The sequence below is a fragment of the Benincasa hispida genome, unplaced genomic scaffold, assembly GCF_009727055.1.
Source record: "Benincasa hispida cultivar B227 unplaced genomic scaffold, ASM972705v1 Contig446, whole genome shotgun sequence".
Taxonomy (NCBI): Eukaryota; Viridiplantae; Streptophyta; class Magnoliopsida; order Cucurbitales; family Cucurbitaceae; genus Benincasa; species Benincasa hispida.
Window position 1 is genome coordinate 333,810 of NW_024064858.1, and position 72,089 is coordinate 405,898.

A 72,089-nucleotide genomic window follows, 5' to 3' on the forward strand; every position below is an offset into this window, starting at 1 on the left:
AATCTGCATTTTGTTTATGTGATGAATGGTTGTGGATGAATTGTTAATGGATGTTTCGGGATAGAACTCTCTATTTAAGGCTTTCTCAAATTTACAAAGTTGGTTTGTAAAGGACCCTTGCATTTTTTGGCATCATTATTGCAATCGAGTCTATAATTTGTTAAGTTTGAGTCGCTCGTGATGTTTCGGAGGCTTCAAGGAAGGGTTGTAGAGCGTTGTTTTGATGGAGATGACGAAACAGAGGTTCCAGATCGTGTAGCTACAGCTAAACGATCGGGTAGCTTTTGTTATGTGATCGTGTAGAATTTTCTACACTAGCATTTGCTAAATGATCGTATACCTAATGCGACGCAATTGTGTAGTTTTTGTTACATGATCGTGTGGCGTTTGCTACAAGATCGCATAGGCACTCGCTTACTGAATGATCGCGCGATATTTTGATACTTGACGTATGCTTGTGTGCTACATGATCACATAGACTATCATGCTCATCACATAGTCATTAGCTACGTAATCACATAGTCTTTCACGCTCATCGCATAGCTGCTTGATGCATGGTGCATTTGCTACACAATTAGCTGCAAGGTGGTCTTTGAAGGGCGGTTCGGTTTGAGCGATTTAAGACCCGGTTCAATTGTTTCAATACACATAGTGTTTTGTTTTCAAGTTCGAAAGGTAAGTGAGACGTCTTTCTATAACCCAATCATGTATGGAAGACATTCCCAATGGAACTTTGTATGTGGTATTATGAGCCTACAGTGCATCATCTAGTTGCAACAATCAATCCTTTCTTGAAGGATTAATAAAATTTTCCAAAATTGCTTTAATATCTCGATTAGACAGTTTCACCATCATGCTAAAGAGCATGAATTTGAATTTGAAGTTGTTAATGAATTGTGGTATAAGATAAAAATAGAAGTGATTGTTGAAGTTGGCTACCGGAGGCAGTCATTGTAGATCGATAGGTCCACCATTAAAATATTATGCATCACAATCGAGGGACTGATTCCTTTCAAGTTACTAATTGACCACCTCAAAGTCGATCGATAGGTTCACAAGACTCTCAACAACTGTTCGACTTGATTTAATTCAGATGAAATAATTATGGGGTATGCAGACGATTCTCCTAGAAAAACATACCTCAAATGTGCAGGTAGGTCTTTCAGTTCTAATAAGGGTGGGCGTATTAACATTAGATTCACTAACAGACAGTAGAGGTACAGGTACATGCTTAGCATAACACACAGGTAGATAATTCAAGCATTCAGTGTAAAACAAAATATCCTCATTTATCCCATCTATCATATCCATCTCACAGTTTAACAAACTCTGACTCAAATGATCGGTGTTTAAGGTTAGTTTGTGAAACTCAACAATATGTCTATCCACAACACTAATGCTATAGCAGCTATTATCAGACTCAGCATGCTTCAGAGAATGGAAAATATTGAATTTTACCTCCTCATCGTTTACTCAAAGTGTAAGCTTACCATCGTAGATGTTGATCAATGCCCTACCTATGGCAAGAACGATCGGCCTAAGATGATGGGAACCTCTGAATCTTCCTCCAGTCCAGAACTACAAAATCTGCTAGGAAGATGAACTTACCAATCTTTACTAGCACATCCTCCACTACACCTCGAGGATACATAAGAGAGCGATCCGCTAGTTGCAAAGGTATGGTTGTCGGTTGAAAATCTCCTATGTCCAAGTTCCTGTACAAAGATAAAGGCATCAGATTAATTGAGGCCCCTAAATCACATAGAGTTCAACTTACCGTTAAGCTCCTAATGATGTAGGGGATTGTAAAACTCTCAAGATCCTTCATCTTTTGCAGCAACTTCTTCTGCAAAATTGCACTACATTCCTTTGTCAAACTCACAGTCTCAAAATTTTCAATTTTCTTCTTTTTTGATAACACATCCTTCATAAACTTGGCATAGTTAGGCATTTGTTTCAAAGCATCTGCAAAAGGGATATTTATATGCAGCTTCTTAAAAATGTCTAAAAATTTTGCAAATTGATCGTTTAGCTTCTTCTTTTGAAAACGTTAAGGATAAGGGATGTTGTTACAAATAGGAGGCAAAGGTTTAGAAAAACTCCCTAAATGCGATGAGCGGGCACATCAATTTTCTCCTTCTCGGCATTCACTTCAAATTCCTTATCACTGCTTTAGGATCATCGACCTTTTGTGCATCCTCATCCACCTATTCAGACTCAGCTACTACTTTCCTGCTTCTCAAATTCATTGCCTTGCACTCCTCCTTATGGTTTTTCTCAGCACAGCGGTGAACTTACTTGACTGTATAGCATTCATTGTGGTCGCCATTTTGTTAAACTGGGCCTCAAGGTTATGAATGGCCTTACCATGGCTGGTCATGTTACTTTCGAAGTAGTTCGGCCTAATTCTGGATTCTGTGATGAACTCTCTCATCAATTCCTCCATGTAGGGCTTCTGCTCAGGAGGTGGTGGAGGAGTTAAAAAACTTGGATGGCCCTGCAAAACATTTTTAGTGTTAGCATAAGAGAAGCTTTCATGATTAGGCAAACCTGACTGATTATGGGGCGGCCAATGTGTCTGATATGGGTTCTAATGTACTCCTCGAAACTGGTTGTATTTATGCATAAAATTTTCCTGCCCAGTGATCGGCACCTCCCATGATGCTGTTGCATGGCATGCTGCTATCAAAGCAACTGATGGTTGGGTACCTGTAAACAGATGACTAATTACGTTAGTCAAAGCAGCAACTTGTTCCTTTAATGCCTCTATCTCATCGAGCTCGTATAGGCCTTCTAATAGTGCCTGAGTAGCAGTTGGAGTCTTTGCAAAAATTGAGCCACCTGCAGCGGCATCCAAGATGGATTTCATAGTACAGGTCAATCCATTGTAGAACAAATGAATTTGCAACCAGTCAGGATACCCAAGCTGGGGGCACTTCCGCAGCAGCTCCTTATACCATTCCTATGCCTCAAATAGTTGCTCATCCTCTTTCTACTTGAATGTCCCAATTTCTGTCCTTGATCTACTGGTTTTCGCAAGAGGGAAGAATTTGTTCATAAAGGCTTGGGCCAACTCTTCCCACGTAGTTATGCTCCCCGTTGCAAGTGACTCCAACTAATCCCATGCCTTGTCCTACACAGAAAAAGGAAACAATCTCAAGCGAATAGCATCAGAAGAGACTCCATTTATTTTTACCATTTTGCTAATTTCTAGGAAAGAGTGGATGTGATAATGTGGGTCTTTATGTGGAGTTCCTCTAAATGTAATGTCCCGTGTCATTTGAATTAAACCAGGTTAATTCAAAATTATTGACGTTAATTGGGGTCTCTAAAATGCTCGTTTGGATCGTGGGGACAGCTAGTTGGAAATATTCTTTAATGGTTCGGTCAGCTCCCCCTTGATCTCCCATGGTGGCAAACTTAAGTTACAAAAGCTACAAAACAGAACAAAAACAAAAAGCCCAAATTAAGATCAACTCAGTCTTTAGCAATATTAAGTTTGGGAAAAAATTTTGTGCTCGTCTCCGAGGCGCCAAACTTGACGATATACACAAGCACACAAAATCGAAGTAATAAATCCCAAATAGGGTATCGTTCTCAAGGACCGGCATGAGCAAAATTTTCCTAACTTAGCTATCACAATTCTTCGTCAATTTTATCGAGGCAATCAAAAGATGATTTTTATCTATAACTATGGATAACAAAAATTTAGTCACACACAAGAACAATTCAGAGCAAAACAATTTTAGGGTGTTGTTTCATTTAGGGAATACAATGAATATGACATGCAATTGATTGAAATTGATAGATTGAGGCTAGAAGTTCTAAAATCAGGAAATCCTCTCTCAAGCTCAAACCATCTTAATAACTACCCATCAACCTGAATCTCTTCTATCGCTTGAATAGTTATAGCATTAAGACCCTTCAATCGCACACCTTATTATTCTAAATTCATTCTCGTGTAATTTCGAATAACAATCTAAATTGTTGGTGCCAATAAATTAAATTCTCTCTCGAGACATCTAATTAACTTAGGTTTATTTAATTAGTGACCAGTTAATCAAACGTATTAAGCACAAATAAATTAGAAATCCATGCAAAATCAATCAATTGTAAATTCAATATCCAAAGTAAAATCCCTAAAATCCACAAACACCCCTAGAATAAAAGAGTTTAGCCACACATAATTCCGATAATAATATTCAACAAACAAACGATGATTATGGTAGAAAATAAATTAACAAAGAAGAATGATCTTCCCTCAATAGGTTCGAATCCCAATCACAATCTTCTTGATTCTCGCCACGAATACCGAATTATTCTTCAACAAAACTACACGATCAATCCAGAAATGCTCTCAGATAAAATCTCAATACGAAACCTCGAGTCTTCAACCAAAAACGATCAAAATTGCTCTATTTTGACTCTTGTACGGACTAGAATTTAGGTAAAATCTATCAAAATCGGATCACTCTTTTTTCCTCCTCCGACCTAGCAGTGCAACACTGCTATTTATAATATGGTCGCAGTGTTGCAACGCTGCAAACCAGTGTTGCAACACTAGCGTCATGCCAGCTGGGTGTAGAAGTCGTAGCATTGCAACGCTGCCCTGTTCCAAATTGCTCTTGGGTCTGCAACGTCGGAGAATAGCGTTGCAACGTTCTTCTAATGTTGGCTCCCCCGAATTGCCTTCTAAATTTTCATTTCTTTCTTAATCTTGGGTCCTTGGTTTCTTCCTAATTCCATCGCCAACCTGTAATTGCTCAAAATTGGAGGTTTGCCTCGGTTTTTTTATCATTTTTGCACAAATTGCTCTTGATTCTTATGAAGGAAATCAAATATGAAGATTTCTATGAGCAGCGGAATGATTGTTCCAAATTCCATTCGATATTGAACATACACAATTACAGTCAAGAAATGGAAACTAACGGGTCATGCACAACATGAAATTAAAACATGCTTACAGATGAGATCAAGGGATAAAGTATACATACCTTTGAAGACTCATTCTTCAAATTCCCTCAATCATGAACGCTCGTTCAGTCTCCAAGATAGCAATACACGAACGCTCGAACACCGCAACACAGCACGATCAACAGTAACTACCACACAAACAACGCAAACACACAACGAACGACCTCTAAAACCTCGAACTCAATCAATTGAGTAAGGACACCACCACAATGGTTACCTTGGTATTCTCGATGTGAGAATCCAGGAGTTGTGGACTGTGTATGGACTTGGTTAGAGAAAGAGACTAGAAGAACAACAATTGTGTAAATGATTGAGCAGGTGGGAGATAAGAAGTGTTTATCGTATAAACGAATGCTCAATCGTGTAGGAGAAGGAAGCCTATTGTATAGACAATGCCCTACGATCGTTTAGCTACCGTATAGTGACACTCCACGATCGTTTAGTCTCTCTACTAGCTATCGTTTAGTGAAACCATTTCACTTGATAGCATTTCATGAGTTCCTTTCCGAAAGTAGCAACTCTTCTAAGTTAGGAAAACTTTTTTCCTTTTATCTCACGATTACCATTAAACCACCAATAACCTCCCATTCAATTGGTTATTAGAGAAAAAAAAATAATTATCCAATAATTAATATTATTATAAATATATATGATAACCAACTTGTCATATTATATTTATAACCTATAGTTTTAATATTTCATCTCATGAAACATATAAACCATAGTTCTTTTTCTATTTTATGGTACTTAATGTAAATCATATTTACATTAACCCTCCACTTGATGTATCTCATACATCACACCGATTATATCATATATAATCGAATTTCCTCTTGTCAATTTAAACATTTCAAATCAACACCAAGAATTAATTCTCAACTTTAATCCATTGAGCTAACAAGGGGACCTTATGGATCTGTAGCTTGAAGCTCCAACGGTACGTGAATAACTGACTAAACTCTTTAGTCAAGGGAACCATCCATTAACTACCGGACACTCCACTAAAAACCGACAGTTGCCCTCTTCTTACTACAGATATATTTTGTGTCCATATCAATCAATCAACAGTGTGATAACCCTTCACATATCACTCGTAAGTACAATTGGGCCAATTTACTGTTATGCCCCTGTAGTTATATCTAACTTCTTAAGTACCATTGATCCCTCTAATGAACATAAGTCATAGTCCTACTATGACCGAGTCTTCTCTTCCAAAGAGAAGTTGTGGCCACTATTTTCAAGACCCGAAACTAGCCCTTAAGGGAGCAATCCATCTATTTACCCCTTCTTCGAGGAAGGAGTGAATTCCATCTTGTGTAATTGAGTTCCCAACTCCCAAATCAGACAAATCCCCAAAAAGGCAGGCTTGTTGAGTCGGCAATTTGGCCACTCTCACCCATATTAGTCAAAGAACCGCCCTCAAAGGAGGAGTTCCCAAAACACTCAGGATTAAGGTTATGTCACCTATGGTCGTTTAAGTGAGATGTAAGTCTCAAGTATCAACGATGTTATATAAAGAGATAAATCATCTCGTGGTCCGGTCTTATACAAACTCTTTGTATAGGACACCCCCGCTCGCATGTCTCCACATGAGTGGTCAGAATCAACCATCTGTAGTAGTTCACAACACTTGTAAACCTCTACAAAGTGGGTCGTATCCGTAGTATCACAAGGATCAGGTATTCCTCCTTAATCCTTATACTACAGACCTTTTTAGGTTATCACTTAAGGCATGATCCACTTGTATATCTCATATACATGCTTAAGCTTACATATAATAACCATGGAGCTTTGTTTATTGGATATGAGTAAATGTAGAATAAAATAACTCGTATTTTATTCATAACAATATGCACAGTTTACAAACTATGAAACTCCTGGAGAATTAGGAAACCAATCCCAACAGCTTAGTTTCCTAAAATTACTCAGTAAACCACATCAAACTAAATAAAACTAGCAATATTAGTTCTAAATTTGAAGGAAATAAAAGCACTTTTTAGATGCTTTTCAACACCCCTACTCGCATGTCTCCACATGAACGATTCAGGATCACATCGTTTGTACGAAATACAAAGTAGGTCGTATCCGATAGTGTCACACCCCCTCCCAGTTTACCCTCTAAAACTAGAAGAGGGTATGATGGCAACAGTTACCAACCTAGGTGCCAGCACGTACTGCCTAACTTAAATGAACCTGCTTAAACCTAAATATGCAACCACTTGGTACAAACATATCCATGCAACTAAACAGTGTAAGTCTCAACCATAATTCCAAACAAACAAACATATGTCCAACTAAAATAAGATGACCAGAATAACATGTGTCCCAAAGATAGAATAAGTTGCACAAGTCCCCGACTTCTTTTTAAAAGTGTGTACATCAAAATAAGTTTAACCTAAGCTTCTCTCTAAGGTCTCCAAACTTTGGGTGGCAAGCTACAGTGGATTCAACCGTGAGGGAACTGACCGCTACCTGGAAAAGGGAAAAACATTTGAAAACTGTGAGCTAGTTGCCCAGTGAGTGACACATAGAAATACATTTCTTCTTAAACCCTTCAAATGCTCTAATGTAAAATAAATAACATGCTGGAAAATAACCTCAAGCAACTTGCATAGTATCATACATTAATCATAGTGTTATAATCAATCATATTAACAAACCTTAGTTGATAACGAGCATTCTTAGCTCAAGCTCCCAACGTCCATTTAAGGCCGTGAGACCATACTTCGGTCCCTTAATGGAGACTATGGTCAGGAAACCCATACTTCGGTCTCTCATAAAGAACTACCTATGTACATGTAGAGTATACTAAGTACCGTCAACACCTTAGGTACTTCCTCAGATACCTTCTATACCTTCGGTACCTGGTACATTAGAAACATAACATCCATGGGAAATTCTAACATCATTATCAATCACATGCATGTTTCACATTTAATAACATGTAGTTATATTTCTTTTCATACTTTCTTAACATACGCTAGGATTAACAAAACTCATTTAAAGTACAATTATGACTTTAGTTGCTTGGAAAACCATGAACATTAGCATGAAATTCATTTGAACCGCATGTCCCTTTTATGGACATATTTGAAAATATTTAGTCACTCACAGATCCTTGGTCTTGGTTCTTCCTAAGCTTTGTAGGCCTCTCCAATGGACGTAGTTCCTATACATAAAAGAATAAGAGTTTAGTTGCTACTTAGCCTCCCTTTTGAAACTACTCTTTTAACTAAGCTCATACTTGGCAATGGATTGCTCAAACATCTAACAATTTTTCAGATTCAACTTCTAACATAAATAACTTGAAAACTAGAACCCATTTCATGAAAGTTCCTTCTCCAAAAATGTTTGGAATTTCGTTACCAATGTTACCTCAAAGTTTCAGCATGAAACTTCTTGTGGTTTAAACTGGACCCTAAAATCTTTCCTGACAGCCCTAACTGCAACTTTCTACTTGAGTAAAGATTCTAGGGTTACTTCCCAAAATATATATAACTCGAATCATAGGCCTTTTTCTTGCAAGGTTCCTTCTACAAACTTACTTGGAAAGGTGTCCATAAGAACACCTTAAAGTTTCAGCTAAAAAATCCAAGTAGTTCGGTGGAGATCTATGTTTTTTCGTCGAGTGCCCAAAAATGCTCGAAAATGAACCTTCGACTCTTCCTTCCTTCTCCGACCTTTTTCTGGTGAGATCTCCCTTTCAAAGGCTTAATTTCAGCAACTAGACTCGAAGAGCTTTCTAATATACCAAGTTTTCTTGGTTTGCTCAAGAAGAACATCCAAGACGAGCCCTTGAAGTTCTCTTCCTTTTTATACTACTGTCCAGCCCTTCACCTGAAATCTCCTTAAACCACCTCACCCATTAGTAGAGATTAAGGGTCGAGATTAATCAATTTGTCCAGCTAACTAAAAGAGGAGTCTAAAACTGAGCATTTTAAATTTGGGTGTTTCGAGCAACTCGTTTCTCGCTAAGGAAACTCGATGGGGAGATGTCCTTACTCGACATACAATTTTAGGACTCACTGTCAAATACTCGATGGGAGGACTCGCTACTCGATGGGGAACTCGACGTTGGGAGCTTACTCGACACGCGCCCTTACTTGATGCTCGAACTTGACACACAAGCCTTTCTCGCTCACCCTTGACATTCACCTTCTTCCTCGCTCACATATACTCGACACTCGACAGCATCTACTCGATGCTCAACCCTTCTTGATCACTTATACTCGACACTCGCCTCCTTCCTCGCTCCCTTATACTCGATGCTCGACAATGTCTACTCAATGTTCGCCTGACGCTTACTCGACGTTCAAGCATCCTTCAGTACAATCAACACTTAGCCAAAATTTCCTTTGTCGAGCCAGGATGGTATGAATGAGAGCTAAGCTTCCTTACTTAACCATTTTATCCGGTTTCAAATTCATCTTTTACTTCGGAATGTACAAATCCAAACTAACTTAGATACGTAACCCAACATTTTGCTTAACTTAGTAGTAAACATCGTTAGAAAGGGAAAAGTAAGGTGCGGGTCTTACAGATAGTGTCCCCAAGATAAGGTACCCAACCTTATCTGTATACTATAGACCATCTTGACTATCTACTCGAACTTTATCCACTTTTATGTCACTACATAAAGTCCAAGTATTCATTTAATAGCCATGGATCTTAGTTTATTGGATTTAGGTTCTTTCTAAAATGAAATGAGCAATTCATACATTCAATAACAACTTTATTGAATAGAACCCCAATAACATCTTTATTGATAATAGAATAAGTTTATTGTTTACAAACCATGAGTTTTAGGACATAAAACCCAAAAAATTCATTATCGGAGCTTCACTTGAGCAAGAGTTTGAGAGGGCCTTCTCCACTCCACACTACCATCTTTTCACCAGAAGCCTTGACATACATTCGTTGGAAACAAGAAATTGCTGACAACTGACATTCCCTTTACTTCTTTACTTTTGCTTATTGTTGTATTGCATTTTGATTAAGAGATTATTCATTTTGTAATCAACTACTCTATTTCTATCCATATATATATCACCATATCTACTTTCATCATTTTCTCTATCTTTACCTTTGGTTTCTCCTTTACCATGAGTTGCTAATCTTCACGGGGTAAGGGGGAAGGTTAATGCTATGAACTAAGTTGATCCTTTAAAGGGTAATCCTGTTTGCTTAATGGTTCGGTTAAATAAAACTTAACCCTAGACTTAATCCTGAGTGATTACCTTTAAAAGGTTAATCCTTTAAAGGGTAATCACTCAGGATTAAGGTCAAGTCACTTATGGTCATCTTAGTAAAATGTAACTTTCTTCAAGTAACGACATTATAAAGAAAGACTAATAATTTTGTGGTCCAATTTTACACAAACTCTTTGTATAGGATACCCCTACTCACATCTATCCACATAAATGATGAGGATCAAATCATTTGTAACACTTTACAACAATTGTAACAATTACAATGTGGGTTGTATCTTTAATGTCACCAAGATAAGGTACCCAACCTTATCTATCTACTACAACTTTTTAGGTTATTACTTAAATACGATCCGCTTGTATGTCACCATATACATATTTAAGCTATGCTAAATAACCTAGGATCTTAGCTTATTGGTTTTGGGTTAATGCACATTAAATGTCAAATAAAAATAACACTTTGTTTTATTGAATAAATAATTTGTTTGTACAAATATATTACAAACTATGAAACTACGAGATTTAGGGCATCAATCCTAATAGGTTATCGGTGGGTGGAGTCATTGGAAATATTAGAGGGAGTGAAAGTTGGTTATTTTAATCATTAAGGGGATTTTTGGGGCGGAATTTGTTATTAATAAATGGATGTTTAGATCCTCTTCATCCTTATTGTTTCAAAAGAACAAGCACAAATGTTATTTTCCATCTCGAAAGAGAGAACTTAGCTAGAATGAGAGATAAGTTGAGGAGTTTTCTTATACTTCTTTTCCATCTTATTGTACCTTTAGGTCTATTTGCAGTAGTTTACTATTAAGTCCTTTAGCTACTCGTTTTTCATTCTCTTATAGATTGAACAAGCTTTGTATTTGTTTCTATCCATTAGTAATATAAGTTCTTCTAATCTTTACACGTTTTATTAGTTCGCCTCGTGATTTTGATTCTAAAAGTGCTTAAAATGATGAAGGAGAATGGCGATAAATTATTATAATGGATGGAGTTGGTTGATGGATTGATTTCTCTCTTGGCAAGAAAATCTGGCGATGCGTTGGTAGTGGATGCATGTGCACCTTGTGAATGCATACAAATTCTCTTAAGTTAGACCAAGTATAAATCCAACCTAAGTTTTCTGGTAGGTCCAAGGTCGAATACAAGGATTCTAGAATGTTCTAACGTATACCTTGTTTTTGGATCTAATGCAGATGTTTCCTAATTAACTTGAGAAATGTTGGTTATTCACACTAAACTAACTACATGCATGCCAGAAGAAATAGAAGTTCGGAGGGAGAAAGGGATTTATGGATGAATGGTTTTAAGTGTAAGTGGTATGCATTGATTTCCTAGCAAGTTTAACAAGCCTATGTGAGCACAATGAAGATGAGATGAAGATGATACAGATGCTTGTTTACAATTTAAATGTATGTGCTATGCGTTGGAAGTTCTATTCTTTAGTCATGCTAAATTTAGCATCCCTCAATAGAAAGGCACATGTAATCCTATCTCTAGGGTGCATGCATTGGTTATAAAGAGCAGGCAAAAGACACGAGCAACTTTATCTCTAGACTTACTTCATGCACTGCCTTAATGCATTCAATAGTTAAGTTACTCTCTCTTGTGACTTAATTACTTAATCACTTTAATCAACTGACCATGGAGATTTGAGCTATAGATTTCATGCTCTCATTAAGTCAGAAAATTTACAAACACACACAATTTCAAAGGTAAACAGATGGAAAAGTGATAAATGGCCAAAGATGAGATTGAGTTAAAGATAACAAGTGTTTATACAAACAATCACAGCTCAATGAAATGAAATGGTGAATGAAAATGAAGTGTAAAAAGAAGAAATCAAGGCGCATAGTTTAATCTCTTGTCCTCTTTGGCTTGTTTTTAATGCTTGCTACAACCAACGTGGTAGAGGAGTTGAGGAACATATCTCTCTCAAGCTTCTCTGCAACAACACCTTTTGATCAACGGTGAAATGGTGTCTTCCCTCCTACTTCTTGCTTGCAAATGACAAAGTTTATCTACTGGTGCTGAAGAAAGTTTCTAACTGTCTGGGCTCTAAGGTGTCTTCTATGATTCTGAAGGTGGTGGCTTCTCCTTTTATAGGCAAATCTCAACAACTTGGTGATTGGACTTGCATTAAATTCCATACCTTGGAACAAATGCCTGCCACTTCTGAAATGTTTAGACGCCACCAGTCAGATGCCCATGCCTGCATGTGGTGATTTGACATGAAATGCACGAGCTAATGTATCCTTCATGCCTTGAATATTCTTAGACACATACCCCTTGCCTTGGCCTTGGCTGCAACACTTAGTAAATTTCTTTGATTCCTACGTTGAAATGCATTAGTGAAGCAACTTTTTAATAAAAAAGGACACTTTTGTATGTGTTTATCACATGTATGGATTTTCATGTATTTTCTCTCATAATGAGTGCGTTTATATCAATAAAGATCCTATTATTCCAACTTTGAAAGAATAATAACTTGTATTTCTACAAGTTATCAAATCTTTACTTTTCATCATGAGCTAAATATCCCTTTGGGATTCAAAGGTATGGATACTTTAAAGATGAAATGAAAGCTCTTTATCTGTCATCTTTACCTTGTTGAACACTTAGTTTCTATTTGCTTTTATTGATTTTATGCCTATTGTTAACTCAGATAGATCACCTAGGCTAAATTATAATATTGAGTATAATATTGAAAAAGTTAGATAATAAATAGTTTTCATAACAACAATATAGGAAGAAAAGTCTAGACATAAGATTTCGTTTAACTCTTAGAAATAGGGTAATGCCTATAGAATTATTGGATTGGATGCTTAAATACCTAAGTTTGAATTAGTTATAAAAAGATATGTTTACTTGCATAGTCTCCTAAAGGTGATTCTCTAAGGGAGTCGAAGAACTCGATTAATATGGCTAAGTATCGATTAAGGTAGATTGCACAGTCTCATCCCGTACAACTTAACCCATCTCGACTTGAAAAGAGTAAAGATGCAGGCGCATCTGGGTCGCATGTCTGATTGTGTTTAGATCTAGTTGAGCAAAGTAATTACGTGCGCATAGTGGATGCAATGCCCATTCTACAGGTTGAAACTTTCTTTTGAATCCGATCTTTCTCTTATATCTTTATATACCACAATTTTCTTTACTGTTTTATATTGTTTTATCATTGTTTTCCTACATTTCTTTACTTTCAAAGCACACTACAATCGAATCAATTTTCTTTGTCACTATTGGTTGCAAATTTAGAAGATGCCTTTCTTTATTGAAAACTGATTACTTGTGCTTCATTCTTTTGAGATTCAATAGTTGAACTTGCCCATTTTATATTACTTGTCAACGATGTATACTTGCACCTAAGGACTGTTTACTCCATTGCCCAACAAAAATTATTAGAACACTATGAATTGGTCACCAAGGTGATTGTCAGAGTTGGTTGTTGAAAGAGTTGGATCCCTAAACACCCACAAATTCTAAATAGTACTATATTAACCAAATATGATTAAAATAAAACTTACTCCCATTTGCTTACCACTTGCACCAAATATAGCTCATTCAACTCATTCTGAACGAGTTTCAAAAAGAAGAAAAAAAAACTCATTCTAAACGGGTGTTTCAAATATGTGAAACAAACCTCCCTTAAATGAAAATTGGAGCTCTATAAACGTGGTTAAAAAAAGAAAAAGAAAAAGCTTGTTTGTGAACTCTTTTGAACAGTGAACGCCGAACATCAGTCGTTCCTTTCGTCTTGTCTTTTCCATTTCTCACTGTCTTCCTCGCCGGAAAATTCTAGAAGGTTCTCCCCTCACAGCATGAAGCGCGTCTTCGAAGAAATTTCCGACGAAGAGTGGTCGAACCACTCCTTCAAGCCCTCTCGCGTCTTCAGCAAACCACAGACTGAACCTTCGATCCCTCCTCCGATTGAATCTTTCGCATACCGACCGCAGCAGCTCTATATTTCCGACGAGAGCAGTGACGATTGTTGCGTAGTCATGGAAAGTTCCAAGAATTTCGAGGAAAATTTGGAGGACGAGGATGTCGAGGTCGAGGGAGTGAAGTCCACCACGACGGTGAGTCGTGGCCGTCGGTTTGTGATCGATGATGAAGATGAAGACAGTGAGAGGGAATTGACCGAGGTTTGTGATGTAAAGTCGACGAGTGAGGAGGAGCAGGAGGAGGACAGGGAGGATGACGATGATGTCGTCGGTAAGGCTCTTCAGAAGTGTGCTAAATTATCTGATGAGTTGAAGAGAGAGCTGTACGGCTCTTCCGTCTCTGCCTGCGAACGATATTCAGAAGTGGAGTCTTCTTCTGTTAGGATAGTTACCCAGGTACTTCTCAATTTATAAGTGTTATGAAGGTTCGTTTTTATGAATTTGCATTTCTGTGTATCCCGTCTTCTTAGCATGGTAGGAAACGAGATAGATTGAACAACTCCATGTGTACAAGTGGTTATGAAGTCTAGGGTTAAGTTTTATTCAACAATTAGGAATGTGGACTTGGACTTCATCCTCCTGTTCATACAATATCTGCAGTGGACTAAAAATTATTACTTGCAGTTTTAGGACTCAATCGTTTTTGTACATTTCTTGGATTATGTGTTATGCTGTCCACATTTCTTCTTCAAAATATTATGAGTGAAATTTAATCTTTATACTGATTTTCTGCTGTTTTCTGTCATTAAACAATTAAGTGATTTGGTAATATTTTCTTCCTCTGGCCTGGCTTTCCTTTTCTGACATCTAATAAGATGAACTACAAGTCACAAAATTGATTGTCCTACACGTTTAGCTTTGTCGAAACTAATCATAAAGCACAACTCTGATATCTGATAAGTGGATGTAATCAATATCAAACCTTTTTAAATATCTGTTAAATGTGTATATTGTTTGTCCTTTTTGTCAAAAGAACTTCACGAGGAGAAGAAATGAAAGAAATAGAACAAGAACAAAGTCCATACAATTGGGCCGAAGACTTTGCAGGATAGAGCTTCAATTGTTGCCAGTTTTTTTGGTTTGGTAATAAATAATTTTATTGATGTGTCATGTGTGAAATTTACAAAATAGAGAAAAGCCCCTTGGAGATGGGAAGAGGTTTCCAATTTGTTTAAAGGGAAGCTATAGAAATTGAAGGAGGTTGACAATGTACACCAGGATACAACAAGGTAAATAACCTGATTGTAACACGTCTTGAAAGTATGTTTCTTATAGACAGCATTCTTTTATTTCTTTCCACCCAGAAGGACCCAAAAGAAAGACCTAAAAATGTGCAACCACAACAAAGCTGTATCCTTCTTAAAAGGGTGGCCGAAGAGAATGGTGGAGAGAAGGGTCTTCATGTCAAGGGGGAGGGCCAAACCCAATGTTTTAAAAAGCCCTCTTGGGCGTGCGCCTAGGCCCAAGGTGTAGGTCTTAGGCGCACGCCTTTTGTGACGCCTAGACCCCTTGGAAAAGCGAGGCTCACAAAATAAGGCACGCCTTAGGCGCACGCCTTTTGTGAAGCCCCAAGGATCAAAGCCCTGCACCTTGGGGCTTTTCAATTATTTTTAAAAAATAGTAATAATTAAGGATTTTCCTTCTTTATTAACTAAAAGGATCAAGTTTACCAAACCTAATTGTCAAATTTCTTGTGTTTTGAGTCCATTTTTCCATATTTTCACTTCAATTATATTCTCTTTTTTTAATGTAATATTTTTATATATAGTGCTGCTCACAAAAAAAAGCCCGCGCTTTTTTATGCGCCTTGCGCTTAGGCTTCAGAGGGCCATTGCGCCTTAATGAGCCTTGGGTATTTAAAAACACTGGCCAAACCTATAAAAGATCTTCGACATTTTACTCCAGATTTTCTGGTTTGAAGATTAATAGCGGTAAGTGCCAACTCTGGGGTAAATTGTAATACGAAAAAGGTGAGTAGTGATATGGTTGGATGTGAGGTGGGGTCGTTTCCTTCATCTTATCTTGGCCTTCCCTTAGGTCATAACTCCAAATGTCTAGCATTTTGGGATCTTGTGGTGAGTAAGATTAGAAAGACGTTGGCGTCTTTGATGAGGATTTTTTTTTCTTGGAAGGAGGCAGACTTATCGTGATAGTCTGGATTCCAACCTACTTTCTATCCCTCTTTAGGATCTCGGTGCCAGTTGTAAAACTTTGGAGAAGCTCATGAGGGATTTCCTTCAGGATGGGGGTGGAGGAGAGGAAAGGGGTGCACTTAGTAAAGTTGGAGATTGTTTGTGATGAAACCTATGACTTTGGGGGGTCGAGGGATTGGTAATGTGCGAGAGATCAACAAGGCCCTTTTGGCCATATGGTTATGCATCAGAAGTCTAGTTTCTTGTGGCATAAGGTTATCGTGAGTCAATTTGCGCTATCCTCTTTTGAGTGATCCTTTATTGCTTTCCCCCCCGACAGAATTAACTACTTTCATTGAGAAAGAATTAAAGAATACAAAGGTAGACAAAGAAAAAGCCCACAACAACAAATCCTCTACAAAAAAGGTTCAACTAAGTAATATGTTACCTAGGGAATAATTACAAAAAAAACTCCGAAGCCTAAAGTGAGACACGAAACCTCACTAAGGACCAAACTTCACTAGGGTCCTCCAAACCTTTGAATAATCTATTGTTTCTCTCACCTCAAATATCCCATAAGACAACACACACTCCAACAAACCACAAAAACTAGTCTCTCTTTGAAAGGTGGATGGAGGAGGAGCCCCTCGATCGTCGCACGAATATCCCTCTGGCTGACAATCTGAATATCAAACTCCTGCAAAAAGCATTTCCACATAGACCTTGCTAGCTGACAACCCCAAAACAGGTAATCCAGGTCTTCCTTTGGAGACCTTTGCCTTCCTCAGAGAGGATCCATTAACATGACCATCTTCCTAGCAAGCCTATCCAAGGTGTTCATTCGACCTTACAAAACTTACCATGTAAAGAACTTGATTTTCTTTAGTATATTAATCCTCCAAACCACTTCAAAGAGTGACTCACTACTAGGAGAGGGATCCAAAAGCAACTTGAAGAAAGACTTACATGAAAAGCCCTCAGTAGGATTGGGCTTCCAGACATGAACATCCCTCCTCCCCCCTAAAAACGCACTTCTAGCAAAGAAAGAAGAGAGAGAACCTCCATTGTCTCCCTATTGGATAAATGACGACGTTAACCAAAGAAAAAGGACACAAAGCTTCCTGACCAGACCAAAAGATCAGAGTCTAGATGATTTTTAAGGGAAGACAAATGATAAAGATGAAATGTAGAGCAGAGGGTGTTAATGTTGGGACAAATCACCCTTTATTGCCCTTTCTTTTCAATTATAAGAGAAGTCCTTTGTGCTTTTGTTTCTTGTACCCATGAGAATGGAGTCTTTGAAGGTTTCATGGTGGGAAAAGATAAAGTTCATGTTTCAAATTTTGCAATTTGCAGATGGTACACTTTTATTTTGCAAGTATGATGAAGCTATGTTGGATATTCTCATCCAAATATTGGGTTCTTTGAATGATGCTCCGGACTAAAGGTAAGTTGGGATAAATCAGCCTCATGTGGTGTTAATGTTGATGATAAAATTATGCTTTCTACCTCCTTCAAGCTGAAATGTAAAGCTGAAAAGCTATCGTTTATGTATTTTGGTTTGCCTCTTGGTGGATATCCAAAACGACTATCTTTTCGGCAGCCAATTATAGTTAAAGTTCATAAAAGCTAGACAAATGGGAGCGGTATAATCTTTGTGTAATGCTAGACAGATGGATATTCAAAACAACCATCTTTGTGTAATGCAGTCTTGGCAAAGTTACCTACCCATTATATGTCAATGTTCCTAATGACCTGTTCGGTGATTTCAGAATTGGAAGAATTATTTGCTCATTCTTCTAGGAAGGCCAAAAGGGAGTAAACTGAATCATTTTTTAAATTGGAATTCCACTTCAAAGTCTTTGCATGGTGGAGGTCTCGGCTTGGGAAACTTGGAAAACAGGAGCTTGGCTTTATTATTCAAATGGAGTTGGAGATTTATCAAGGAACCTGATGCTCTTTTGTGGAAAGTACCATAGAGCATTCATGGTGTTAGCACCTTTCAATGACATACATCAGGAAGGTATGGTTTGAGTTTTGGAAGCCCATGGATTAGCATTCAAAGATTTGGGGTAAGTTTGAATCACTTGCTGCACACAAGTTAGAAAATGGGAGGAATATTCACTTTTGGCTTGATGTTCTGGTGTCTTGATTCTTCATTCAAATTGCGTTTCCCTAAGCTATTTCATATAGCTTCACTCCCAAGTGGTAATATATTTGATCATTGGGATATAAAAACTTGTTCATGGGACTTTCTTTTTCGAAGACAGCTAAGCTATGAAGAAATTTCAAATTTTACAACCGTTATTGAGTAGTTTGGCTGACAAGCATTTATCTCAATCACCTAATTCTAGGCGATGGTCATTGGATTCTTTAGGGAAATTTACTGTTAGCTCCAGCTCCTTATCCAAACACTTGATTGCCTAATCCCCTCAAGACAAGGAGGTTTATCAGGCTCCATGGAAATCTGAGAGCCTTAAGCATATCAATATTCTGGTGTGGATAATTACTTTTGGAACCTTGAATTGTTCTACTACTCTGCAACATAAGCTCCTGGCGCACTACCTTTCTCCTTCTATTTGTCCATTATGTAAGGTAAACAGTGAAGATTTATGACATTTGTTTTTTGGTTGCTAGTTCTCTAGTTTGTGTTGGTGGCGTTTATTATCATATCTTTTTGTTTTTTTAATGAGAACAACGACTTCCATTGAGAAAAAAATGAAAGAATACACGGGCATACAAAAACGAAGCCCACAAAAAAGGGGAATCCCTCTCCAAGAAGGGACTCTAACCATAATATCTTAATCTCCATTGGGACTTTGGAAGCACTTTTTGGGGGAATTTCACTCAGATCTTGGTTGGCCCTATATTATCCTCTAAATCTCAAATATTATGGACTGGTCCAACGTAGTCAAGGCTCTGGTATCTGAGATTTGGCTTGAATATATGTTAGGTACTTAAGCACCTTGAAGAACCACACCCCAAAAGCTAACTATTGGTGTGGGAGAGCCAAACCACTTAAATACCACATTGGTCATCCCATTCTAACCAATGTGGGACAAAGGCATCCCATACTACCTTGGTTCCTAACAATACCCCATCCTCGGAAGCCGACGTTCTGGCGGCTACTCCAGCGGTACTTCACTCGGCCACACCCGGTCAGAACCCTCCGCCGGTTCCACTCTGGAACGTCGACAACTGGCTCTGATACCATTGTTAGGTACTTAAGCACCTTGGAGAACCACACCCCAAAAGCTAGCTATTGGGGTGGGAGAGCCAAGCCAGTTAAGTACCACATTGGTCATCCCATTCTAACCAATGTGGGACAAAGGCATCCCATACTACCTTGGTTCCTAACAATGTAATTAGAGGGGTTTTCATGAGAAATCGCTAGATTGGTCAGACCAGTTGGGCTCAGCATGTCTTCTTGCCTCATCATGTTGTTCCCAGTCTATAGCTTTTGCTAATTATTCCATTTAGCACATTTGTTTGAATTTGAATGCTTTCATTTCTTTGGTTTAACTTATGACTTTGTATTACTTGCATTATATCTTTGGTGACTTTGTTGATTTTGGTATATTGTATTTTTGAGCATTAGACTCTTTTCATTATATGAATGGAAAGTATTGTTTCCATTTAAAAAAGGTATAGTTACAATTTGTACTGTGTTTTCTGTTCTTACTATCAATAATCTTGGTCATTATTAATTTTTATTGTTTTCCTTTTCTATTGATTTATTATCCTAAAATTAAAAAGAGGAATTTTATTGCACAATTTGTTTATCCTTTGAGATAAAAATGCAATTTAATGAATTTTAATATCCTAATATAGGATGATATTAATGCGGCTTGTAAGGCTGAAGATTCTGATTTTGAGCCTGTTCTCAAGCCATATCAGCTGGTTGGCGTGAACTTTCTTCTTCTTTTGTATCAGAAGGGAGTTGGTGGAGGTGAATACTACTCTTATCATCATTTTGCGTCACACATAAATTTCTAGTAATTGCCATGGGTAACAACATCATGTTTACTTGTTTATCTGATTCTAATTTGACCATGCTCATTAGAAGCCGTCATCGTCCAACTGTGGGATCTTTGTGAAAGTGAATTACTGTTCTCTGATTTATTTACAGCTTAAATGACTATCAAATTTTGCTGTTCTATTTCTTGTAGATTTTGGTTTGTTACCACTGGATTCAACTGTTCAATTAATACAAAAAGTATTGTTAAGTTAACAAACGGGTAATTAATCAAACACTTTTATTTGGGACTTTTGGATGGATTGCTGATTAGAGAAACTGTCTTATGTAATCATTGGGTTTTTCTTATGATATCAAAATAAGTTGAAACTGTAGCAAAGAACTATAATTGCGGTAATATGAAGGGCTTAGTTTATGAAAGTTTTCAGGCTTGGACGACGAGGAGAGGTTTCAAAAGTATTCTCTTCTTTCTTTAATGCATGGGAATAAATGCAATGTATGTACGTCTCCAGGGGTACTTTTTTGTATGTTTTTGGTTTGTTCTTGCACTTCTTGTCCATTGTTCTGTTTGTTTCACTTCTTTTATAATTTTACATTATTTCACATAAAGTGAGTTCTTTGGTAAACCAGAAAGCTCCACCTTTTGTTCTGATAACCAATTCTCAGCGCTGGACTCTTTTATTTTTTATTATTTGACAAGAAATAAATTTTATTGATGTATGGAAGTTACAAAAGAAGGGCAAAAGCCCAAGCCAAATTTGTTGCAAAAGATTTCTCCAATTGGACAAAAAAGGAGAGAAACTATAGGGGTTATAAAGGGGGTTCATCTGCAGCAAGACAGCTAAGAAGACAATTTGTTTAAAAATGCTGTCAAAGGAGCTCCCTTCCTCAATGAAAAGTCGATGGTTTTGTTTGATCTATGTAGTCTACAAGAAATACCAAATTAGGTGCATCCATGAGAACTTTCTTCCTGGCTGTGAATGAATGGCCAGTAAGGGTGCAGTTAAGAAGGTTGTTGAATCATTAGGGTGGCCTGAATGGAAGTTTGGATGCTCACATTCTTTCATTTTTAATGGAAGTTTGAGGGTTCTTTTTTGGGTTGGGTGGGGGGGAAGATAACAAAACTTTGCATGATGAGATGAAAAGAATCTAATGTTTCAAAGTACATAAATCCCGAAGGAGGGTAAGAAAAAGAACACCGGGAGAACATTGATAGAGAAAATTAAGGAGCCCAAAATTACAAAGAAGTGATTTAATGAAAGTTCAATTAATCATTATAAAAAAAAAATCTTTCATTTTTCTCAATGAAAGTCGTTATTCTTATTAAAAAAAAATCATAAAAAAATATATTAGGGAGCTGAAGACCAGCAAAATGTGGAGAGAATCTCTTTCTAAAACCTTTATAGGTGCAAGCAAGAAAAAGGTTTTCCTGTGGTTGATTTGCAAATCAGACAGCTGTGGGGTCAAGGAAATGTGGGGTAGGCTGTAATTTGTCAAATGTGTTGGTGGCTTTGTGGCTTTACTTCCATAGAAGAACTTTAATGTTCTTAGGGTAACGATCCTTCCATATTGCTTCATCTACCATGTGATTGAAGATTTGAGACTGCTGCCAATGTCAAGCAGGAATGATTTTGTAGAGACATTTCCTTTCGAATCAATTTTTCAGTACCATTTGACTCTAGAATGTATTAATTGCATAGTTGCCAATATGCTAGAGTGTCTAGTCCATTCCTCTATTTCCTCCTTGTTTAAGTTTCTCATGTTTAGATTCCAACCACCATATTGGACACCTGTGTATTTTGTGGAGACATTTTTTCCGAAGATAATAAAGAGAAAAGGAGGGGGAGTTTTACTGCCGAAGGTTTCCTCCAACAGTCAGCAATGAAGCCAAAATGATGTATTTTCCCCCATTGCCAACTCTAGGATAACTCTATCTTGGATGACTCTCTGTTGCTTCAATGATGTAGGGTTTTAGCCTTTTCAGGCTTGGCTTTTATTTTGATTTTGTTAGACCTTTTTTCAGCTAGCTTTCCTTGTTTGTAAGCTTTAGCTCTTTTTTATTTTTTTCCTTTAATATAATTTAAAAGTTTACCTCATGTTAATTCTTATTTACCATGAGTTTATAAGGCTGGTTGTTTCTTATAAAAAAAAAAGAGTTTACAAGGCTGGTTTGTAGCCTCTAAACAGGGGTCCCTAGGTTGTATTGAGGCGTTATTTTCTTTCAATAAAAGATTGTGATCAAATCAAGAACTCTCAAGGATTGGTTTACACCATTCAATACAGATTTCCATGGCTTGCATGTAGAGGCAAAGTTTCTGTTATTCGGCGTAAAATTGATTGGGGATTTCCATATTTGCATCATTTACTTGTCTCCATAAAGCACATTTTCATGGTGTAGTATCTCCAGAAGATACGGGCCAAATGGAAACATCAAACTGGAAGAAACTGATAAAATCAAGCAAGGCTGTTGAGATTGCATTGCAACAAGTCAAATCCTCTAGGGAGTAATCTTTATGTAAAGAAAAAGCTAACTTTTTTTTTTTGGTACCTATAAATGTTTGGGCTAGCTTATGCGCACATTGACCAATCTTACGAGATAACCTGTTTTCTGCTTGACCTTACAACATTTGAGTGTCAAGGAATCTCGTAGGATATCAAATTCTAGGTAGGCGGTCACCATAGAGCCCTTTATCAAGTTCATTTTTCCCTATTTACCACTAGACCAATCCGTGATGGTTGGAAAAAGCTAACATAGGAAAAGGTAAGTATGCTCTCTCCTCTCTCCTCTCTCCTCTCTCTCCTTCGACAGTAGCTCTGGCTGTTTTGTTACCTTTCCTGATCAATATTTTTACATTCTGCATTCTTGTTTTATTACTGCTTTAATGGACGTCAAGAGTTGCAGTATTAATAATCATTACTTTTGCCTTAAAGGCAATTTTCCACTCATCTCTGGGTTGAATTTGGATACGATGGTAACCACTCTGAAGATTCACCTTAGAAAATATCCTAGTACCACCCAATCGATCAATTAAATAAGATAAACAAGGAATAGGAGTATATTTTAATGTAATTTCGTTGATAGATTTGCTGTCCACTCACTTTCTCCACGTGCCATCCTTTTTGGAAGATAATAAACCGGTACAACACATGGGCTAACACTCAATTGTATGTGCCCTTTTTCTAGGACTTCTGGATGTGTTGTTGAAGGACTTCATACTTCTTTGGGCTCATTTTGTAATGAGGTAAATTGGTAAAGTGGAGGTTGGTATGAAGTCAAATTGTTGCTGTATATCTCTTAGAGAAGGGTGTGCTCAGATTTCTTGTTAAACATGGAAAACTCTGCAACATTTCCCCAGCAAAGGGGTCAAGTTGTTCCTCAAGGTCTGTCATTAGTCAGCAAAATAGCCCAAATTTCGTTGCCAATGTTTTGGCTAAATTCCTTGGGTACCATTACAGTGAATAGGTTAGAAGAATCTTCAGTTTTGGGTTTCTTTGTGGTGGTGGTGAGTGGCATGAGTACTGTTTTCTTGCCCATCCAAAGTAACTCAGTTATTCTCTCGCCTCTCATGTTGGGCTTGAACATTATATTTCCACGGTCGGCCCAAAAAAACATGGCTCGCATCTATGTCAAGGATATCACAAATAATTTGATTGAAGAAACTTGTGCATGCCTCTTGGTCTCTTTTGTGAGACAAGTGGGTGGTTCGAACTTTTCTACAATAGCTCCACCAAGGCCTTGAATTTCCGGTCCTTGTATCTATAATGATTCATCTACAGAACATCCTTTTTCTGGCTTTGTGTGGTCTTCAGTGAGATGATTTCTTTGGTTCATCCGCTTCAAATATTTTTTTGTGCTTCTTGTCGTTGCCTTTGTGGATTTCAATTGGTTTGTAAGTTCTTTTTCGGAGAAGGATTTCTGGCCAGGTTTTTCTAGTTGTGGTACAAGTCGGCTGTTGTGGTTTCTTTTCAAGGGTTCTCTGGGAGTTGGGCTTTGGTTTATTTGGTCTTTCTTGTTTCTTGGCTGTTCTCGTTTTATTGTATTTGTTTTAAGATCTTGTTATTTCTTTTTCTTTCACATCCTTTGGGAATTTGTATCTTTTGAACATTTTCTTTTCATTATATCACTGAGAAGTTTCTTGTTAAAAAAAGGTAAAAGAAAAAAAAACTCCACTAGCTTGCTCTTTTGTACAATTTTTTTTGTAGAAATTTTCACAGATAGAAAAAATGTTAAATTATTTATAGAAATAGTAAAAAAAACACTGATAGACATTGATAGACTTTTAGCATCTATCAGTGATAGAAACTGATGGAAGTCTATCATTGATAGAGGTTGGTAGAAGTCTATCCGTGTCTATCAGTGATAGAAACTGATAGAAGTCTAAAATGATTAAATTTTGCTATTTTATGTAAATAGTTTCCCGTGTTTTTCTATTTTTGAAAATCCCCCATTTTTTCCTTGTCAATTAAACAGTTGTTTCTAAGATTTTATTCTTTTCCAGCTAGAATCATGGAGTTAAGAAAAGGAACTTCAATTAGTTAACTCTAATAGTCTTTTAATCTGCAAATATAGGTTACTTTACTACAATGGTCTTGGCACATGATAGTCAACTGATCTTTTTATTATATATAAGGTGGAGCGAACCTGTCATAGGGAGGTCGATGTGCTGTTTCAGTTTTTGGTTGCTTTCAGCATTGCTATATGTAAAACTTTTGTGTTACTATATTCTCAACGTATACTTTCAGCTCATTCTTGCAAATTTGCAATTATCTACAGTGATATCAAACATTATTGATCCAAATTCCAATGAAGTTTCTAATGGGAATCCGTTTGATAGAAATTAGTTATGAAGTTAACATGAACTCTTCGGGATATCAGTATCTTGAATAGGTTAAAGTAAAAACAAATTATAGTAGCACCAATTGAGATTTGCATATACCTTTTCTAGATTCCTGTAAATGAAAAAGACACACATACACATGACGTCATGCTATCTGCATGTATTTGCTGGATTTTACATGTGGATGTAAGATTTGACTTGAAATGGTAGTTGAGGTTATTAAATATTTTGAATTCAAGTAGTGAATTTTCAGCTCAATTCAACTTTTCAAGTAATAACCAATTGACTTAGTGTCAATTGATCTGTTGTTGCAATAGATTTGCTTTGAAGATTGGTGTGAAATACATTTTGAGACAGTTTCATGCCTTGCCCTGCATCAATAGTGGGATATTTCATTCATCTCTCGTATAGGAGTCTGGATTCTGTAGTGAGCTGAACAGAAAGGTAGGGTTTGCAGATCATGCAACATAGTTTTGCAAGGAGCCATGGACTGGCAGAAAAGATAGGATTTATTTGCTTCTAGTTCTCTTTCCTGACAAGCTACTAGCTTGCTGAAGTTTGAAGAATGAAAGTCTCTTGTGTCAGTTATATATTGAAGCCATCAGGTGCAATTATCTTAAGGTATATTGTCTATATAATCTCCATATGTTTTTACCTGACAAATTACACAGTAGTAAAAACAAGTTTTAGTTTACCCACCATAGGTACATCGTCAAAAGAAGGTTTAAGCACTTTTAGTTATGGCAAATGTTTAACTATCTTTTTCAATGTCATAGGTGATTTGAAAGATGGTCATTTTTATCTGTGCCTATGTACTTATTTTGAGAGAAATATTTGCTTCTAATAGTTGGGAAAATTTTTCATGAGTTTTGCTGAAAATGATAATTGCTTTCTTATTTCTTTGAAAAGGAAAAAGTTTCTTAAATAAAAGAAACACCCATTTCCAGGAAGGAAAAACACAATCAGCAAAAACAAAATAAATACAAAGAATAAAACAATAAAAAAGGAAATCGACTTCGATGTTGAAGTTCTTTTGATATTGGTTGGTAGAAAAAATAGTATTCTAACTTTTTTTGATCTATAATTTTTTTTTGAAAAGGAAACAAGTCTCTTTATTCATTAAGAAAATGAAGTGAGACTAATGGACTCACTTTCCTTGGGATATTTTTTGTGATTCTGAAAAGTAGTTGACTTTCTGGACGTGTGAATTCTCAACCATTTTGTTGCTTTCTGGTTTGTGGGTTTTCATTGATTATCCGAGACGATATCGTGTTTGGAATTGGAATGAAGACTAGATTTTTTACTATTGGACTGGAACTGTTTACCTATCAATATTGCTTCTTTTTACTACTTTGAGTTACGGGCAGAGTTTCTTTTTATAACTACTGTTCTTTTGCTAGCCTTTAGCTCAACAATAATATTTGTAGTATTATTCAAATTCTGCTTGTAAGTTTGTTTTATTTTTCATCCAAAATTAAGGACATAAGTGTTCAATCAAACAAGTTTGCTTTTTTGGTGACTACTCTATTATTGGTTTCCAATTTCTAATTCTTAGGGCAATTCTTTTAGGATTGATGTCCGGTATCCTACCAAATGCTAGTCCAGACATAGAGGACAACATGTATTTGATAGTTTGATGCAATCAAGCATCAAAGGAAGATCAAAGGATAATTTATTTCGATTGATTAATACATCCATGGAGAAGCACAATTGACAGACATTGTTCTACTTCTACTTTTATCAACCCCCGCCACACCTTCAACCCTTCCAATCTTCATTCCCTTTTGCATTCCGCTGCATTCCGTCCTTACCCTGTCACCTTCGTTCTCCCTCGATCCTTTCGACCCGCCTCCTTACTGAACCTTAGTTTCGTCAAAGATAGCTCACAATTCTTTGAGGCCTCTTCGTTCCTCACAGAAGTTTAAGCATTCAAAATTCTCTCTTCCACATTCAAAGATCCAGTTTATTAGGGGTGTTCCTTGTTGTTCTCCAAAAAGTCCCTTTATTTATAATGACTCTGGTGATGATGATGATTCAGTATTTAGTGTGAGTAGAAAAGGTTGATACACCACTTGAAATTCAACAAATCTTCCATTTTTTTTTTTCCTACTTTCGAAATAACTGAGTTGAATGAATTTTTTACCATAAAATGAAATCTCCTTAGTCTCCTTTTTTATATTTTTTTTTATAAATTATTATTGATCAATAATAATAATGTTACTTATTTTAATTTGATATACACAATAATCTTACTTTGATTAAGATTTGTATTCTTCTTTTTCTAATAAAATTTAGCAATCCAATTTTTGAAATTGTATTCAGATAGGTATACAAAAGGCTGGTATGTTTCTGCGTGCACAAAAAATATTTAGACACGTTTGGAAGAATAGGCGGGCATTTCCATCCATTTCTATAGAGCAAAGGGGAAGTTCGTAGAGCTTTCTCGACGTTTTAGAGGGGAGATGGGGCTTTTATCCCAAACATCTCCTTACTGCACACACAAACAAAAAACAGAACACAGTGCTTAATAGGGAAAACTAAGGCCTTACCTTTATATACAAAGGGTACTCCAGGGCTTTACTAATAGTTTCGAAAGTCAAGGGGCTTGAAAGCTTACCTTATTATTATGATAATTAGGAAAATGGGAAAGGTGCTGCTTTGGAATGTGGCCTGGGTCTGTGACATCAGATAGCTAGCAATCGAAGAATGAGGATGAAACAATAGCTGGGCCAATAGCAGCTACAGTGGCTGCAATAGCTATAACAAAAATTGAGAAAATATTCTCTTTTAATTGGTGACTCCTCCTCTCTTCTAGAATGCTATTAGGCGTTTTGGTTTTGCTTCTCTTTAAGAAGCACACCGGGCTTTTGTCGGAATAGGCAAGCGGTGTGCTTTATAGAAAGAACCGGACAATGGGAAGCCTTCGTCAAGTAATGGGAAGCGGGCTAGTCCCTGATAAAGCCTTGCCAACTTTAATAAATAGTTGTGGATCTCATTTTTGATAAACCTTCCGGGGCTTTTTTCCCTATTTATTGATAGTTGGATACTCCCTTGCTGTCCTAACCGAACTAGGCTCCATATGATTTTGCACTTCTCGACAAATATAATCTGTTTTGTTATTCTAAGTGGTTATTCTATTCTTGGTAATGAAGAACTTGTTATTCTTAACTCTTGGGTGCCTATGAAACTAGGAATCTTTTTTATAGTAAGATGGCAGGCAAAGTCTAGCAGCATATTCTAAAAGTTACCACAACGACATACAAACTCTTCTTCCAGACCCATTTGATCATCTAGCTGCTGTTATTTAGGTGGTATCCGGAGATCGAATTCCTCTCGGGAACACACGAAAGAAAGATATGAACTGGGTAAATAGAAATGGAAAAGAGATGTTTCCAATTCATTCAAATCCGAAGCTTTTTCTACATCCATATGATCTACTAAAGTCGATCGGTATTGCCCATATAATGAAAGCAGATCTTGGTCCATAGAGTCCCAAGAAGGTAAGAACTCCAACCTGTCCGATGCTTCTTCGGCCAAATACAATATATAAGTGGAACCTGTACTATGAGCAAGCTGTTCGGTGGTTCCAACTTCCGAGGAGACTTTTTCTGTTGTACATTATGGTGAAGCCTTTGCAAATTTGTTTCAAAGGATAGAAGAGAGGAAGGATGTCCAAATTCCTTCTGTATGGCCTTCTCTATCTCCTTCAATATCATCCTATCTTTCTTCAGAGTCATAATCTATTTCAGAAGTCAAAAAGGGAGAGTTTTCTTAATCTAATTTTCATTAATTACTTGTGGAGTCCAAGGAATTGGTTGGTCTTTTGTGGAATATTTTGGTAATCCATGAGACATTTTGTTTATGAGGGTTGAATTTAAGTTGTCGGTATTAGAAACTTTTAAAAAAGGTTTCTTCTTTTCATAGAAGTTTCTGACTTATCGCAAGAAGATTTGTTGGGTTTCTTATGTCTCTGTTCTGAATGATTATAAGGGGAGAAGATTTTTGTGGCCTGATTATAGTGTTAAACTTTGGTGCATTGAAGGTGATTTTATTATTACTCATTGGGCTAGTGTATCTTGGTACTGCGGTTGTATTTTTCATTGCAAAGGATAGGTTTCAAGGTTGGGCTGACTTTGTATGCATCTCCAAACTCAGAAAGATTAAACTATAAAGGCTTGGTATGCAGAATTTGAAGTATCAAGGATAAATAACGGAGCACTTGTTTGTAAAAACTCTATCATGGATTGCCTCTTTTAAACAAATGCTGAAAGATGGGAAAGGTCTGGTTTTTCTGATTTTATCGGGTAATAGAGTGACTTTGCAATCTGTTTGTTGAAGTTGGAGTTTGGATTCTTCTGAAAATTTTCTGTTAGCTCCCTCTCCAAGTTCTTGGCTGCCTTTGTTTTTATGGATATGTTTGTTTATAAGGCATTGTGTACTTCCAAGTGCACTAGTCGAGTTGGTTTCTCTATATGATTTTGGCTTATGGTCGCTTAATTGCTACTCCAATCTTTAGTGAAAGCTTCTCTCCGAATGCATGTCTTCCTATGTTTGTCCTCTTTGCATGGTTGTTTGTTCTCCAATATTTGTCCTCCCCACTGCCTCTTTTCATTTTATCAATGAAAGGTCTTGTTTCCTTTTTAGATAAAAAATCTAGTAGGTGTCTGGTGTTTGTTCAAAGTCAATTTGTTCTGCTATGGGTTGTATTTGGTTGTATTTGCTTTATTTTACTTGATTAGCAATGTTATGGGTTATACTTGGTTGTATTTGCTTTATTTTTGCTTCATTTTGTTTCTTTGTATTTTGAATATTAGTCTCTTTTCTTTTCAGCAATGAAAAGCCTCTATTCCTTAAAAGGTATCAATTTATTCGTATACAGTTAAACATACAATCAAGCATCATACAATTTTTTAACCTAACTGAGAGCAGAACTACAGACATCTGATAGTGAATCCAAAAATATCTCTTGTATGAACAACTGAGAGTAAAGAGTTTGAATGGTAAAATAGAAGAGGAAATTTAGGGAGAAACCTTACTTGTAATTGAGAATGAGATGGTTTGGGACTAACCTAGAGGTTTATGGAGATTGTCGGGCCTACAATTTTATAATTTGAATTCCATATGGATTCCCTATTTATCTTTCCTATTTTTAATTATTTTATGTTAAAATTTGATATCATTCTTCTTCTTCTTCTTATTATTATTTATTTGTTAATTATTTTAATAATTTAATAAATAATGCTAAACTTAAACTAATTATTTAACTTTGAAATTACTACTTTATTTATGGCAAATTCAACAACGAAAAAACTTAATTCATTATCCTAAATTTAAATAAAAAGTTACAAAAATACGGACTGTTACCATGATAATTCATTGATATTGTTTTCTAACCATTTTTTCACTCGCTAAATCAAAATGCATAGAGTATGTGGATGAATTATCGCTCTTTTTGGATCTGACTCTAATTCTTTGGAAGAATATTCAAATTTTAATCTCTTGCTAATTTTTCAGTCTTCTAAGAGAAGAATACGGTGCTTGTTATTAAGTGTTGCAAAATGCTTACTGGTTTAGGCCTTAACTTCGCCTGTTAGCAGAATTGTAGACGTGTTCATCATTTTCTATTATTCCAATATCAATCTTGATGCAACCACATCAAGTAAAAACTCTCCCAGAACCAGCAGGAGAGTATTTTATTATGATTGACTACGTATGCAAACATGGGGATATGATTCAATAAGTATGCAAACACAAGGGGCTAACCCTCAATTTTCTTTTGAGTTCAACAATATATAGGTTGGGGGATTCAAACGTTTAACCTCTTGGTCAATGGTACATGCTTTGTGCCTGTTGGGCAATACACAATTTGACAGGGGTTAAACCCTCTATTTATAGAAGATTAGTGGCTAACCTCATCAAGCAAAAATGAAAGATGACAAATGGGCATACAAAATTATAGCTGAACTAAACCTTTTAATGAACATTGAACAGCATGACCTGTTAATTTCTGTAGTATAACTTCACATTTTTTTTTATTCCTGGTACTGGAAACTGAGCTTGCTGTAATTTTAAAAGTCCATTCATGTTGTCATAATGAGTTTAGGAAATAACTCCTACAGTTGTATTTTACGATTGCTGAGTTTGTTACATGGATTAGCTCTAATATCATGTAATTTCCTCAATATTGCAGCTATACTTGCAGATGAGATGGGTCTGGGGAAGACAATACAAGTCAGTACTGAATATTTCTGTTAGCAGTTGTCATTTTAATGCCATTACTTCTTCTTAAATCCTTCTGATGACAGGCTATTACATATCTCGTGATGTTGAAATATTTGAACAATGATTCGGGGCCTCATCTAATTGTATGCCCTGCATCTGTTCTGGAGAATTGGGAAAGAGAACTCAAAAAGTGGTGCCCATCCTTTTCTATACTCCTCTATCATGGGGCTGCCCGGTCGGCATATGCAAAGGAATTGAATTCTCTGGCCAAGTCAGGGTTTCCTCCTCCATTTAATGTTCTTCTTGTTTGTTATTCTGTATTTGAGAGACACAGGTTGGTATTTTTTTCCCCTATTTATTTAATTTAATTTTTGTTATGTGGGTTTGTATTAGTCCTTATCATGAATGGTCTTCTGCAGTTCCCAGCAGAAAGATGAACGTAAAATTCTGAAACGCTGGCAGTGGAGCTGTGTTCTTATGGATGAGGCTCATGCCTTGAAAGATAGAAACAGCTATCGGTGGAAAAATTTAATGTCTCTTGCACGTAATGCGAAGCAACGATTAATGTTGACAGGAACGCCACTTCAAAATGACTTGCATGTACTAATCCTTATCAATTTTGTTATTACATGACCATTTTTTTAATCATGCAACAGAAGATCAACTAATAATTTTATTCATTCTATGATTTTCTTTTTCTTTCTGTTTTCTAGTATGTTGAACATAAAAAAGCTAGAAATATGTTGAAGTGTGGTAAGCATTTATCAATTGTCTTTTGAGGTCTTAAATGGCTTTGATAATGTTGAAACTCTGTGGTTTGCTAAATGTTTTTACAGATATTTACAAACATTTCTATGCCATGCAAAATAAAAAAATGTATTAGAAGTATTAGCTGCAGCATTCATCATAAGTACCAATTATGGCTTGAATCATTTTTGGTAGGAATACCTCCATTTGTTAAAAAAAAAAAAGTGTAATCATTCTAGTTGTAGTACCTTATCTCCAAGCTTAATCATTTCATGATCAAGTTATCTTTCTTCAAACAATATGGTGGATCTAGAATTTGAAACCTGATTCAGGTAGGATTATAGTAATTTAGACGAACTCCCTATTTATAAGGGATAAATACTGAAATGAGAAATTGTTTTTTTTTTTTTTTTTTAATTTTTTTTAATTTTTAATTTAGACGAACTCCCTATTCATGTATTCCACTCATATTGATTAATGGTAAAGTTGTTTGATTCTTGGATTATTTTATTTTATTTTTTTAAACAAGAAACAATTTTTCATTTGTATATTTATCCCTTATAAATGGGGAGTTCGTCTCATGTATTTCACTCATTTTGATTGATAGTAAAGTTGTTTGATTCTTGGAAATTTCACTCCTTAAATCCCTTAGAATACACCAATTTGGTATTAGGGCGCCCACTTGAGCCAACATTGATTGTTGTTGATGGAAAACCAGAAAACTCTTGGTTACGCCGATGGTATGAGGTAGTTAAAGCTATGCTTGTTACCAGACAACACATCCTTAATTAGGAGAACTCTTTTGATTCAAGAAGAAAATACCTGATGAAATTAGATTAGTTCAGAGTTCGTTTTCTTTTTTGGATTTATGTTGCTATGGGCTAGTAAAGTGTCTTTGTTTTTTTTTGTTTTTCTTTTCTTTATTATCCAAAGAATATTATCACGTATATGATTTGTGGTCTATCTCATAGTGTGCCTGCAATTTTGAGTGATTACTGTCTTAATCGGCACGATTATTTTATTGCTCATCTGATAAAATTTTGGTCCAGGAGCTGTGGTCACTGTTGGAGTTTATGATGCCCAATCTTTTTGCTACCGAGGATGTGGACTTGAAAAAACTATTAACAGCTGAGAATAATTCTTTGATTAACCATATGAAATTCATTTTGGGTCCGTTTATTTTGAGACGGTTAAAATCTGATGTTATGCAGCAACTTGTTCCAAAGATACAGCAGGTAGGTCGGAACTTCTTTTTCTATTATTATGGCTGTCTCCTTTCAACTTTGCTGCACTTCTTTTTTTGTTGGTACTTTTAAGTTTTAATATTCTTCCTTACAATTTTTTAATGATATTTTATATTTCCTTAACACTGAAAGTTTGCTGCAGGTTCGATATGTTGCAATGGAAAAGCAACAAGAAGATGCCTACAAGGATGCCATTGAAGATTATCGAAATGCTTCACGTGGTCGCATTGGTGGAAATGCCAATACCAATTCAGATAATATATGCAGTGTTCTTCCCCGTCGTCAGATATCAAATTATTTTGTTCAGTTTCGCAAGGTGTGTGAGACATTTTCTGCTTTTATTTAAGTATGCATAAGCTTGTGCTGTGTTGACTCAATTGACTCCAGGAGAAACAGTTTTGTTACATATTTGGTCCTTTGTAGTAACATGGCGATGAATTATATTTAGAAAATTGCAGGATAATAAGTATTTACTAATCAAATTGACGACCTCTGATTAAGAAGAAAGAAAGGAAGATATTCATTTAGCATATTTACGAATTTAAACCCAACCACATAATTTGACTGTCAACTTTTATAGTAGAACTTACAGTCTTTTGTAAGTGGTTTTTTTAAGCAAAAAATATTACTATGATTGTAGACCTTGCATGTACATAATTGAAATGTATCATTTCCAAATATGAACTCCTATAACGAATATTTCTATTTTGGTAATAAGTTCAATGATCATAAGAATTTTGTACAGAACGATAAAATACCAACCTATACAAAAGTTAAGATGGGCCAAACTGATAGGAATGGTATTGAAGTGTTAGAGGGATGTTAAAGGTATATTAGTAATTAGTGGGGGGAGTTGGTTATGGAATTTAGTTATAAATAGAGATAAGGAGAATAGGGAAGGGGGCAATATTTTGGATTATGAATTAGGGATCAGTATCATCACGATTGGGAGGTTCCAAGTACCTCGAACACCTAGTTTATCTTATAATTTTGTTACCATTTATTTTTCAATATATTCGAGTTCTATCACAAACCTTTATTATTAGGCTAATGTTATCATTTTGTTCCCCGAGAGAGAGTAATGGAAGGAAAATATTTGCTTTAGCAGACAGAATCTCATTGCAACTTTCTGTCAAGACATGCACGATTATCATGCCTTGTGTCTACAAACTCAGAAATGTGATTTATGTTGCTATCACAGAAAATTAAGATCATTTGTTCATCATCGGCTCATCACTTGACCTTTTTTTATCCTAATAAAAAAATTCAATTTGTTCTTGGAAAGGATTTGAAAGTTTGCTTATTGCATATAATGAAATAAGGAGAGGGTGGATTTGAGGACTGCAAACCTTGAGCTTTGACAAATTACATCTTTTTGTAGATAATGAAATAGGGTGAAAATGCTAACTGATTAGGATCTTCTGTCTCAATGGGAAGTGAAACTTTACTTCTTTAATTACATGTTACTGTTGATATGGTCTTTTGGTCATATAAGTATCCCCAGTGTAATCTTTTGATGTGTAATCTGTACAAATGTTTATTTATATTTCCGTGACTTTTCCTTTATCTTCTATTTCTTGTTTCAGATTGCTAATCATCCTTTACTAGTACGGCGCATTTACAAAGACGAGGATGTTGTTCGTTTTGCTAAAAAGTTACACCCTTTAGGTGCATTTGGCTTTGAATGTACCGTGGAAAGGGTAGCTGAGGAACTTAAAAGTTATAGTGATTTTTCCATTCACCGGGTACTTATTTTATTAGCTCTAATTACTTTTATATAATTTGCTTTTAGATATCTACTGTCTAAATCCATATCTTCTTTTCTATTTGAAGTTATTATGATGACTGAATTGATATGTTATTTGTTGCTTTCTTTCTCTTTCACGAGGACATTATGCATGATATATTGTATTGGACTATATAGCCGGCATAACTACACATAATAATGGTCAAGCAGTATTTTTTTTTGTTTCTTTCCAAATTTAGTCTACCCGAAAGACTAATTTTACTTGGAACAGTACTATGATGGTCCATACCTTTATTTATTTATTTATTTTTATCTTTTTTTTGTTGGATGAAAAGATTGCGTCCTACAAGTGAGCAAGGCCATTAAAGAACAAATACTAAAAACGTGGAGATCGTACAATATTTTTTCTTCAAAGAAACCAGAAATATGAAAACATAAACTAGGGCATACAAAACAAGTCCACAAAAGAGGAATTCCAATCTAAAAGAATAAAACCAAGTTGATAGTTACAAAATATCTGATGAACAAACATCCACAAGGAGATATTGATAAAATTAACAACCTCTCAAGGTCTCTTGTAACGACCGAATCCTTACATATTATGGTCCGACCGCTACGACATGCATGCTTAGACTTTTCTATTATGAGATGAGTTTTGGTAAAAATCTCAAAAGAATATATCTAAGATTTTATTAATTAGGTAGAAAACTATATAAAAAGTTTATTTTACAAAACACCAGGATCCATAAAATATTAGCGTAGTGATACAAAAATGCATATGCCTATAATAGTGAGTTTGATGGTTGGTCATTTGAGCGACGTCTAGTTCTGCCACCTACGCAGTGTCCTTACCTACAAAATCTGTAAAAATAGGATGAGTATATAATATACCCAGTAAGTAGTTCTCACAGAAGGTAGTGACCAAATGCACAATCACATGTAACATGTTCTGAAAACATATGATTGGGACCGAAAACATATAATAACATGCAGTGGTCGGTTATACTTCTAATGTAAATTTCTCCGCCCTGATAGGAAGATGAGGACTTAGGCGGAAACTAACCCATCAGATGATTAGCGGGTCATGCAGTCAGTAGGGCCAGAGTCGCATCCAACATCGCTAACGTAAATTTCTCCGCTTTGATAGGAAGATGAGGACTTAGGCAGAAACTAGCCCATCTGATGATTAGCGGGTTATGCAGTCAGTAGGGTCAGAGTCGCATCCAACACCAACCGTTAACATAACGTAAGATTGGACTAGAGGGGTACAACCATACATACCTTGTTAGTCCCTAGCATAATCTTGACATAGAATTGGGTCTAGAGGGGTACAACCATACATGTCCTGCTAGCCCTAGAAGCATAACCTTTATCTAATTAAAATTTAATCTTATGAACAAACATAATGCATGGGGTCCCTTGTTGATAAACGTATTTTAAACATGTAATGCAACATAACAATCACATAATTATGCAACATATTAAAGGTACACTATCATGAAACACTGGTGAGATAACTACTTACCTTGACTGCGATCCTAATTATTCCTTATTATTCCTTATGGTTTGATCAGTAGAGCTTTCCCTCTTAAACTAGAAGGAAATTTGGGCAGCACCTCACCGGAGCTTTATCTCTTCTAACCTCACAGAACTTCCTCACTCACACGATTCTTTGTTACTAAGATTTGTTTGAGAATGGGTTAAATTTTCAGACAGAGGGTCATATTTACAGTGGTTTTCAGCTCTTCTCAGTGTGACAACTCATCCTATAAATGTCTTCTTTAAAATTACTAGGGTTTAAGAATTTCTCTTAATAAGACACCTAATTTTTGGCTTACGTTTGCCCTTACGTCATCAACCTTTGTTTGTATTCAATTTTAGGGTTCTCCATGTATAATCTATAAGATCCTGTGGGCAACAACACATGAATCACGCTTGCAATCTCGTCAATAGTCTTCGCTAGTCTCTGTTCTCCGCTTATCGATTGAACTTCTCTCCTCTTTCAAGCTTTCTCGTTCCGGGAACTTCTCTCCATTTCTCTTCAATCTCGTCTCTCTTCTTCGCCTTCGCTTCTCAGAATCTCGTTCCAATTTGCTCTTCATTCGCTCTCTCTGTTCTCAATCTCGCGCTCTCCACACTTTTCGTATAAATCTCGTTTCACTTTTTTCTCTTTTTCATCTGCTTCTTTTCTCTGTTCTCACGCTCTCAGACTCTCCGGAGATCTCCTCCGTCCATGCTCTCCATTTTCTCTTCAATCCGTCTCTCCACTTTGTGCTGGGAAACTCGCATTCTCAATTTCTCTTCAATCTCTCTCGTCTCAGAATCGTCGTCTCTCCAGCTTTCTCGCTGGGATCTCGGCTCTTCCACTCTCGCTCTCTATTTTCTCTTCAATCCGCTCTCCTTGTCTCTAGAATCTCACTCTTCACCAGCTTTCTCGCTGAGAATATTCGCTCTCTCCACCTTCGCGTCTGTGGGTCAATTTTCTCTGTCAATCTCGTCGTCCGAAGATTTTGCGCTGAGAGGTCTCGCTCTCTCTCGTCTTTGTCCAAATTTTCTCTCCAAATCGAAATCTTCTCTATCTTTCTCGTTGAGAGTCTCGCTCTCTCCACTCTTGCTCTCTCCAATTTTCTCTCCAGTCTCGCTCTCTCCAATTTTCTCTCCAACCTCGCTCTTTCCAATCTCGCTAGTTTTCGCGCGTGGGTTGCCTTCACCGCTTGTGACACGTGGACTCCACTTCTCTCTTTTTCTTTATCTTTATCTTTTTATTTATTTATTTATATTTTATTTTCCTGCTTTCTAAATTAGGGTTAGGGTATTACATTTATTATCCACTTAAATAAAATTTCAACATTTAATTTCTTGTAGTGTATGCGTACAAATTTAGGTTGTTACATCTCTCCCCCCTAAAAATCTTACTGTTTCTCTTTAATCAAACGCCCTATTAAGTTGCAGAAAGGGGAAAAAAAAAGATCTTGCCCCATAATTATTCCCTTATTGCGTAAAGGGGTAATTCAAAAGCACTCTGTTACTAGAAGCACAACATCTGCTTCAAGCTAAACAAAGACCAAAAGAGCTCAAGTTTTAGTTCCAAAAGGAGTAAGCAAACTTCATTTCCTCAACAAATGGTCAATGTCCTCCCCGATCTCCTACAAAGAACACACCATTGGAAGACATCACCAAAGAAGAATGTCTCTTGATACGATCCAAGGTGTTCTCACTCTCCCATGCAACATCTGCCAAGTAGAGATTAGAGAAGTACATTTTAGGAATTCTATCCTTCAGAGAGAGAATACAAAAATTGCCAAGGCCCAATTGCCAAAAATCAGGTACAAGTGGAAAAAGATGAGGGAAAAGAACTTAGTTCCAACAATTCAAAGAGAAGCATTGAAATCACAGAACAAGGGACTTAGAAGAAGCTTTATCACGGTTCACAGCACACCAATCCCAACTTATTTAGTTTTCCTTTTTCGAGAACTTTGTGAAAATTTCATTTGAACACAAAGGAAAGACACCCCAAGGGAAGGGGTGAAGGAATCCCTGTAATAATCATGCAAAGACTATAATAACAAAAGAATCTGTGTGATTTGAACTCCACCAAGAAGCAAAATGTTGCACACCAATACAAATTGAATCTCCTTTTGGCATCTTCTCCTAAAATAATTCTAAGGTTTCACTCCGTCCAAGTTAACCAAAGGGTAGCTCTCACAGCACACATCCAAAGGGTTTTTGCTTTTCCTTTTGAGTCTGATACCGATCAAAGCTTCCATCAACAATTGTCCATTCTACTCAGAAAATATAACGAGATACCCAATTCTTTGAAGATAAAGGTCTAACCCTCGTCGGCAAAAGGTCAGTGAACAACAAGTGAGCTAAACCCAATCTAGGACCAACAACATTCAAAAGTGTAGATGAATTCCACAAAAGCTCCATCAAGCCAAATAACGGATCCACCGTTAGGGGACAATTTAAAGATGTTATGTAAACCCTCTGTAGCCTGCTTAAACTTGATAAGTGTGGTCCAAAAACTTTGGAGGTAAGGATGACCTCGGGGGAGGGTGGATCAGAATGGCTTCTCCACTTTCTTGGGTTGGGTTTAGGGTTTCCTCCTAGAAGGGAGCACATCCTTGCTATTGTGTTGAAAGAGAAAAGCTACCCTGTGAATATAAGACCATAGTGATAGCCACAAGCTAAAAAGGATGAGATTAAAACCAAAATGAGTTTAGCTTAGTAGTAATTGGCATGCAGTCCTAGTCCTATTCCTTCCCTTGACCTTGGAAAGTTTGATCCCCCATCTCTGCGAATGTTGTAAAAAAAAGAAAGAGATTTACAAGTCCTATTTGCCTTTAGTCTTGTTCCTCCAAGGGCTTTTTTGGAGTTGTTTTGGTCTTTTATGATGCAATCTTGTTAGTTTTTTGGTTTCGATGTTTCTTTTTGTTTGGCCTGAGTTGCTTTCGTTTGGTTAGTCTCTTAGTTTCTTATGGGGCTCTCCCTCTAAGTTTTTGTGCTTCCTATTTGAAGGTTTTCTTCTTTTTGGCCTGTGTTAATGTTTATCTCCATTATTTGTCTTATATTTGGAGATTTTGTATTTTGGAGCAGTAGTTTCTTTTCATTATTTCAATGATTTTATGTTTCATCAAAAAAAAAAAAAAAAAAAAAAAAAAAAAAAAAAAAAAAAAAGAAAGAAAGAAAGAAAGAAAAAAAAAGAAAAGTATGAGATTGAAGCATTAGGAGTTAGCTCAGGAGATGTTAGTGACGGACATTCCAACTCGCCCACTACTAATTTTTTAGTTCTGTTTGACTAGTTTGCAAGAAATATTGTAGTTGGCAGTTCTGTGTGGACTATCAAGCGTTTAACAAAAAGGTAGTATTGGATAAATTTCCAACGATTAATGGCTGTATGGTGAAATCGCATTCACTAATCATTTTTCTTTAGTTTGCGATTATTTTTCTTTTCAAGTTTCTTTGAATCACGGAACTTAATGGTTCTTTTCATTCTTCCTTACAAGTGGACATCAATGATAGAGCCTTATGTTTCTCTTTGGTTGTGATGTGTCTTCCATTCTTCTATTTGCAGTTATTACTTTCTTATGGCATCACTGACAGAAAGGGAGTTCTATCAGATAACGAGGTGCTACTTTCGGCAAAGTGTCAGGTATCAATTTGCCACATCTGATGCTTGAGTTATTTGGCTTTAGATTTTGTGCTTTGCTAAATTGTTTTTGAACTTCGTTTTCTTTTTTTTTTTTTTTTTTTTTTTTTTGAATTGATCCACATTTACTTTTGTCAAAATATAGGAATTAGCGCAACTACTTCCTTCACTGAAGCAAGATGGACATCGAGTTCTTATTTTCAGTCAATGGACATCAATGCTCGACATCTTGGAATGGACATTGGATGTGATCGGGTTAACTTATAGACGACTTGATGGAAGGTATCACCTCAGCTGTATATTTCTTTGGTTGACCTTTCTTAGTTGTAACAGAAAGGATTGAAATAACTTGCCTCTACCATTTGTATATTTCAATCTACCTTTGTGAGAGGTCGGAAAATAGTTTATCAACTCCAGCCATCCCTTAAACTCTTTAAGCGCTTCAAGGCTGATGTTTCATTTGGAGATAATCCTCTTAGCATGAATTGAATCAGATATTTTTTATTCCGATGAATACTCTTAGAAAGGCTATATACCTAAAAGGAAAGTATCCTAATAAGAATAAAATGAATTCCTTAATGATTTTACAACACATCAACATATTTACAACCAACACTTTCTCTCAAACTGGTTTAAATATATCTTCCATTGTAAGCTTGTCAATCATTCTTTCAAATTATACTTTTAGTAGCCCTTTAGTCAACACATAAGCAATTCCTTCTGTACTAGGGAGATACGAAATACACATCATACAGTTTCAATTTTCTCCTTAATGAAGTGTTTATCGACTTCTAAATGCTTTGTCCTATCATGTAAAATTGGATTACATGCTATAAAGATGGTAGCCTTGTTGTCACAATACACCCGTATAGAAGTCTTTTGAAAGACCTTCAATTCTTCCAATACTCTTTTTATCCATATTCCTTCATATACACTATGAGCTAGAGCTCTAAATTCTTCTTTAGCACTACTTTTGGCAACTGCGTTTTGTTTTTTGCTATGCTAAGTGACTAGATTACCTCGAAGAAATGAAGAATAGCCAGAAGTAGATCTTCTATCTATTGTACTTCCTGCCCAATCAGCATCAGTATAAACTTATCTGGAGATGGTTGTGTTTCTTAAACAATATGCCCTTTCTTGGAGTTCCCTTTAAATATCTCAAGATTCTATATGCATTTCAAAGTGGACGTGTCTTGGCGAGTGTATGAACTGACTTACCATGCTTAATGCAAAAGCAATATCTGGACGTGTGTAAGACAAATGAATAAATATTCCCACAAGTCTCTGGTATCGTTCCCTATCCTTTACTTTCTCATTTTCTGCAACTTTCAGTTCCAAATTTGGTTCGATAGGTGTCTCGACTACCTTGCACCCAAGTAAATTTGTTTCTTCATCCTTTGATTCACAAAGATGTCCTTTTTAGATCTCGAAAATTCCATCCCTAGGAAGTATTTTAACGTTCCTAGGTCCTTGAACTAAAATGCGCCAGTAAGCTTTTTCTCAAACATGGTCAATTTTGCTTCATCACCACCTTTAAGAATAATGTGAAGTATTTTATCGTTCCCTATCCTTCACCATCTGCATAGACAATCAAAATCACAACCCTATTATTTGCAGAATGCTTGTGAAACTATTAGGTACTCAAGCACCTTGGAGAACCACATCTCAAAGCTAGCTATATTGGGGTGGGAGCCAAGTCACTCAAGTACCACAGTGGTCATCCCATTCTAACCAATATGGGACAAAGGCATCCCATATTACCTTGGTTCCTAACAATACCCCATCATCCGGAAAGTCGACGTCCCGATGACTACTCCAGTACTTCACTCGGCCACACTTGGTCAAGACCCTCCACCGGTTCCACTCCGAAACGTCAACAACTTGGCTCTAATATCATTGTTAGATACTTAAGCACCTTGGAGAACCACACCCCAAAAGCTAGCTGAAGTTTTTTTTGGATGATATTGGTTTTTCTTATATTCAAAAGGACCCAATAATGGGTAATTATACTACAAGAGAAATTCCAACTAAGCAAATTAATTAAAAAGGAAAGCACAAAAAATCATAATTAAAAATAATAATTAAGACAAATATATACTAAACACAAATCTACACTCCCCCTCAAGTTGGGTTGTATATCGAATACAATCCAAGCTTGGAATTGAATTCATCAAAATTTCTCTTTGGTGAGAATGTTAGTAATTTGATGGTGAGATGGAACATAGTTTAGTTCCACTATGTTCTTGTTGACCTTCACAGCTATGAAATGTCGATCTATCTCTATGTGTTTTGTTCTGTCATGATGGACTGGATTCTTCGCTATGCTGATTGCTGCTTGATTGTCACAAAGTATTTTGAACAAACTTTGAGTTTCTATCCTTAGTTCTTCCAAAAGCTTCAGAATCCACATCCCTTTACAAATTCCTAATGCTGAAGCTCGATATTCAGCCTCTGCACTACTTCTAGCTTCAACTAATTATTTTTTGCTTCTCCAGGTGACTAAGTTGCCCTATACATAAGAGCAATATCCAGATGTAGATCTTCGATCAGTTAGCTCTCCAGCCCAACTAGCATCAATATAAAGTTCTACCATTCTGTTTGATGATTTTTTAAATAATAGTCCATGACCTGGAGTACCTTTCAAAAAATCTTGTTAATAGCCTTCAGATGATGTTCATTTAAACTGTTCATGTGCTGACTAACAATGCTCACAGAATATGATGTCTGGTCTGATATGTGACAAATAAATTAACTTTTCCACAAGCCTTTGATACATGCCCTTGTCAACTGGGCTAATCCCTTCAATCTGGTCTTGGCCTAAATTTGGATCTATAGGTGTTTCAGCAGGTTTACAACAGATTTTCAGTCTCCTTTAGCAAGTCTAGAATATATTTTCGTTGAGAGATGACAATACCATCTTTAGATCTCGCCACCTCCATTCCTAAAAAATATCTCAAACTTTTCAAGTCTTTGATTTCAAACTTAGTTGCAAGCATCTTTTTCAAATTAAGGATATTTGATGGATCATTTTCGGTGATGATGATGCTATCTACATATACAATCAGGATTGCAGTTTTGTTGTTTGTAGATTTCACAAATAGAGTATGATTAGTTTGATATTGATGATAACCACTTTTAATCATAACTTTGGCAAATCTATTAGACCAAGCACAAGGAGATTGTTTTAATCCATATAAAGACTTTCTCAACTTGCATACCAAGTCTTTGTTAGACTCATTTTCCATTCCAGGAGGAACTTGCATATAAACTTCTTTTTCAAGATCACCATTCAAAAAGGCATTTTTGACATCAAGTTGATGAAGGGGCCAATTTTGATTTACTGCTAAAGATAAAAGGACACGAATAGTGTTTAATTTAGCAACAGGAGCAAAAGTCTCCTGATAATCGATACCATATGATTGAGTGAAGCCTTTAGCCACAAATCTTGCTTTGAATCTTTCAACATTGCCATCTAACTTGTATTTAGCTATGAAAATCCATTTGCAGCCAACCGGGTTCTTTCTAGGAGGAAGTGTGAGTCCACGTTTCATTACTTTCAAGAGCTTTAATTTCCTCACTTACAACCTTTTTCCACTTAGGATCCTTAAGTGCATCTTGGATACTGTGTGGAATTTGAATATTGTCCAATTGAGTTATGAAGACTTTATACAACGAATTTAATTTTCCATATGCCACATATTTTTTCAATTGGATGGCTAGTATAACTTCTAACACCTTTCCGTTGAGCAACTAGTAGTGATGTATCATCAATCAAAGGCACCATAGAATTGATGTTCTCATAAGTGGAATTCAAAGAAGATTTGTCTGATTCAGGTCGTTGACATTTAGAGTCTTGTAAGGTAGACTCTTTCCTTCTCGAGTAGGAGTTTGACTTTGTGAGACCAAAGGTTCAAATTCAGAATCTTGTGAGACTTCAAGTTCAGAAGCAATAAGTGGGACGTGTACTCAGAAGTTTAGAGAGAATGATAATTCTTATTCACTTAATGAGGTTGAAGATACATATATATAGGTAATTAAGAAACCCTAATCTAGGAGATATGGAATTACAATAAAGGACACCTAATTAAATTTACAATATAAATACATATTAATAAATACATATCATAACACTCCCCCTCAAGCTGGAGCAAATATGTCAATCATGTCCAGCTTGTTGCACAGATAACTTATTCTTGTTTCGTTTACCGCTTTAGTAAGTAGATCTCCCAACTGATCACCAGTCTTCACATATCCTGTAGATATCAACCCTTCTTGTATTTTCTCGCGAATAAAATGACAATCCACTTCAATATGTTTAGTTCGTTCATGAAACACATGATTGGATGCAATATGAAGAGATGCTTGATTATCACACCATAATTTAGCTGGCACAGTAACACTGAAGCCAAACCCATCTCAGACAAAAGGTGATGTATCTATACTATTTCACACACAGATTGTGCCATCGCTCTATATTCTGACTCAGCACTCGAACGGAAAACTACATTCTGTTTCTTACTTGTCCACGACACCAAATTCCCTCCTACAAAAACATAATATCCAGAAGTTGATCTCCTTATCTTCTCGAGATCCAACCCAATCAGCATCTGAGAAACATTCAACTATTGTATGACCATGATCTCTATATAAGATCCCATGTCCAGATGCAACTTTCAGATAACATAGGATTTGTTCAACTGTAGCCCAATGGTCCACAATAGGGGAAGACATAAATTGGCTAACAATACTCACAGAATAAGCAATGTCAGGTCGTGTCACTGTTAAATAGTTCAACTTCCCAACCAATCTCCTATATCTCTCAGGATCTTTAAGCACTTTGTAAGTTGCAAATTTGGTATCATCGAAGTACTACATGGTTTGACTCCTAGTTTACCTGTCTTAGACAATAAATCAAGTATGTATTTCCGTTGAGATAGGTAAATACCTTTCTTGCTTCTCATCACTTCAATACCCAAGAAATACTTTAATAATCCCAAATCTTTGGTATGAAATTGACCCTGGAGAAAAGTCTTGAGGGAGGATATACCTGATACATCATTTCCAGTGATAACGATATCGTCAACATATACAACAAGCAAAGTAATACCATTATTAGATTGTTGATAGAATACAGAATGATCAGACGTGCTCTTCTTCATACCAAAGCATTCGAGTGCTTGACTAAACTTACCAAACCATGCACGAGGACTTTGTTTTAGTCCATACAAGGATTTTCGAAGGCGACATATCTTATTAGTCTCCCCTTGAGCAACAAACCTAGGTGGTTGCTCCATATAGACTTCCTCTTGAAGATCACCTTGTATAAAAGCATTCTTAATGTCAAGTTGATGCAAAGGCCAATTGTAAGAAGCAACCATCGAGATAAACAGTCGAATGGAAGTTAATTTAGCAATGGGAGAAAATGTGACATAATAATCAGTCCCATAAATCTGAGTATAATCTTTGGCAACCAAACGAGCTTTCAACCGAGCCACTGTCCCATCAGGATTAACCTTGATAGCAAACACCCATTTACACCCAATAACATTCTTTCCATCGGGCGTAAAATTAGATCCCAAGTACCATTATCATCTAAAGCAGTCATCTCCTCAATCATTGCACTACGCCACCTAGGATGAGATAAAGCTTCATTGATAGATTTAGGGATAGAGGTGGAATTAAGTGATGTAAGAAAAGAATAAGTGGGGGAAGACAACTGTTATACAAAACAAACGAAGAAATAGGACAAGTACAGGTGCGTTTACCTTTTCGAAGGGCAATGGGAAGATCATCACTCGGTCCTGGATCAGATGTCGAAGAGGCCGGTGGTGGAGGACATGGATCTGAAGGTGGCTGTGGAGGACGCCTGGAGTAGACTCGATTAAATGGGGGATCAGGAGGAAGAGATACAGAGGAAGGTGAAGGAGAGGATGATGGAGAAGAGGTAACCTCGTAGATAAAAAGATCGTCATCTTCCCTCGAACATGGACTCAACGGTGATGGACTAAAGGGTATATCTTCGAAGAATGTAACATCCGGGGCTACAAGATACCTGTTCAGAGTAGGACAATAACAACGATAACCCTTTTGAACACGTGAATAGCCTAAAAAAATGTATTTCAAAGATTTTGGATCTAATTTAGTACGATTTGGATGAATATCCCGAACAAAACAAACAGAACCAAAGATCTTAGAGCAACGGGAAACAAAGATTTTCAAGATCAGAGGCAACAAGTAAGACATTTTCAATGATTGAAGGGATATCAGGCAAGACATTTTCAATGGTTGGTGGGACATCAGACGACATTTTTGAGAGAAGATGAAATAAGAGTAGAAGGTTTGTTACTTGGAGTTTGAGAATCATCCCCTGGAGTATGAGATTGGATTTGTGATCAGCTATTTGGTCTCTCATTTCATTGAAGCTTCTTCTAATATAAAACTTGAACTCAAAATTCAGATCAATAGGATCCTTTTGTAGTAATTCTCCACCGAATTAGAACTTTCTGTACTTGGCATTGAAGAGCTAGTAAGATTAGGACAAACAACATTTGGGAGTGGGATAGATACATCCCAAAAATTAACATCATCTAAGTTTAATTTCTCTCCCTGAAGATAATTTTTGGTGAAAAAAGGTTGGTTTTCCTAAAACGACACGTCCACTCACATAAATTTTTTTGGTAAAACATTTATATCCCTTTTGGCTAGAGGCATTGCCTAAAAAAAATACATTTAATAATCCGACAATCTAATTTTGATTGAAAAGAAATAGGAAGATGCACATAACTAGTACACCCAAAAACTTTGATAGGTAAATCAGAGTACAAACGAGTAGTTGAATAAAAATCTTTTAAAGTAAGTAATATTGAGTAAATGTCTATTTTTATGTTCTGCAATCCCATTTTGTTGAGGGATATTCGGATAAGTGGATTGGTGAACAATGCCTTTACTTTTAAAAAACTCACACAAATGTTCATTGAAATATTCAGTCCCTTTATCAGATGAAAGATGCCTATTTTTGTTGAAAATTGAGTTTCAATCATATTGGGAAAATATTGGGAAACATCCTTCATTTCTGACTTTTTTGTTAATAAATAAATCCATGACAAACAAGTGTGATCATCAATAAAAGTCAAGAACCATTTTCCATTGAGTTAAAATTTTGTTGGGACCCCAAATATTGCTGTGAATTAAGTAAAATGGTTTTGAAGGCAAGTATGGTTTTGTTAAAAAAGGGGAGCGACGACTTTTTGTAAAAGTACAATTTTCATAATGAAATTGAGAACAATCAATCTCTTTAAAGAGATTGAGAAACAGATATTTGAGATAGAGAAAACTTGGATGTCTTAGTCTGAAATGCTAGAGCACAATTTGTTCTTTTACAAAAAGAGAACTAATACTACTAAATACTCGAGTTTAGAAGGTTCATCAAAATAGTAAAGACTGGCAAGTATCCTAGCACGTCCAAACATTCTCTCCAAGGTTTGGTCATGAAAAATGCAATGAGATTCAAAGAAAACAACACGACAAACTCTTTCGAAAGTTTAATAACAGATAAGAGGTTGTAGACTAATATAGGAACATGTAGAATAGAGTTTAGGGTTATATCTTTAGTTAATATAATGATTCATTTTCCTGCAATCAATGAGCAACTGCTATCTGCAATTCTAACTTTTTTATTGCAATACGAGAGAGAATAAAAGTTAGAGATGGATGAACTAGTCATATGATTAGAAGTTCTAGAATCAATAATCCATGGAGAAGATTTATGGGAAGAGAAAACCTAAGGATAAATACCGGATTGCGTTAACTAAACACAAGAATTATTAAATAAGAAATTGGTTGATAGCAGTGCAATAGTTTGATGAATTTGCTCCTTTGACACGGTAACACAGATGATAAGTAATAGCAAATAATAAACTTTGAGATTCAAACAGAAAATAGGAATAAAAAAACACAATTTAGTTTCTTTGAACGGAGCAGGTTTTTGTGAGCTGAACTCAACTGATTTAGGTAGGCCGAACTGGTCAAGGTACTGTCTGACCGAACTGGTTTTTGCAGACCTAACTGAACCAAGTTTTGTGGACTGACCAAATCTGAGGCAAGTTATTGTGAAACCTCGATAAAAATTTGGTTTGTGACAAGAAACCTACGATAAACACCCAACCCATGAACACAAACAAGGAACCTGTCAAGAACGAAACACCCAACATGAACAAGCGATTGGAGATATGCAGACGGCTGGATCTGGGAGTGTGTTAGGTACTTGCTGACAGACAGATGTGAGTTCCAGGTTGATGGATAGATGTGGGTTCCAGGTCAACGGACGAACCTGAGATGCGTGGATCTGGGAGCGCATGGATAGACGACTCTGATGTGGTCGACGCTGCATGGATCTGGAGTGCTGGACAGCGAACGGCAAATGGTGCAACGAAGTTGGGCAGCAGTGGCGGTAGCTGGAGTGGCGTGGGATAACTACACTAAAACCCTAATGAGCTTTGGAAGGAGTGATGTTGAAAAAGCTAGGTTTTTGTTTTTTGTTTGTTTTTTTTCCTCTCTGTTCCCCTCCTAGCGTTAATGTCGAATGAAATCAAATATTTTGTATTCCAACGAATAATCCTGAGATACAAAGCCTTCTTATAGACGAGAAAGACTATACATAAAAGGAAAGTACCCTGATAAGAATAAAATAACATCGTTAATGATTTTACAATGCATCAACACATTTACAACCAACAAATATATTACCTCATAAAATAATCTTGCATAAAATTACGTGCTTGCCCATATATATATTTGATTTATTTTCAATTACATCAGTCAACGACCCTTATTATGCTAAAATTCTTTACTTCAATATTTTATCTTCTTTAATGCAGTTTTCCTCGTAGAAAAGTCCCAAACTCAGCCGCATATTAAGAAGTGATCGTTTTGTGATTCACTCGTATACATATATATATTCAACTGGTCTTTGTGTGTGTGTGTGTGTGAAAGCTATCATTGGAACATGGCAGTGAAGAAACTTTTGCTCAATTTTCATTCCGGAAATATGCATTATAAATTGTAACATTGTAACATTATAATTATTCTATGTAAAAATTTAGACCGACATCATTTGTACTTTTTATGGAGTACCATTCTTTGCTTGCGCATAGAGATATTGAATTTTATGAAAAATTTCAAGCATCTAAGATCATATTATATTGGACTTCCATTTTGAGTTCTTTCTTTATGACAGCACGCAGGTAGCAGAACGACAGACAATAGTTGACACTTTCAATAACGACACTTCTATATTTGCATGCTTGCTTTCTACTAGAGCGGGGGGACAGGGCTTGAACTTAACTGGAGCCGATACCGTTGTCATTCATGACATGGATTTCAATCCACAGATAGACCGTCAAGCGGAAGATCGTTGTCATCGAATTGGCCAAACCAAACCTGTCACTATATACAGGTATTCCCTTACCACCTTCCAATCGAATTCTGCTTTACTTTTCGATGCTACAAATTTTGAATTCTCAGCACCTGGAGGGCAGATGTTCGACTTCATATACTTGAGTCTTCTGCAGGTTGGTCACGAAGGGGACAGTGGATGAAAATATCTATGAGATAGCAAAAAGGAAGTTAGTCCTTGATGCTGCAGTTCTGGAGTCGGGTATCGAGATGGATAATGAGGACGAGTCATCGGAGAAGACCATGGGGCAGATATTATCAGCAATTCTTCTTGGTTAGAGATTTTGTTACTGATGACTATCTTTGTCTTGACGTAGCCGAAGGCAAAACTCTTGTTCTCTATGCTTGGTAGCCATTCATGTTCAAAAGTTAGGTTCATTATCGTCGTAGCTGCTCCTTGAGGTGGTAACATTATTGGGGCACGAAACAATAGAGCTATCTAAAGTGTTAGTTTGTCCAATTTCAGATAGATGTGACATCACTAATGGCAACTAGTTTTAGTTTAGGTTATACACATGTAATGTATAGGAGATGGTACCTTTATAGAAGTAAAAGTTGTTTTATTTGCAATTGATGGTTACAGACTTTTCAATTTGTTAGGATAAGAATGTAAAATATTCAAATGGATTAAATACCATTAAATATTCAAATCGATTAATACCATTTTGATCCATTCTAATATGTATTAGACCTTATACTTAAACGTTCAAATTTAGTATGGAGAGTGGAGGCACTTCAAACATGGAAGGACGAAGATGCACGCACCCCAGTGTCGGGGCATTGTGGCACGACTCTGGGGTTGGGGGCAAAATGAGAGTGTTGCAGCGTTAGGCATTTTATATATATACATTTTTAGTCGTTTTAGGTCATTCTATCCCCGAATTTGGTAGTTCCACTTCCAACCTTCATTTCCAAAGACATATTTATTTCAACTTCTAAGTGCTTCTATCTTAGGGTAGGATTGAGAAACATTTAGTCTTAGTTGGGGGACTTGAATTTCAATTCTATGATGTATGCTTGATATTTTTCTGTTTTTGAAATGCTATATCAATTTCTATGTTTTGAATTTATGGGCTTTTGGCCAATTCTCATTTATTCTTTGTTTACTAGAGAATGAGAATGCAACTAATGTGTTTTTAATCTCAAAGGAGCAAGGGTTAAAGTATGCTTAGGTGTGATTTAGGTGGTTTAGAATAATCTTTTCACAAATATTGCATGATTAACTAATTTCATGAACAAATCGATTGGTAACTTATGCCAAACGGATTATTAAGTCGACTTAGTTAGATTACCTATCTTAATGCGGGTGCGTAATTGATATGGAGACTGATGAACCCAATTAGTTGAACATTTGGGATGATTCAGAAATTAATCATGCATTACTAAATTGAACTGCAAAAAGACTAATATCTATCACCAAGGTCTATTGGAGTGACAACAAACTTATGGTCTCATAATACAATTCTAAGCAAGCATATAGGATCAAAATAAATATGCAAAGGGCTTGGAGATGTAATAAAAATTTTAAGCAAAATTTTCAAAAATATCACGAAAATTATGAATCTTTCATCCGACCTATTCTTATGCGAAAACAATTCCTACGAGTGCATCATAGGCTTGTCATCATAAGGAACACAACAAGACAAACTTAAACAAACTAGCATTGTCCAAACATAGCGCTCAAAGATCCCAAATAATATTATCAATAAAAAATTCAACCCAAAAATTTGAAAATAAAGGGCCCAAAAATACAAACATCCTACCCCCAATTTTTAAAAATACACATTGTACCCAATGTGATCAGAAATAAAGCACGAGGGATCAGAATACTTTCCTGAACAGCGAAGTGAAGGAAGGACGTGAAGGAATTCATACATGAGGATTTCCACGAGCAGTAGAATGATCGTTCCAAATTCCATTCGTATTTGAACATACATAATTACAATCAAGAAACAGAAACTTACAGGTCATGCACAAAACAAAATTACAGCATGCTTACAAAAGAGATCAAGGGATAAAGTATCATACCTTTGAAGACTCATCTTCAAACTCCCTTGATCATGAACGCTCGTTCAATCTCCAAGACCGCAACATACGAACGCTCGAACATAGCGATCACAACACAGAACAATCAACGGCAAACTCGAACACAACAAACTCCAAGAACACGAACCCAACGAACGACCTCCAAAAACCTCGACTCAGTCGAATTGAGTAAGACACCACCACAATGACTACCTTGGTATTCTCGGTGTGAGAATTCAAAGTGTGGGCTCTTTGTGGATTTGGTGAGAGGACGAGATCGGAGGAATAACAATCATGTAAATGATTGAGCAAGTGAGAGATGACAAGTCTATCGTATAGACGAATGCCCAACCATTTAGCATATGCTCCACCATCGTATAGAAAATGCTCCGCGATTGTTTAGCTAATAGCTAGTTGAGTGAACTATCGTGTAATGTCAATTCATGATCGTGTAGTCTCTCTTCAGGTATCGTATAGGGAATCCTATTCACTTGACAACCAATCGTGAGTAATTCCGAGAATAGAAAATCTCAAATCTCAATCATACTAATTTTGGAAAACATTTTTCCTTTTATGTCACGGTTACCATGAAACTACCAATAACCTCCCACTCAATTTGTTATTAGAGAAAAAGATATAATTATCCAATAATTAATATTATTATAAATATATATGATAACCAACTTACCATATTATATATATAACCTATAGTTTTAATATTTCATCTCATGAAACATATAAGCCATAGTTCTTTTTCTATTTCATGGTACTGAATGTAAATTTTATTTACATTAATCCTCCACTTGATGTATCTCATACATCACACCGATGATATCATATATAATTGAATTTTCTCTTGCCAATTTGAAATTTTCAAATCAACACCAAGAACTGATTCTCAACTTGAATCCGTTGAGCTAGCAAGGGGACCTTATGGACATGTAGCTTGAAGCTCCAACGACACGTGAATAACTGACTACACTCTTTAGTCAAGGGATCCACCACCCGTTAACTGTCGGACACTCCACTAAAGACCGACAGTTGAACTCTCCTTACTACAAATATATTGTGTCCATATCAATCAATCAACAGTGCGATAACCCTTCACAGCTAGCTCGTAAGTATAACTGGGCCAATAACTGTTATGCCCCTGTAATTACATCTAACTTCTTAAGTACCACTTATCCCTCTAATGAACATAAGTCATAGTCCTACTATGACTAAGTTCTCTCTTCTAAAGAGAAGTTGTGGCCACTATGTTCAAGATCCGGAATCAGCCCTTAAGGGAGCAATCTATCTACTTACCCCTGCTTCGGGGAAGGAGTAAATTCCATCTTGTGTAACTGAGTTCCCAACTCCCAAAATAGTCAAATCCCAAAAAGGTAGGACTATTGAGTTGACAATTTGGCCACTCTCTCCCATACTAATCAAAGGACCGCCCTCAAAGGTAGGATTTCCCAAAACACTTAGAATTGAGGTCATGTCACCTATGGTCGTTTTGGTGAGATGTAAGTATCAAGTATCAACGGTGTTATATAAAAAGCTAGTCATCTCGTGGTCTGGTCTTATACAAGCTATTTCTATAGGATACCCTTGCTTGCATGTCTCCACATGAATGACCAAGATCTACCATCTGTAGTTGTTCACAACACTTGAAAACCTCTACAAAGCGGGTCTTATCCGTAGTGTCACAAGGATTAGATATCCCTCCTTAATCCTTGTACTACAGACCTATTTAGGTTATCACAAGGCATGATCCACTTGTATATCTCATATACATGCTTAAGTTTACATACAATAACCATGTTGCTTTTTTTTTTTTATTGGATATGAGTAAATGCAAAATAAAATCATTATTTTTTTTTTCATAACAATGTGTACAGTGTACAAACTACTAGACTTCGAGATAATTAGGACACCAATCGTAATAGGATATAGGGCACTCTGCTCAGCTCTTTTTTTTCCCCAAAAATCCTACAAACAAGAATAATAGAAAGAATTATGCTCAATACATAAAAAAAGAAAAATACTGAATTGAAATCTATCCTAAAAACCAAGTAAATTTAAATCCTTGTTGCCTCCAGGTAGCGCAAATTTTTATGGTCGGTTGCTCGACCATGATGGTTCGTTTCGATGTAGACCGGCGAGTCCAACCGGTAGGCGATGTTTTAGCCATCCAAGGACTCACCATCTTGGAAGACCTTTAGCCTGTGCCAATTAACTTTGATGACTTTTCCTATCTTAAGATTAACAATGTCTATGGTACCATAAAGATAAACGTGGGAAACACCAAAGGGTCCAATCCACTTGGATCGGAGTTTAGCAGGCATAAATTCCGATCGGGAGTTATAAAGGAGTACCTTTTTCCCTATTTGAAACTCCTTGGGTGCAAGCATCTTGTCATGAAGGTCCTTCACTTTTTTGCTTATAAATCAAGGAATTATCAAAACATTCTCACTTCACCTCTTCCAACTCTCGAAGCTATAAAAGTCTGGCCTCCTTAGCTGCCACTAAGTCCCAATTGCACTTTTTCATAGCCCAATAAGCCCTGTGTTGGATTTCAACTGGAAGATGACAAGCCTTACCATAAACTATTCGGTAAGGGGACATTCCAATAGGAGTTTCGAAAGTTGTCTTGTAGGCCCATAGAGTGTCACCGAGCCGGAGGCTCCAATCCTTTCTTCCTAGGTTGACCACCTTTTCCAAAATATTCTTTACTTCCCTGTTGGACACCTCCGTCTGCCCATGGTCTGAGGGTAGTATGGGGTCGCAATACGATGTTGGACACTATACTTCTTCAACAGGGTTGCAATGTTTCTATTGCAAAAATGTAATCCCTGATCACTGATGATTGCTTTAGGGAAGCCAAACTTGCTAAGAATGTTAGTCTTAAAAAAATCTGCAACCACTTTAGCATCATTAGTAACTGTGGCCTTTGCTTCCAACCATTTGGAAACATAGTCCACTGCCAATAAAATATATTTGTACCCACAAGAAGAAGGAAAAGGTCCCATAAAGTCAATCCCCCAAACGTCAAATATCTCACAAAAAAGTATAGGGAATTGTGGCATCTCATTCCTATAGGACAACCCTCCATATTTCTGACACTGCTCACAAGTTTTGCAAACAAAATATGCGTCCCTAAATTGTGTGTCCCAATGTAAACCAGAATCTAAGACTTTTTTGGTGGTTCTATTGGTACTAAAGTGCCCTGCACATGCATGCTTATGACAAAACTCAAGAACAGAAAAGAACTCATCATTAGGGACACACCTCCTAACTACCTGATCTGAACAAAACTTCCACAAAATAGGATCCTCCCAAACATAATATTTTGACTCACTTTTAATTTTATCTTGACTAAGTTTGTTGATCTCATGCGGGAACTTACAAGTGGTCAAGTAATTCACAATGTCAGCATACCAGGGAGTCATAGAAATATCATTTACTTGCATCAAAGTGTGGTCAGGGAAGTCTCCATCAGAACCGAGGCAACCTCCCTCTGCTACAATCCTACTTAGATGATCGACAACGGCATTCTCACATCCTTTTTTGTCTTGGATTTTTAGGTTGAACTCTTGAAGGAGAAGACCCCACCACAACAATCTAGGCTTGGACTCCTTATTTCACATCAGGTAGCGTAGAGCTGCATGGTCAGAAAAAACAGTAATTTTAGATCCCAAAATATAAGAACGAAATTTTTCTAAAGTAAAATAACAGCTAGAAACTCCTTTTCCATCGTGGTGTAGCTGCACTGAGCTGGGTTGAGGGTCTTCGAAGCATAGTAGATGATGTGATGTTTCTTATTGATCTTCCGTCCCAACACTGCTCCCACAAAATGGTCACTCGTATCGCACATGATCTCAAAGGGAAGGTCCCAACAAGGAGCCTGAATAACCAGAGTGCACGACAAGGCGTTCTTTAGCACATTATTACTTTTCCTACATTCGTCATTAAATTCAAAGGCCATGTTCTTTTGGAGAAGGGAGGACCTCGGCTGAGCAATCTTACTGAAATCTATAATGAACCTGCGATAGAAACCTGTATGACCAAGAAAGGAACGAACCTGCCTCAAATTTGTGGGGTAAGGGAGCTTAGCAATAACATCAATTTTAGCAGGATCTACCTCTATGCCATGCTCAGGTACTATATGTCCTAAAACTATGCAACGCGGGCCATGAAATGACACTTTTCAAAATTCAGAACAAGGTTAGACTCAATGCATCTTTCTAGCACCCTAGACAAATTAGAAAGACAATAAGCAAATGAGTCTCTATATACAGTAAAGTCATCCTTAAAAACCTCCATGCATTTTTCAATATACTCAGAAAATATGGACATCATACAACAATGAAAGGTATCGAGAGCCTTACGTAGTCCAAATGGAATTCTTCTGAAAGAAAAGGTGCCATAAGGATAATAAATATCGTCTTCTGTTGGTCCTCTTGATTTATCGAGATCTGATAAAAACACGAAAAATCATTGAAAAAACAGAAGAAGGGCTTTCTAGCAAGCCTTTTGAGCATCTGATTAATAAAGGGAATGGGGAAGTGGTCTTTTCTTGTTACAACATTTAATTTCCTAAAATCTATACAAATCCTCCACCCATTCTGGACCCTAATAGGAATCAAACTACCCTCCATTTTTGAACCACAGTAATACCCATTTTCTTAGGCATTACATGAATAAGACTGACCCACTCGCTGTCAGGATAAGATAGATAATACATGCATCCAAGAGTTTAAAGATCTCTATTAACACAAATTTATATCTTTAAACAATGCGCTGATACAAATATGCGATACTAATTATAGATATGCGTTAATTATGAATGTTTTTGTAGTATGTCATGCGTTGTCACAAGTTTCCTTACATTGGAACCAAGTGTAATTCCACCGCAAGTTTTTCGGTGTGATCCTAGGTCGAACACAGGGACTATTTGAGGTTATTGTGATATGTTTGTGGTATATGCGACCAGGTTTTTCAATCTTTAAAGAATGTTTTGTACAAGTATATAAAATTGCGGTAAAGTAAAGGAAAGCAGTAAAATACGATAATAAAATAAGTGCAATAAACCTAAGCTAGATGATAGAAGATACAGGCTTCATGATACAAGATGTTAGGGTCCAAGCTGGCTGTGAAGGTTATGAAACTAACATGGAATGCGGCGGCAAGTCTTATGTACAAACAGAAAGAGAAAGATAACTAATATAAACAACGCAAGTTTCTTAATTGCGTCGAAGTTATAAGTACGGTTTCACTTTTCTCTTGGTGTACACCTTTCAATGATTGACCGCGCTCCCACATGTATGTGGTGAATCAAAGACCAACGTAATGAACACAAGGTTGCTTAAATGTCTAGAAGTACTACTCGCTTTAGTTAATGCATTCTTCTAACCTTCTCTCGATAGATCAGAATGGCATCTTCACTTCTGCTCTCACAGGTGAAGATGCCGTTTAGCATGCTTTAGCTAAACATAATTATCTCTTTAACATAAGTTAAGTGCTCGTTTAATTCATATTAACTACCAGGGGATTAAGAAGACATCATGGAGAAAGTGATTCACGGAGGAACGGAAGTAGACAGAAAATGGAATATGAAAACAATCGAAACATTTAATATGTCTATTAAGCGTTTGATACATGGTGTGTGAATGAACAGATAAAGAAAGTGAAATACAATGATGAAAAGAGATAGAACAGATACAAACAAGCACCAACGTCTTGGCACCGATTCGGGTGGAGATCTGCTTGCCGGATTGGATGGATCAGATGGATGGATGAGCTTCCCTCTCAGGCTTGCTGAACTGGTAACATGGTTCTCAGCATAGAGCTTCTCGGCAGGTATTCGGCAGAATAGAACTGAGACTCACCTCTCGGCCTTGTCTCATCTTCTTCCCGGATTTCTTCAGTTAAGCACCCAACTCACCCTTTTCTCTCAACACTTTAGTAGCAATTAGCCTTTATCCAGTAGCATAAGTTTCCTTTGAAATCTATGGGGTATTTATAGGTGAGGATCCGGTCTTGTGGTCCCTACTTGTTGTTATGAAAATTCTGAAGACGGAGGGATATTATTCCTTCTGTTATGCAATCAGACCGTCAATTCTGTACAACCGTTAGTTGTACACGTGTCTCCATCCTCCACTTTGGCGTTGCTCAGCTGCATCTCTTGATCGAGTGTTTGCATGCGGTTGAAAGTCAGCTCTGGATCGATTGTCGCATTGCGCCGTCATTGCGTTAATCGTCTCTTCATTGTTGATTGACGGGCGTAATGTGATAGAAATGCGTTTACCAGTTTTTCTTGAGCTTACTCATTTCTCTAGGATACTTTAGCTTAGATGGAAACCACAGGTGTCATGGCCACCCCAGGTTAATCATACCCTTTGAAGAAGAGGAGTAGACCCTTAAACATGCATAAATGAAATAAATATTTTGTTTTATTACTATTATTTTTTTTTCTTTTTTTTAGTAGGCGATAATGATATCAATTGACTACATCTCAAGCATGCATTACTAAATTGAACCACAAAAAGACTAATATCTATCACCAAGGCCTATCGGAGTGACAACAAACTTATGGTCTCATAATATAATTCTAAGCAAGCATACAGGGTGAAGATAGATATACAAAGGGCTTGGAGTTGTAATAAAAATTTTAAGCAAAATTTTAAAAAATATCATGAAAATTATGAACCCTTTCATTCGACCTATTCTTATGTGAGAACAATTCCTACGAGTGCGTCATAGGCTAGTCATCATAAGGAACACAACCACAAGACAAACTTAAACAAGTAAGCATTGTCCGAGCACAGTGCTCAAGGACTCCAAATATTATCATTGATAAAAAATTCAGCCCAAAAATAAAAAAAAAAGCTAAAAAATCCAAACACCCCACCCCCAACTTTCAAAATACACAATGTCCTAACGTGATCATAAATAAAGCACGAGGGATCAGAATACTTCCTTGAACAGTAAAGTGAAGGAAGGATGTAGGGCACTCTGCTTAGCTCTTTTTTTTCTCTTCCAAAAATCCTACAAACAAGAATAATAGAAAGAGTTAGGCTCAAACCAATGTTGAAACGTTGACGATGAATCCACGCCTTTTCTTGTCATAGTGTCGCAACGCTGCAAGCAACTTTATGACATTACCCTATTTCCATGAGTTCTCTGCCTTGCAGCACCGTGGGGCAGTGTTGCAATGCTTTGTTCAACGCTGCCCTGCCTTCGATTTCCGCATTTTCTTTTCTTTTTCTCCTTTGATCATCACTCTAGGTCAAAACTTCGATCTTCTTGAGGGTAATTTGGTCTTCAATCTTCCAAAATTGCTTGTTCTCATCCAATTGCTCAATTTCCTACAATGAAACAATAAAAGCATCAAAGATCTCAAATTAAGCATAAAACTAACTAAATTCTAAGCCCAGAAAACGTAATTTTTGGATGCATTTCACCACCCCAAACTTAGAACTTTGCTAGTCTCGGTCAAAAAAAAGAAGAAGACGATAATAAATTTTAGACAAGCATGGAAATGACTCAAAACCTCATCATTCAGAATAAGCATATTAGATCCATTAGTAGAAACTTTCAAGCACATCCCAACATTAAAAGATTTCAAGGCCAAATCTCATCATCTCCCATGTGTGTATGTGCAAGTCACATTTAATTCAAAACACAAGAGCTAAAATTATGTTCAAGAGAGCTTCTCCAGTTTTCCCCCTACTCTGGCTCATGCACCAATCATCGAGCATCCACACACTCAAGAAAGTAATATATCCATCAAGGTGTTTTTTTATTTTATTTTATTTATTTTTTTTAACAATAAAAAGGGCCCTAAACTTGCATCATTTTACCAAGGGGCACTAACTTTCACAAATCCACTGTAGGGAACCATACGTAGTCAATTCTTAGGTGTCCTAACTAATCACAGCAACGGCGAGTCTTTTTACCCCCATCCATGCATACACATTACAAGTTTAAAATAATAAAAAGATATTTCTTTTAAGCACATGAGTATATACTCTATTTGTTTTTTCTCAAAGGCAACAATAATATCTTTTGTTTTCCTCTTAGTCTAACATTACAAACTATTGTGCACATCAACCCTCTACCTGGTGGGACCTTTCGAGGTGACAACCATATAAACTACACTTAATCCTCTTTTTATTTAAAGTTTTTAAATTAAAGTGACTACGTGCTCATGCTATGAGAAACTGAAAGAGGGACTTAAAGATAATTTAATTCAAGAGTATTTCATCCTACTTCCACAGTAGATAATCTATCATGAAAATTTAGAATAACTCATAGCCAATCATAATCACTACATCCTCAGAAAATTTCACAATTTAAACACAAGATCCTTTTTTTAATTCAAAAAAATAAAATAAAATTTTCCTCAAAATTCAGCCAGTCAAAACAATCAATCAATAAACATGCATAAGAAAATTGTTTTTTTCTAAATAACATGCATAACAGGATAAAAACAACTAGACAAGTAAAAATATGCAATACGACCCCCACCCCAGACTTAGAAACATGCATTGTTCTTAATGCAATAAAATGAACATAGGGAGTGAGCAAAGCCAACCTGATTAATGAAGTAATCCACGTATGTCAGGCTTGCAAACCATGCTTTAATTTGAGTGCTCCTGTAAAACCTAGACCAGAAAAAGGTAAGAGTCCAAACCATGAGTGTTGAACTAAAAATTAAAATAATAAAATAAACTAGCACAGCAAAAAGAAAATAAAAACTTAGGTTGCCTCCCAAGAAGTGCTGATTTTAACGTCCAAGCCAGATGACATGGGAGATTATCCATCAAGGTACATAAAAATTCTCCCATTTTTCAGGTCCCTTCTTGCTTGAATGAATATAACCTACAAAGTCTTGTAGGCTGTCCATTTTCTCTCGGGTACCTGAAAGAAGAAAATTATTTTTGGTATTTTTAATTTTTGGAAAACAAAATAACTGAAAATTAAAAATAGACTCAAATTGATGCGACTGATAAGAATATGGGAGAGAAAGATCAATGGCAAAAGGACTCTCAAGTGATGGAACTTAAGGCTTCTCAACCTCAACCTTAATCACTTCAACCTCCTTATCTAAATTAGGTACATCTTCTCTCTCAATCTCACAAACCGACTCTTTGTATGACTTTAATGTTTCCATTTCATCCTCATCATTAGAATCTACAATAACTGACCTCCTTACCTCAGTGGCATTGGAAATATGCATCTCATACAAGGCTCTAAATGCATCAATGATGCTTGGATTTATGAAGTGTGGAAATTATGGATGATATGTGTTGATGGATAACGTTGTGCACTCAAGTTTCCTCAGCGGAATCCAAGTGTAAATTCCTCTGAGTTTTCTGGTAAGGCCAGGGTCGAACACAGGGACTTGTGAAAATAGTTGCGTTGGAGATTTTTATGAAAACTTGCGGTAACCAGTTAAATAAACAAGTGTTGGGTGGTTGTTGCATTGATGAAAATTAATAATAAATGCGGCAGAGTTTGAAAAGAGTTGGTAAACGGGAAATACGATGAATATGCGGTGAACGGGTTGAGAAGCGATTCGGCTAACACTCCCTAGGATGCATTAATGCTTTGCGATCATGCAACATGCATACAATAATAAACCACCTCTCGGCGTGAATGCTACGGCTTCTAAAGCTAGAACGCATGCGATAAATATATGATAAGTCTACAAGGTTTACACATAAACATCTATCTCTATTTATGGGATGACATTCACACAAATATGCGACCACATAATATCATTCCTATTTCTAGAATGCATGCGATGCAAGTTGACAAATAGAGCTTATCTCTAAGTCCCCATCTCTTGTTTATGCATGCCTAATCTTGCTCTTTCGAGTCTAGATTCTAACCTAGCTCTCTCGAGATATTAGGTTCTTTCTTTAGATTCCCTCTCGATAACTCTAAAGGGGTATTTTGCACAACATAAAACAGGACAATCGCAAGCAATGAACTTCCTAGATCATATTAGCTTAGTTCCTCTCAATCCATTCAACTAGTTTAGCTACTCACGCGTATTAAGAGAGTGAGCAGATGTGAAGTACAAAAATACAATGCAAGTATAGTAAAGAGCCTGGAGTAATTTCTTGCCACCAGGCGTTAAACTGTTTCTACTCGTGCTCTAAAGATATTCTTACTTTCATGAGAGTCGGCCCGCTCTCTGCTCTTACACCCCAAGGTTCTCTCTCGAGCTGTCTTGGACGATCTTGTGCGTCACCACGCTTCTCTAGCTCTGCCATAAAATGGAAAAGAAAACTATGCACAGAGGTGTGAACTTGTAAAAAGTTGAAGTAATCGACTGCTTAACCCCTTCTCTGAAGAATGCACTTAGTATTTATAGGGCATCAAAGGTGAAAGGCAGCTTCTCTCTCCTGATTGTACAGGTGGGACAACTTTAATTCCTGATTGACGTGCCGGATAATTGTCACCGATAAAGCTGGATGTACTTTATGATCGTTATCGGCTGTCAACTTAATTTGGATCCGACTGCTGTCAGCTTTTTGTCCCATCGATTTTAATTGTCCTTTCGTCTGGATGTGCCCACCATGTTGCGGTGATTCTTCTTGGGTGGATGTTTGCAAGCACAATCAATGCAAAGTCTTGCGGTGAAATTGCGCTCGACCGATGTATTCCTATGATCGCATTCTTTGCATTGCGTTAACGCATTATTCTGCACAAAAATATAAAGATCAACTGCTTTAATGCGCTGGATGCATGTGACCGCAATATTATAGAATTTATGCTTAATGGACGCAATTTAACATATTCTATCAACGCAATCCAACTTTGTTTAAGAACTTAGCACTATGATAACGTGAATTTTTGCCCGTTATCATACCCCTAAATTTAAACAATACTTGTCCTCAAGCATAAGCTAAATATTCTTTTAGCAAGTTAACCGCAAAGTTCTTTCCCTAGATTTCTCAAGAATACTTCCTTCAAGTCCTATATGATAGAATTTCCTTAAATCTTATTCAAATCTCTTCTTAAAATATTTCTAGGACTTAGGGATTTCAAGCTTAACTTTCAAAAGGACTTTACTGAATTCCGGAGCATCGCATGGTTTATTTCAAAAAGAAAATTTTCCACCGGGGTGTCAAATGATTTATCCTTGCACAAAAATTTTCTTCATTGCTATTTTTTCTGACCTTGCACTGATTCGAGTGCTTTGCCTTCATTTTGGCTTGCCTTGACGGGTGTCATGCAGACATCCAACTATGGGCAATGCACTCTTCCTCAGACTAAACTCATACCAATTTGGTAGTGGAGTTGCGGTAATTTATTTATGCATTGATCCTGGTGACTTACTTTCGTTTTGGCTTGCCCCCACGTGTGTCATGCGGACATCCAACTACGGGTTTTCACAACTTAATTCTTATCAACATGGGTTTCCCGTTGCGTTGACAGTGGAGTTGTTATTCTCACTTTCTTTTTTTTTTGTAGCAAGGTCGGAAACAAATACCCCACCCCAAATTTAAAATCTGGCAATGTTTTCATTGCCAAAAGAGTAAAATAAGTCATGTGATGATCATAGAATGCATTGTAAAGAGAGTTTGAAAGAAAGCTAGTAAAACCCCTAACTTCGAGAAATATTTTATGAGGTGAGTATCCTAAGATTTACGTTGACTCTAGTATATGACAATGTTTTCATTGCCATCTTGCAGTGATCATTCTTTGTTGGGTTACGGTGATGGAATAAGATAAGTGTTGCTTCGCGTACGTTCCGCAATCCAGCGCCTCGATTGTTGTAAGGAAAGCAAAGAGAGGGTCAAATTATTTTAAACAAAATAAAAGGATTTTTTTTTTTTTTTTTTTTTTTTTTTTTTTTTTTGTAGAATTAGGACTGAAAAGTGAAAAGATAGCTGAAGATATAGTGAAAATTCTGAGTAGTAGATAAAAGAGTTGAAGACTTGAAGTTCCCTAAAACTTGCATCCTTGATAAATTGCGATCATTTGATAATGAAGGGACCACCCACTTCCTTCTTCATTCAAAGTTTCTTAGTTCCATGCAGTTGACTTGGTGATGGCAGTTTTTTCCATGATATGCCTTTACTTGCTGCCCATTGACTTTGAATATGTTGGTTCCGTCGTCATTTGATAATTCCACCGCGCCATGCGGAAGCACTTGTCGAATTATGAACGGTTCGGACCAACGAGACTTTAGCTTTCCCGGGAAGAGTCGTAGACGTGAATTTAAAAGCAAGACTTTCTACCCAACTTGGAGGTTCTTATTGCATATGCGTTGATCATGCCAGCGCTTGGTACGCTCTTTATAAATTTTCACGTTTTCATATGCATTGTTCCTCTATTCTTCCAGCTCGACCAATTGCATTTTCTGCGCTTCCCCTGTTTTCTTTAAATCGAAATTTAGTTTCTTGACCGCCCACAATGCTTTATATTCCAGCTCCAAAGGCAAGTAACACGCTTTGCTGAATACCAACGCATAGGGGGACATACCTATAGGTGTTTTGAATGCGGTCCGGTATGCCCATAACGCATCATCAAGCTTCATTGCCCAAAGTGTGATCCTTCATCACTTATGATGGCACGAGGTGCAAAAACGGGTGAAAATATTTTTCTTCAGGAACTAGGAGACTACTGTCGCATCACTTGCGGAGCATGCAATTGCCTCTACCCACTTGGAGACATATTCTACGGCTAATAGAATATAATGCTTACTATTTGAAGGAGGGAATGGTCCCATGAAATCAATCCCCCATACGTCAAGTAGTTCCAGCTCTAAGATAGTATTCATCGACATTGCGTTCTTCCATGAAATGTTGCCAGTGCGTTGACATCGATCACATTTCATTGGGTAGTCAACAACATCCTTAAATAACGAAGGCCAGAAGAATCCACTTTGTAGAAATTTAGCTACAATACGTTATCCCCTAAAGTGCTCTCCATAAGGCAAATCGTGGCACTATGACAATATGTGTTGTTGAGCTGCATCTGGTACGCATAATCGAATGATTTGGTCTGCACCTATTTTATACAAATTCGGCTCATCCCAATAGTAGTTTCTGCATTCATTGTTGAGCTTCTTCTGTTGATGGTAGGTGTAATCTTCAGGAAATTGTTCAGAGACCAAATAATTAATGATGTCCGCATACCATGGTAGTTCTTCTATGTGGAATAGCTGCTCGTCCGGAAATACAACACTCACTTCAGATTCATTGCGGTCAACCTCGAGATTTTCCAGTCTGGACAAGTGATCTGCAACTTGATTCTCTGTCCCCTTTAGATCAATTATCTTGATATCAAATTCTTGAAGGAGGAGAAACCATTTGATCAACCTCGACTTTGCATCCTTCTTTGTCATCAAATATTTGATTATCGAGTGATCAATATGAATGAGTACCTTGGTTCCCAACAAGTATGCCCGGAATTTTTCCAACACAAAAATCACGACTAGGAGCTCTTTTTTAGTGGTGGTATAATTAATTTGAGCAGGGTTCAGAGTCTTACTCGCATATGCAATAGGGTGCAAAATTGTTTTCTTCTTTTGCGTTAGTGCGGCTCCCATCGCATAGCCGCTTGCGTCGTACATGATTTCGAACGACAGTGTCCAACTCGATGCAATTAAGACGGGTGCGGTAATCAGCGCATCCCTTAAAATTCGAAATGCATTGAGGCAATTGTTATCAAATTCAAACTTTCTATCTACCTCTAGTAACGCACTCAATGGTCTTGCTATTCTAGAAAAGTATTTAACGAATCCTCTGTAGAATTCGGCATGCCCTAAGAAGCTTCGCACTACCTTCACGTTGGTTGGAGGTGGAAGCTTTTCAATTGCGTCAATCTTTGCTTTGTCCACCTCTAACCCTTCTCGGGAGACCTTGTGTCCCAACATTATACCCTATGTCACCATGAAGTGAAATTTTTTCCAGTTGAGCACCAGGTTTGTCTCTTCACATCTTTTTAAAATTTTCTCCAGATTGGCCAGACAGACTTTATAAGTGTTCCCATAAACAGAGAAGTCATCCATAAATATTTCTACTGAGTCCTCAAGATAATCTAAAAAGATCGCCATCATGCACCTCTGAAACGTGCTTGGCGCATTGCAGAGGCCAAATGGCATGCGGCGAAAAGTAAATGTCCCATATGGGTAGGTGAATGTGGTCTTCTCTTGGTCTTCAGAAGCTATCATGATCTAGTTGTACCCGACATATCTATCCAAAAAGTAATAAAAATCATTCCCTGCTAATCTGTCCAGCATTTGATCGATGAATGGTAAAGGGAAGTGATCTTTCTTTGTGGCCGCATTTAGTTTGCAGTAGTACATACAGATGCGCCATCCAGTGATGGTACTTTGCGGTATTAATTCACTATTCTCATTTGGGACTGCCGTCATTCCACCCTTCTTCGACACACATTGCACGGGGNCCATCCAGTGATGGTACTTTGCGGTATTAATTCACTATTCTCATTTGGGACTGCCGTCATTCCACCCTTCTTCGACACACATTGCACGGGGCTGACCCACGTGCTATCTGCAATGGGATAGATAATGCCCGCATCTAGCCACTTGATAATCTCCTTTTTGACGACCTCCTTCATCGCAGGGTTAAGTCTGCGTTGATTTTCAATGGTTGCTTTGTGGTCGTCCTCAAGACGAATGTGGTGCATGCAGTACGCGGGGCTAATTCCTCTGATGTCAGTGAGCATCCACCGATTGCTCGCACATGCTTCTTGAGAATGCTCATCAACGCATTCTCTTGATCTGCGTTGAGCATAGAGGAAATTATTACTGGCAGCTTCTCATTCTGCCCCAGGAATGCATACTTCAAATGTGTTGGTAGGGTTTTTAGTACTAGTTACCCCACATTTAATTGTCGAAATATTGACAGCGGCATCAAATTTATGGTAACCTCCAAGTCACATAGGGCTTGCCCAATGTAGAGTCCTCCTATGGAGCAAGAAATAGTAAAGCTCCCAGGATCGCTCATCTTCGGTGGGATAATAGATTTGGAACTTTGCGTTAGTGCCACCGTGGCAAATCTTTTCCAGCTCCTCTTTTCTTGGTTACCATGTCCTTCAGAAACTTGGAATAGGCAGGCATTTCCTCAATTGCTTCACTGAAAGGAATATTAACATGCAATTGTTTCAGCATAGACAGGAAGCGTTGGTACTGTACCTCTTCATTTTTCTTTTTCTTTAGCCTCTGAGGGAAAGGTAGTAACTGGACTTTCTGATTTCTGTTTCATTTGACTTTGAAGTTGACGCAACCTCAGGTTCTACTGCTTCATTTTCTTTTTCTACTTCTTGCATTGTCGCAATCTCAGGTTCAACTACGATGGAGGTTGATTTATTCTGCTCCTTCTTTTCTCCTTCCACAATCTTTCCACTGCGCAATGTCACAACCTGACATTGCTCCTTACCTGAACCCCCTGGGTTGCGTGGAAGCTTGGTTGAACTTGGAAGCACCCTTTGTGGTCTACTTTTGAGCTCATTTGCAATCTAGCCCATTTGCAATTCAAGATTGCGGATGGACGTAGCCTGACTTTGAAGCACTGTCTCATTTTTCTCTATATATTGCTTCAATAGGCTTTCTGAAGAAGAAGATTGTGGTGGTTGTTGTGAGCTACTTGCTTGGTTGCTCTATTGACCGTTATTGCGTTGAAAGAATCTTGGTGGCCCTTCTGTTTGTGCCACAGATTGAAAATTTTGTTGTTGATTCTTCCAAGCAAAATTTGGGTGGTTTTTCCACCCGGGGTTGTAGGTGTTGGAAAAGGGGTTGTTCTTTACAAAATATATAGACTGTGGGTTTTGTGGGCAATCCTCCATCGCATGCCCATCACCACAAGTTGCAGACCTTGCAGTGTTTTGACTTATTGCGTTGATTTGCCCACCTTGCAGTGTTGGGCTGCTGATCATCATTCCTTGAATCAAATTCATCATTGCGGTCATTTGGTTTTGCAATGAAACAATAGCACCATTATTTATGCCCGAATCTTTGAGACTTAATCGCTGGTTGCTCTCCCTTTAGTCTTCATGATTCTTGAAGATGCAATCCAGGATATTCTTTGCCTCATCATAAGTCTTGTCAAGCAGACTACCAACTACTACCGCATTGGTAGCTGTCTTCGAAACATACAAATGTTGGCCTACTTCCACACCAGATATATCGTATAACTCTATTCAAACTGTGGTAGAAAATTTCCATTTGAAGGCAATCTGGTAGCCCATTATGCGGACAATCTCAGACCAACCTCTTAAACCTCACCCAGGCATTGCTGAGCAATTCGTCCATATCTTGTTCAAAATTAGTAATAAGCTTTCTTCGTCTAACATTCTCTGTAGGTGGGAAATTCTTCTTCATAAACTTCTCCACCACCTGCTCCCAAGAAGTGATCTCTCCTGATTAGAGCGAATAAGCCTATTTTCTAGCCTGATCATAGAGAAAATGGAAACAACGTTAGTCGAACCTCCTCAGCAGAGATGTTCGGGAACATAAAAGTATTGTAGATTTTAATAAAACTTCAGAGGTGGGTGTGCGGATCTTCGCCACGCCTTCCTCTGAATTGTCCTATAGCCTGGATCATCTTCAGCATCACCGACTTCATTTCAAATCTACTTCTGTCTAAGACAGGCCTCATGATTCCTGGAGAGAAATCATAGAGGTTTGGCGATGCATATTCCCTAATGGGCCTATTGCGATCATTTGCCAACAGAATTGGATTTGCCATGACATTGTTGTTGTTCGGTGCTTCATTCCTAGGCTGCTCCGCCATTTCTTCTTTATCGGATTGTGGTTGCTGTTGGCGTTCTCTCAGTCTCTTTTGAAATGTTCTCTCAATCTCTGGGTCTAGTTTGCCAGAGATTGAGAGCTTTGCAAAGAATTCACAAAAATTAGCGTTAACAACTATTTTGCCGAAGTCCCCGACAATGGTGCCAAAAACTTGATGCTTAATTTTATTGAATGTGGAATTATGGATGATATGTGTTGATGGATAGCGTTGTGCACTCAAGTCTTCCCGGTGGAATCCAAGTGTAAATTTCTTTGAGTTTCCTGGTAAGTCCAGGGTCAAACACAGGGACTTGTGAAAATAGTTGCGTTGGAGATTTTTATGAAAACTTGTGGTAACCAGTTAAATAAACAAGTGTTGGGTGGTTTTTGCGTTGATGAAAATTAATAATAAATGTGGCAGAGTTTGAAAAGGGTTGGTAAAAGGGAAATACGATGAATATGCGGTGAACGGGTTGAGAAGGGATTCGGCAAACACTCCCTAGGATGCGTTCATGCTTTGCGATCATGCAACATGCATACAATAGTAAACCACCTCTCGGCGTGAATGCTATGGCTTCTAAAGCTAGAACTGTGATAAATATGTGATAAGTCTACAGGGTTTACATAAACCTCTATCTCTATTTATGCGATGACATTCACACAAATATGCAACCACATAATATCATTCCTATTCCTAGGATGCATGCGATGCAAGTTGATAAATAGAGCTTATCTCTAAGTCCCTATCTCTTGTTTATGCACGCCTAATCTTGCTCTTTCGAGTCCAGATTCTAACCTAGCTCTCTTGAGACATTAGGTTCTTTCTTTAGATTCTCTCTCGAGTAACTCTAAAGGGGTATTTTGCACAACATAAAACAGGACAATCGCAAGCAAGGAACTTCCTAGATCATATTAGCTTAGTTCCTCTCAACCCATTCAACTAGTTTAGCTACTCATGCGTATTAAGAGAGTGAGCAGATGTAGAAATAGAACTTCCATTGAATAGATATAAGATGAAGTACAGAAATACAATGTAAGTATAGCAAAGAGCCTGGAGGAATTTCTTGCCACCATGCATTACATTGTTTCTACTCGTGCTCTAAAGATATTCTCGCTTTCGCGAGAGTCGGCCCGCTCTCTACTCTTATGTCTCAAGGTTCTCTCTCGAGCTGCCTTGGACGATCTCCAGCGTCACCACTCTTCTCTAGCTCCACCGTAAAATGGAAAAGAAAACTATGCATAGAGGTGTGAACTTGTAAAGAGTTGAAGTAATCGACTGCTTAACTCCTTCTCTGAAGAATGCACTTGGTATTTATAGGGCATCAAAGGTGAAAGGCGGCTTCTCTTTCCTAGTTGTACAGATGGGACAGTTTTAATTCCTGACTGATGCGACGGATAATTGTCACCGATAAAGCTGGATGTACTCTGTGGCCGTTATCGGTTGTCAAAATTTGGATTTGATTGCTGTCAGCTTTTTGTCCCATCGATCTTAATTGTCCTTTCATCTGGATGTGCCCACCATGTTACAGTGATTCTTCATTGGTGGATGTTTGCGAGCACGATCAACGCAAAGTCTTGTGGAGAAATTTTGCTCGACTGATGTATTCCTATGATCGCATTCTTTGCATTGCGTTAACCATTATTCTGCACAAAAATATAAAAGGGTTTCCATTTTTTCAAATGAACGATTTTTAGACTGATTCTAACAACTGATTGCAGAGTTGATCATTCGGACCTTTCAATTCATAGATGTGGATCTCGGACCTATGAATGGGGATATTCCCGAAACTCACAAAAAAAAAAGGAAGTGAGTTAGACAAAAAGAGAAGAAACTTGGACAAAAAAACAGGACAAAAAGAAACGAAGTGACTTAGACAAATCTTTTTTATTGATAACCTCAGACCATAAAATAATGTTGTTTCTTCTTTGTCGAAGCTTTTTTGCAGTAAAGTTTTCACTCCACCGAACATGGGACTGAAATATGAGATTTTAGGTAATTTACCTAGGAACATGATATGCGATTATATACAGTGAAACTACTCCTTTCTGTTTATGAATGCAATCAGGTTTATACTAACTCCTGCCATGAGAGGTCTTTGTCCGAAAGGTGGAATGTATCAACAAAAGGATACACAAAGACATACTGCAAGAGAACGCCATATGCTGGGATTTTCATTAAGTAATGTTGTGAAGTTACTTAATGTGCCACTACCCTAGTATAAGTGATTAGCATCCAAAGAAAAGAACAGAATTGAAGTGAGAATATACCGGAAAAAGATAACTGCAGGTAGGTTGTAGAAATTAATATATACACTAAAGAGTTTAAGGCTTGTGTACTTTTTTTTTTTCCAACCCAAGGCTGGTAAAAAAAAAAGCACGCCATAGAACACGCTCTAATTCATTTTTTTTTCTACAAACCTAGACACTTGACGCCACTTTTCAATGTTAACCTCCTTTGCTTCAGGGAAGAGTGGATGATCTGCCAGCTCTTGCAGAAATTTGTCAAAGTTGTTGCGAACCCCCAATTCCGCAGTGGATTGAGAGACAGCAGCCCTAAGGTGAACCCAAATTTCATCTAAACTCTGTGCACACATTCCCCTTGCCTTTTGAGCTGAGGAAAATGTGAAGAATTTCCATTTTATGAGCTTGTCTTTAAGAGAGAATAGGGAGTAAGTAAGGGGAAAAAGAGGCTATAAGTAGGTCGTTTGCTATTGCTAGTTGGGCTGGTCGCCTTTATACGGTTTGGCTTCGCTATCGCTCATGACTTGTATTATGGTCGGCCTAAAAAGTCGTATTCCTACCATAAAATAATGGCGATTATCTAGTGCGTTAAGCTTCGCCAGAAGCAAGCAAGACGAGGTCGCCCCTATCTCTAAAGTTCGTAGACAAGGCTCGTTCCGTACTTGACTTACGAGCTCGGATCAACTGCTCTAATGCGTTGGACGCATGCGACCGCAATATTATAGAATTTATGCTTAATGGACGCAATTTAACATATTCTATCAACGCAATCCAACATTGTTTAAAAACTTAGTACTATGATAACGTACATTTCAGCCCATTATCAATCAACCTTTGGACTAAGTTGCTTTCTTAAATGTTTCAGGGCTACCTCATTCTGCACCAATTGGGTTTCTATCCTAACCATCCTCCTCTCTTCCCTACAAAACCTCCTAAATTAGGACTCTAAGATAAACTCTTTTAGCAGGCCCTCTAAAGAAGGTTTCTCCTCTATTGGGGCAGATAAACATAAAAACTCCTATGGTCATGGGACGGGTAACTGATGGGATATGGGTATGGGTTGAAGACATTGGTGGTGGTGTTGGACCTAGATTAGGTTGGTAAAACCCATAAGGTGGATAAAGCAAACACCACATCAATCACACAAGAGAAAATTCAAATAAAATAAAATAAAATAAAATAAAATAGAACAAAATAATCTACACCCTAAATTAAAATCAGTCAAATCTGTTAAATATTAAAAGAAATCAAAGCACAATTCCCCGACAATGACACCAAAAACTTGATGGTGAGCGCAAACACACGCGTCAAATGTAATATAGTAAAATGGTAAGAAGACCGAGTATCGTCCTCTGAGGAATTGGTTTGACTCTTTTAGCTATTCAGAGATACTTATAATTCTATTTAGAGGACCAGACTGTGATGAGA

The 72,089-nt window shown here is 37.1% G+C and overlaps 1 protein-coding gene across 3 annotated transcripts; it reads left to right on the forward strand.

The window, feature by feature from the left end:
• Nucleotides 1-13,808: 13,808 nt before the first annotated feature.
• Nucleotides 13,809-50,309, forward strand: LOC120069495 (protein CHROMATIN REMODELING 19). Of its 3 annotated transcripts, XM_039021266.1 has the most exons (13): nt 13,820-14,524; nt 20,092-20,209; nt 29,905-29,931; nt 31,265-31,305; nt 31,380-31,630; nt 31,716-31,896; nt 33,093-33,278; nt 33,430-33,603; nt 34,874-35,032; nt 40,109-40,186; nt 40,329-40,465; nt 49,419-49,637; nt 49,753-50,309. In XM_039021266.1, exons 1-13 carry the CDS (start codon nt 14,006-14,008, stop codon nt 49,913-49,915), a joined length of 2,253 nt encoding a protein of 750 aa, XP_038877194.1. In that variant the 5' UTR covers nt 13,820-14,005; the 3' UTR covers nt 49,916-50,309. The 3 variants fall into 3 exon arrangements, with proteins under 3 accessions (XP_038877197.1, XP_038877194.1, XP_038877196.1); XM_039021269.1 differs by lacking the exons at nt 49,419-49,637; nt 49,753-50,309 and adding an exon at nt 48,242-49,394 and having other exon boundaries at nt 13,809-14,524; XM_039021268.1 differs by lacking the exon at nt 29,905-29,931 and having other exon boundaries at nt 14,006-14,524; nt 49,753-49,915.
• Nucleotides 50,310-72,089: the final 21,780 nt, after the last annotated feature.

Excerpts from the sequence above, each read along its gene's own strand:
- LOC120069495 (XM_039021266.1), top strand. The coding sequence starts at position 14,006 with ATGAAGCGCGTCTTCGAAGAAATTTCCGACGAAGAGTGGTCGAACCAC. Across the intron at positions 35,033-40,108 it reads GTGATTTTTCCATTCACCGG|TTATTACTTTCTTATGGCAT; the intron begins GTACTTATTTTA and ends TTCTATTTGCAG. Across the intron at positions 40,187-40,328 it reads TACTTTCGGCAAAGTGTCAG|GAATTAGCGCAACTACTTCC; the intron begins GTATCAATTTGC and ends GTCAAAATATAG.